Here is a 72,089-nt window from a genome sequence, read left to right as displayed (position 1 = left end):
GAACACTGAAGAGGGAGTAATCAATCCTGCTGGAGAAGGAAAGGCAAGTGTTCACCCAGAAGTGATATTTGAGTGGGGTCTTGCATACTTGCATAGATATTTGTAAAGAAAGAGCAAAAGTGGTTGAGGTTCTTCCACACCTTTCTGGCTTGCTCTTCTTAAGCGAGTTTGTTTCGTGAACCGTGGGATGTAGATGCTAATGAACCCATCCCGTGTCCGTCTAGTCCCTCGCATTTTGGCAGATGGCCCACTCCAATTTTTCTTCTTCATGAAAATAGCTGTGTTCAGTAGCCTTAATTTTACTGGCATTAAAATATTAGTGACAGTAAAATCAAGCACAGAAGTCTTTGAACTTCTCATTGTTGGTAGCTTTTAAGTGATCGATGCAGGGCAACGTGAAGAAACGCGAATGAAATGAATGGAACACTGGTTAAAATGGATTGAAACATCATTTGATTCGGAGCTGTGAATTTCTTCATTAAAAAAATTATTTTCAATGACCTAATTTCCTAGGTATATATATCAAATGACACCTGAATCATGTGAAAGCCTTAACCTTTTTCCATTTCCTGTTGTAAAACTGCCTGAATTTGACATCTTTTTAAGTGGAGTTGAAATTGTTTTCACTTGTGATGTCAGCATTCAGGTAATGCTCAAATTGATGCTTGGTGATATTTATCTTAAATACCTCATTTTCTGAGATGTCTTCTTTTATTTTAAGGAAGGATAGAATTCCATTTTGGGTCTCCCTAGAATTAAAAATTGTCACTTAGTACAAAACTCCCTATTGATTATTTGAACCCCGCAGTTCTGGTGACCGAGCAGAGAAGAAGCAAATGCATTGCAACCTCTACCCAGATTCTGGGTTTTAGCGCAAAGGCTGGAGCTGGAAAGGTTGTTGATGGGATTTATGTTTCAACCTGTCTGACTCTCCCGCTGATGGGCAGGGTTCCCCACTGTCCCCTCAGCACTGGCCCTAAGGAGTATGGTCTCCTCGCCATTTTCTCAAACTGCTTTCTCAAATGCCTGCCATGGTCCACCTTGAGTATGTTCTTGCTCCCATTCAAACCACCATAATGAGCATGTATTGTATGCCAATACTATCCTAGTCTAAAGCAGTGAAATATCAGACAGGATTTATGGCTCTCATGGAAATAAAGTATAAGAAAGAGGAATAAAGGAGAAATACAGTATTTGGGGTTGCAATAAGTACAATGAAATAAAACATAATGAAATAACATAACATAACATAACATAACATAACATAACATAACATAACATAATCAAATCAAATAGTAGTAAAGAAAGGGGGCTGCGGGGAAGGGTGTTACTTTAGATGAAGCAACCAGGGAAGGCTTATCTGAGATGGTGATGGAGGAGCCAGCACAGTTCTGGGGAAAGAACATTCCAGGTGGAGGGAAAAGCAGGAACATTGGGAAGATGAGGAAGAATACTATGAAATCTAAAAAGAAAGAGAAAATAATTTTATTCTGAAGGCGATGGGTGATGTTGGGACACTTCAGCAGGGGAGGGACGAGACCAGTGTTGGATGACTTTGGCTACTCTGTGCAGAGTGAGCTGTGGGCTGGGAGAAGGGAAGCAGGAGGCCAGCTGGGAGGCCTTGGCAATGTCCCAGTGAGGAGGGGTGACCTCAGCAGAAGGAAGGGAAGTGAACCGACGAGGAACATCCAGTGATGTTCCCCTGACAGGACTTGTGGGTGGTTAGTCTTGAGGAAGAAGGGGAAGGAGGACTTGAGGATGACTTCTCATTTCTGACAACTGGGTGGTTGACAGGAGTCTGAGAGAAAGTATGTTGCGAATAGAAATCGAGACCGTTGCTTGAAATTAAGTGTGAGAATACTTAGTAGATGCTGAAGTGCAAACATCAAGTAGGATGGCGGGTTTACAGGTCTAAAGTTCAGGAGTTGAAGATATAGAACTGAAATCATTAACGTATGAAAGTGTTTAAGATCAAGGTGAAGGAAACTTCCCAGGGCAGAATGTAGAGGAAATGATATGGCAATTAGAAAATACTTAGGAAGAGAAGTATTCAACAATTAAAAAAAAACCACCAAAATATTAGAAAAACAAAGTATTTGAAAGCAAAAATAGTCCATAGTAAAACTTAAAGAAACAGAAAACTTGAATAATTCCATAAAATGAAGAAGTTAATGTTAAAAAACTTCCCACACAGAAAATATTCAGATTTTTTATAGAACTTACTGGCAACTTCTACAAATAATTCTGATTTTATATTGTTTTAAAATATGTAAGACCTTGGTTTGCGAGCATAACTCCTTCTGGAAACATGCTTGTAATCCAAAGCATTTGCACGTTCAAGCGAATTTCAAGAACCATTGGCTCAATTGTGATCATGTGGTATTCGGTGTCATGTACTAATATTGCAAGACATTGCTCATTTATCAAGTTAAAATGTCTTATAAATGTTTGCTCTTGTTGTGGAACCCTCACAGAACAAGTTAACTCACAATCCGAGGTTTTACTATAGGCTTTATTATTATTGAGGTATGGCAATGTCAGCAGATCAGGAGATGAATGCCATTGAAAACATACTTTGAAAAAAAAATACTTTGTTACACTCCTAGATCCCAAGAGGAGGGGGCATGCTATGCCATGGCCTTCCCCCATGGCGAAACCCCAGGAGTGGTCAGGAGGCTGGGGAAGGAGAAGTCTGGCAAGAAACTTTATAGGAGTTTCTTAGGTAGGAAGAGTGGGGGTGAGGCAGGGTAAGCAGGTTTAAGGCTGGCTAGTTTGAATAATTCCAGGAGGATCTGGGGCATAGGAGATGTCCTTGTTGTTTGGTAACTGTCACTGGAGTGATTGGGACAGATGGCTAGTGGCCTGGAGTGTGAAAGCCTGCTGTGAGAGGTGGTTAAGGATGTGGGCTGTGGACTGATTGGTTTACATTTGAAAGGCATGATCAGGGGTGAGTTGTTTACTATCTCTGAGATTAATTAACTCTGGGAAGAGCAGTCCCTCCAAGGTCAGCAAGCCACTCCCCACCATCCCCCCCATGTCAAAGCATCAGAAAATAAATAAGACACATGGCCAATACATACATAAACTATTCCAGAATATTGAAAAAGTCTAGCATAAACTTGACTAATCCTGACATGAATGGGAGAGGAAAGTGACAGTGCAAATTTACCCATGAACACAGATGCTAAAATTATACATATAACTTGTGAATAATGAAAGTTTTGTTTCCTAAATAACAATTCTTATGCATTTAGCTTATGTTTTCTTGCACTTGCTACAACTTCCACTAAAATGTTGATAGAAACTAAAATAACATGCATCTGAATCTAGTTCCTGATTCCCCTAAGAGAGCTTTCAATTTTCACCTTGAAGTGTGATTTTTGCCATAGATTTTCATTATAGCTTAAGGAAGTCCCTTCGTATTCTTAGTTTACTAAAAGCTGATTAAAAAAAACACACATGAATATTAAATTTTATTTAGTCATTTTTTTACATTTTTAGAAGTATCATATGATGATTTCACATTTAATCTGTTAATGTGGTTAATGACATTAATTGATTTTCTCATTTTAATCCAACTTTGCATGCTTAAGATAAACCCAAATTTGCCATAATGTATTTTCCTTTTACATACATTGCTAGATTCAGTTTGTGAATAATTTGTTCAGGATTTTGATCTAATAAGTGAGCCTGACAGATTTTCATATCATGATTAAGCTGAACTTCTTCTAGTCTTGTGTACAATGGATGTTATTTCTTCTTTACATATTGAAAAGGGCTCCAAAAAAAAAAAGAGCTCACAGTTGAACCCATCTGGACCTAGAATTTGCTTTGTGGGAAGATTTTTATTTATAGATTCAATTTCTAAGATAAATACAGAGCTATTTATATGTTCTCTTTCTTCTTGTGTCAGCTTTGGTAAGATGTTATTGTCAAGGAATGTACTCATTTCATCAAAATTGTTGAGCTTATTGGCATACAATTTTTCGTAATCTCTTTTTCACCATCTCTTTAATGTCTATTTCCTGGAGGATGAGATGAGTATTTCCTTGGTTTATTTCAGAAAGAAGAAATATTGCTTGATGAAAGGAAGTGTAGCATTTGGGGAACTCCAATCTATTACGTAAACCTAAGCACAATACCAAAGTAGGTATTATGAGATATTTCTAGTAATTAGAAAAGAACAGCAACAACAGAAATCATGGTCCTTGCCCCCAAAGAATTTATAGTCAATTTGCATTGAGATGAGGCTTCTACACATTCAGATTCCAAGAGGGCAATTGTAAGACTACATGTATGCTAAGTGCTATATGGTGGATTTCAGACTGTATGCAAGTATGCCAAAGGAAATGACAAATTAGGGAGAAAATGAGTTAATATTTTTGGGTTGTTTAAATGAATATCTATGTTTCATACATTTTTAGGTCAATGATATCTTTTTCAAAAAACAAGTAATGTCTGTTTCTCTGAAGGATATTTGATTTAAATTCATACTCCTTCAGAAGCCTGTATGTTTGTGCCTCTCCTTGGCATGTTTTTCTTGTGGCTAACGGACCCTTCATTCCTTTTAGTTTTTCAAAAGATTTTGTATTTCTCTTCCAAACATTAAATTAATAGTTCTGTGATAAAACAAAACTCAAAACAACTTTCACTTACATCTTTGGCATAAATCAATTAAGTTAGCCACAAATATTAGTGATTTAGAGATGAAACAGAGTTACCCAATTTTGCCCAAATGAGGGTACTGGTAATCTAGTGATTAACATACATGTATCTACATTTACCAGCTAGAAGCAAAAGACAAAATTACAAAAATAAGTAAGCCTTAGTGTCCTGAGCATTGAGTCTCCTCTCTGGCTTTAACACGTGGAATTAAAATAGAAAGTTTATGGGGCATCTGGCTGGCTCAGTTGGTAAAGCATGGGACTCTTGATATCAGGGTCATGAGTTCGAGCCCCACATTGGGTATGGGGCCTAATTTAAATAAATAAATTAAAAAAAATAAAATAGAAAGTTTAAGATATCTTGTTTAACTTATGTATTTTTTTAAGTTATGGAAACTATTCATAACAGTTCTGGTTTTGCCTTAAAGTATGGCAATGTGCAAGAATGCTCCTAAGATCTTCCTACTGTACAAAGCTAGATAGGAATGTGCCCCTATTGCTGGTTTTTTTTTTGGAGGAGAATTAATGTAGTCAGAGGTAAGCAAAGGAAAGAAGTTGATTAGAGTTTGTGGAGAAATTTGAAAAAAGACTCAGTTTTACAGGTAAGGTTGGTCCCAGACAGAAGTTAGGAGGAAGCCAAGTCTTTTTGTTGGGCTCCAAATCATTGGTCTGTGTCCTTGGTACCATCATTAGTGAACTTCCTTGGCCCTCAAAATATGGAGGGATAAAAACTATCAACTTGAATAAACATTTATTGAAGGATGAAAGCAAAACAAAATTATTTCATATAATTACTGGATAAATTTACCACTCATGGAATCTGACTAAAATAACTGTTAATCAGCATACTTGGGGAAAAGAAAATTATACCAATAGGAATGTGTGGAATACAAGACAGAATGGTAGATGAGCCTGGAAGAGATACAGGCATATCATTAAGGGACATCTCTCTTGGGATTTAGCTTGATCTTTTTTTTTAATGTTTATTTTTGAGAGAGAGAGTGCAGCAGGGGAGGGGCAGAGAGAGAGGGAGATACAGAATCTGAAGCAGGCACCGAGCTGTCAGCACAGAGCCTGATGCAGGGCTGGAACCTAAGAACCCCAAGACTATGACCTGAGCCAAAGTCGGACACTTAACCAACTGAGCCACCCAGTTGTCCCTAACTTGATCTTTATAACAGAGGCTACTGGATACATTTAAGCATAGGAGACACAGTGCCTCTACCTGATGAATAATGGTTGAAAGGCAGCAATATATAAGGCAGAAAGATGGGTTAAGAGGTTTTCCTTGCAGGGAATGATGATGAGGACATCCCCCCTGACAGTGCAGATGGATTCTAGAGGTGTGGGAAAAGAAAGGAGGGATTTACAGCTATGTCAGAGTTACTAGATATGAGTGGTGAGGCAATGCCATTAGTTAAGCACGATTCAAGTCTTTCCCTGTAGTTGTTGGTGGTGGTGTCCTTGACTTTGGCTGGGAAGAAGAAACAATTTGGAGGAAGGAGTTTTGTTTTGAATACATTGAATCAGGAGGCATCTAAGTGGAGATGGGCCTCATAAAACCACAAAACTTGGTTTTAATAAGTTTTAGAATTACAGTCAATCTCATGACTGTATGGTGATCTCTCTTGCCCTCCCTTTCCTCCCTGCCCCCCAGTTAAATTGTATTCCTTTGATTACTAGTGAAGCCCACAACTTTTCATTGGTTTATTGGTTGTTCTGGTTTGTTCTTCTGTAAATTGCTTATTAATGGTCTTTGGTAGATGCTGTAGATTGTCTACAGAGCCAACATTTTCCTCCATTCTTCCTGTTAAAAGTGTCCTGATTTGGTTGAGGTGTGAGATTACAATGTCTTAAGAAAGGAAGAAATGTCCTCCCTAAGCTCCTGTGGATAAGCAATGATTGGTGATCATCTGACACATTTCTGGCCAATAGGACCTAAAAGAAAATCTCCTTTGTGAGTATTTGTGCTCTCATGTCTTTTCTAATATTTGCTTTATAGATTTTTATGGTGTCATACAGAGGTTTCAAATTTCAACACAGCAAAAAATGTATCACTTTCCTCTCTTGTCATTTTTGTGTCTTGGTTTAGAAATGATTCTCTGCACTGGAATTCTAAAATTGTTCTGTATTGTTTTCTTGTATAAATGTTAAATTGAAAAAACCTTTAAGTTTTCAATCCATCTGGAATTCATTTTTGTATCTGGCATGAAGCAAAGACATTTTTTTCAAATGGATAGTCAGTCAACCCAGAAACATTCTTTGAATAGTCTGATCTTCCTTATTGGTTTATAGCATCACCATCAGCATACATGAAGTACACATGGGCATGTTGGTTTATTGTAAGTTTCCCTAGTCACTTTGTTTGACCTATTTCTCTATCTCTACTTCTTTTCATTAGTAAGTCATGGTTTTCCTTGAATTTTCTATGTAAATAATCCTACAGTCTGTAAATAATAACAATTTTATTTCTTCTTTTTCAATGCTTATAGCAATTATTTCTTTTTCGTGCCTTATTATGCTGGCTACGATCACTGGTTAAATAAAAACCGTGAGAGTAGGCCATATTTATTGTTCCTGACTTGTTCCTCTTAAAAGAATGCTACTAATTATTTACTATTGTGTAAGGTTTAGATTCTGATTTCATTGACCAGACTAAAGGAGTCCCTTCCATGCTTGACTTGTTTTGGGTATTTATTTGTTTTGTTATCTTTAAAGGTATTGCATCTTTGTGTATGTCTACGTATAGTGTTCATCATATAGTTTTTCTCTTGCAATGTGTTGTGAATTATATGAATAGATTTTCTAATGTTAACCTAACACAATGTCTTTGTTATTTATTTAATGGTCTGCTGGATTTAGGTTACCTATATTTTATTTAGAATTTTTGCATTTAGGATCATAAGATGGATTGCCTATAGTAATTTTTTTACTTATAATGTCCCTGCTCAGTTTTGATGACTAGGTTATACCAGCCTCATAAATTGAAGTGGGACACTGTCCTTGGAATCATTTGCATAAAAGAGGACAGTTTGTGGAACATATTTGCAAAATCATCCAGTTCTTCACAGTGTGTCTTTAGCTGTAAGGACACTCTAAGCCAAGGAGCCCACTTGATTGCTAGCTGTGGCTTGGCCCTCAAACCCTAGCTGGTCTTCTGCCCTCAGGATCTGGGCTGAGTTACAAGGAATCTGGACTCCCCCCTTTTACCTCATCTGGAGGTGCTCTTGGTCTTTGCTTCATTTGCCCCAGCTAAGCCCATTTTCCCAGCAGCCCCAGGATCCTCACGTTGACCTGGCGAAAGGAGTTTTCAGAAACCAAGCAACTAAATTAGAAAGACAGACCCTAAAAGAAGTATATGGAAGTAAGAGCTTTTAACAGGTTGGCCCTTCACACTTCCACAGGGAAGAAGGCTCCTACCATAGTTAGTTAGAATACGAGGGCAACATGCTGATAAAAACTTGTCTTGATTTCCCTTGCTTTCTATTTTGCAGATAATTTGGAACAAATTCCCACTTGTATAGCCTTGAGGAAGGGGAAACTAAGTCATGTATTATTTTTTATCTTGAAAAAAGAAATCTGAATTTGAGTTCCTTAAGGGCATCAGCTGTGTTTATCCCTCTGAACCCATACACCAAACACAATGCCTGGTATCATAGGTGCTAAGTAAGCAACTGTGCATTCAATGCTTGCTCTTCCAATAACTTACAAAATCAGTGTCAGAATTAGGTAGGGCAATGAATATTCTATTTTCCGGGAAGAAAGCTCATTTTATTTCTGTTTGAAACTAAAAGTCCTTAAACAAACAAAATGGTGGAAAACTGACGTGTTTTAGGACATTGTTAATACCTACCATTTTATCACATCAGTATATTCAATTCTGACAGTAAAATACTCTTTGAAAAAAAAAGGAGTTTGCTTGCATTCAATGCCTGCATTTCTTATCTTGGCCTTTTGGTGTCATTCTTAGATTAATCTGAAAAGCATATTAAGCAAGGGTGAAATTATTTCCCCAGCTTTGGGTCTTTTTGGTTTCTGATTTGAAGTGAAGATTATCATACCTATAGTACAGTTGAACTAATCTAACCTTTTTGATATTATCTTAACGGTATGTTTTATAACTGACATGTAACTGCAGAAGTTTAAATATAATATAGAGAACCAGCAATAGTACAGAAAACCTTTATTTTTATAGGCAGTCTAGAAAGAGCTTTTTCTGAAATGGCTACACTGAAGTTAACTACATATGTTACTAATAAATATGTATATATACTAGTATATTAATATATAACATATACAATTCTTTTTTTAAAGTTTATTTATTTATTTTGAGAAAGGGAGAGAGGGAGAACCAGCGGGGAAGGGGCAGAGGGAGAAAGGGGAACAGAGGACCCAAAGCGGGCTCTATGCTGACAGTAGAGAGTCTGATGCAGGGCTCAAACTCACAAATGAATCATGAGATCGTGATACTGAGCTGAAGTCAGATGCTTAACTGAATGAGCCACCCAGGCGCCCCACACATATACAATTCTTACACACAATTCTAATGTACATTATTACACAGTCATATAACTATAGAATGTATTATATAATAACTCCTATATGGGTTTTTAAGCCATGACAGGCTTCATTCATTTTCAGTGATCTATAAAATAAACTTGACTGCTCTCCATGGAGCTACAGCAAGCTGGTAACGTTCTTAACGGTTCCTCTTTCTGTTCTGTATATGGAGCCACTCACACCCTTTCTCCACCTAGGAATGAATGCAAAAACCCTTTGGACTTCAAACACATTGCCAATCTCAAGCACCAGCCTGGAGCTTGCCTTCCCTCTCAACATGCAGAAGTCGTAATGACTTTCCTTCTTTCCACCATTAATTATATTTTTTTTCTCCATTGTCATTTTAATGCATACACTTAATGCGATTGACTCTTTGATGCTGTAACAAATAAGTGAACAAACAAACAAGTCCAATATTGACCCACAGTTCCATAACTAAGAAGCAAAAGTAATGAGTGTTTGATTGTTACGCTGGGAGTTCTTAAGACTGCAATAGTTCTCAGGGAAGAGAGCTGTACTTGTGCCCTGGATCTGTGGGCCACTTCACTATCTGAGAGAATCGGTGTAGTAAATCTTATTAGATCTATAGCCCCTGGTATATCTGGCAATAACTGGGGGCTTGAGTGGTTCAACTTTAAGTTTTGTGGCCAGAAAAAAAACTGGAGATCTCTTTTTCAAAGTATTACATTTTAATTAGGATCCTATCTGAATAATACAGCAATGTTTTAAAGTAAATATTATTAGAAAATGATTATTCTAATTTCAGCCAAATTCAAATTCAATCTGCAATTGGTCATTTTCCATGATGTGAGATCAATGGAGTCTAAGATGACCACCGTACTTTCAAGTTAATAGGTTGGCTTGACACAGTTTCATGGATACTGGCAGAAAATATGAGATCCCTATATCAGAAACAAAGTACTTTGTTACTTATAGTACAGCAGACAGTGTAAGCATTAGAGTGTTGACTCTCCTTGAACCTAGTCCCATGGGTATGATCCAGATGGGCCTAGACTTTGCCTACACAGGTAGTGGGTTGGAAGCCTGTACTTAGGGAATCGAAATCTTATATAATGGGCAGTAAGAATTCTTGTCCTTTGTTCCGGAGGGAGACTATTTGCTATACAAGGCTATTTGCTCTACAAACATCCTTGAACATGTGGTCCAGAACAAAGAGTGGTCAGTGCCTCATTTGCAAGGTTTGTCTTTGGGAGACAGGGTGGAAGATGCTTTCAGAGCTATTCCACCCTACAGAGGTGGAAGAAGAAAGTTGACTATTTATCCTTCCAACTAGGGGCTGAGAGCTGATCCAGGAGCATTCACTGTCTAGCGTTTCCAGTCTCCCTCACACGGCCAGAGAGACATCCATGGGGGCAAGGGACTGAGAGCTGCAGGTGAATATAGCAGGAGTAGGGAATCATGTATGGACCATACATAGACCAGTGTGTGTGTGTGTCGGGGGGGGGGGTGGGTGTGTATACACACACACACACACACACACCACATATAGATGTATATATGCCTGGGGACACTGGCATGACATTGATAGCATCTGTCACCCTCCCCAGTTTTAGTCCTTCCTCCTCCCAATATTACCCATGTTTATTTTGCCTCTTTTCAATCTGCGGTTGGGTAGTCACGTCCACTAGAAACACCATAGGCCTTCAATGGCTGGTGGTGATATTTTCAGTTAGATTTCCCTCCTGTCAATTTCCCTTAACCAGCATTCTGCTGAACAGTGTACCTGTTATATGGTAGGCAGTGGAACGGAGCAAAACAGAATTCAAAGAAGTCAATTTAGCTACTTATTAACATCTTTGGAAATATCGAGAGGAAAAGGTGGGAAGTAATTGCTCAAATTTGTGCTTTAAAATAACTCTGTCTTTTGTTCCTGATCTCTGTGACCCCAGCCTTGGAAAATCAAGAGTTGGTCCTCAATCAAAGAGTGTGTCAAGGATTATTTTAAGAACAAATTGAGGAAATGTAAGCGCAAGGCTTTCATCACCTTTTCACCACGATTAGATTTATTTGCTCCCGCGCCGACGGGCCCCTTCTCTTTCAAGCTCTCCAAATGCTTTAAAATCAAGGGTGAAAAATGAAACCTAGTTCCTGCTTTTAAGAAAATGAGAGAATGCACATACCACGTTGACAGGTGCATTTCCTGGGAGCATGAAAGTCTTGAGGATTTTTAGAAAAGAAACAGTCTGACCCTGGCCATTGAGAAACCCACTAATTCAGAAACTGGGATAAATGTAAAAAGCTGGTGAAGTGCGTTGATATATTAGGGCCAGGGGTGGGGGAAGGGTTTGCCGAGCAAATGAAAAGTATAAACTAGGGAAATATATAGTCTTCTTAAGGCTGAGGCCTTATTAAATGTGAAACTAAAGCGTAAAACCACTTTGTATCTAAGTGTTTCTGCAAAACAATGAATGTTCTAATTCCTAATGTGTTTTTTTTTAACCTATTATTAAAAATCTTAAAAATTCTCTAAGACATTCCACTGTTCCCCTTCCTCGGGGCCCTGTCATCCTTTGTTGCCATGCGAACTTGAAATTAAGTTGAATTTTGTGAAAGCGTTTCTCTACTTCAGACTTTTCCACAACTTTCCACCCAATTAGGGAAAATTAATGAGGTTTACTGCACTTTGTGCTGATATTTGAACACCAGCAGACAGTCAGGCTTTGTGCCTCCAGAGTAAGTAAGTTTGAAAGAGAGTTGTTTTCTTAACTTTCCCAAAGTTTAGGAAAACACTTCTCTGAAAAGATTGTTTCTTATTATTCTAAGCATCCCTTGAGTTCTGTTTTCCAGTTTGCTTTCTTCATCCTTCCCCAGTGAGTCTTCCAGATCCTCCTTTATTCTCTCTGTATGTATACAACCGTTACAGGTTATGGAAAATGGCGATAAATGACCTTGAGACTTGGGTGCAGCATCTTTATCTGGTAGACGGGGGAATGGAGATCTGCAGAGGTAAAGAGGTTTATCCAGGGTCTTCCTGCTTATTGCAGGCAGATCCAGAACAGGAACCCGTGAATGCCTCATTTCTGGACTGGCGCCTTTCCCGGCATGGCTTATCACCTGGAGGAGACACACACAGAGGGGGAGAGGGAGACCATGGGGGATTTGCACAAAGATTATATCAGCATTTATTGTACTGTTCTCGACGCTTTCCTCTAGGTTTGGACATTTTTTTTTTTTTTCAAATTGCAAAGGCCTAAAAGAGTAGAAACCTGATTAGTCATATTTTAAAAGTTTGACACAGTGTGGTGACAAGGCACTCACTCGCAGTGGCTGGTTTTCCTATTGTCACCAGCAGGTATATTTATCAAATAAAGCAGATGTTAGCTTTCAATTACGGTTTGTAGAGGAGCAAGACTTTTCTTTTTAAAAAATGTTCTTCGGGCACCTGGGTGGCTCAGTTGATTAAGCATCCGACTTTAGCTCAAGTCATGATCTTGTGGCTTGGTTTGTGAGTTCGAGCCTGGTGTTGGGCTCTGTGCTGACAGGTTGGAACCTGGAGCCTGCTTTGGATTCTGTATCTCCCTCTCTCTCTGTTCCTCCCCCACTCACACTCTGTCTCTATCTCTTAAACCTAAATAAAGATTAAAAACAATTTTTTAAAAAATATTCTTATACTCTTTGTTTTGAATCACAGATAATTTTTTAAAAATGTTTATTATTTTTGAGAGAGGGAGGAGGAGAGAGAGTAAGGGGGCAGAGAGGGAGAGAGAGAATCCCAAGTAGACTCACACTGTCAGCACAGAGCCGGATGCATGGCTTGAACTCACGAACCATGAGATCATGACCTGAGCTGGACTTGATAAGCTCTTGATAAGAGCTGGGCTCTCAACCTACTGAGCCACCCAGGTGTCCCTTGAGTCACAGATAATTACTCATGAACATTATGTGTGTGATTCCCCCCCCCCATCATGAAATATTGAAGCAGCAAAAGTGACATTATGCATTTCATTCTGACCAGATATTAAGAATTTCTAAATTGAGCTTTTCTTGAAAGTTCATTCATGCCCTAAGTGGAATTAAATAACTAAAAATTCAATATAGTTCTTAATGGCTATTTTACTTAAGGCTGTGAAGACTAGCATGCCAACCATTTGTGTATGGATTATAATTGCAATATAATCTATATTCTAATTTGCACTGCTATTTGAATTTCTATACATATTTCTTGGCTTAAAAATGTTATCCAACATTCTCTTCATAGCTGTACCGTGAGATCTTCCCCTTTCCACACTAATTTAACTGTCAGTACATTTTTCCCAATCATTTTTACCATAAAATAGAAATTTTTAATATCAAGTCAATCTTTACTTTTGCTAAAATAAGTAATCATTTATCTTTAAACTGGCTGATGGAATTTTAAAATATAAGCCTATTAGGAAATCTTTTCCTCCTACCTATATTCAAAAGTAAATATTCAGATACTGAATGCAAATGGCGTGGTGAATTAGTCAAGGTTTTCCACCTTGGCACAAAAAGCTCCTATGCCCAGGGGTGCCTGGCTGGCTCAGTTGGTTAAAGCGACAGACTCTTGATTTCAGCTCAGGTCATGATCTCATGGTTTGAGGCCCACGTTGTGCTCCATGCTGACAGTGTGGAGCCCGCTTGGGATTCTTTCTCTCTCTCTGCCTCTCTCTCAAAATAAATAAATAAACTTAAAGGAAAAAAAAAAAAAACCCCTTCTATTCCCAATATCAAACAAATGTCAAATGAAGCAAAGATTTAACCATAAAACTAAAGGATTTTAAATCCATATCTTTCTGTCTATCTACATATGTACGTATCTATGTATACATTCTTAGAAAGGGGGAGGAATTTGTCAACATGGTACAACAATCAGAAGTAAAATAATGGGAAAGATTGATGAGTGTAACTATTTTAAAGTTGAAAGCTTCTGCCTAACGAACATACTATAAATAAAACCAAAGACAAATGGTGAGCTGGCCGAAGCATTTTCAAATAGAACAAGGTAGATTTCATTGCTATATATATAAACTATTTACAGATCAGTTTAAAATTAAAAACAAGGAATCCGTAGAAAGCAGAAATGGTAGAAGGCCAATAAACAAAAAAGCTACTTAACATGTTTCAATATTAAGAAACTCAAATTAAAACAAGATGCCAGTTTTTCTAATCCATCACATGGTCGAAGACAAGATTTGAAGTTGCCCGTGACAGTGCTCACATGTATGCACACTGGCCTGAGGTGACCAGAGTGTTCTGTTTGCAAGGTGACAGCAAGGATTCCTTTAAGAGTTTAGCAATGCCTGGGGCGCCTGGGTGGCTTGGTCGGTTAAGCTTCTGACTTCGGCTCAGGTCATGATCTCACGGCCTGTGAGTTCGAGCCCCGCGCCGGGCTCTGTGCTGACCACTCAGAGCCTGCAGCCTGTTTCAGATTCTGTGTCTCCCTCTCTCTCTACCCCTCCCCTGTTCATGCTCTGTCTCTCTCTGTCTCAAAAATAAATAAACGTTAAAAAAAAAAAAAAAAAAAAAGAGTTTAGCAATGCCTTTTGCATCCGTGCTCAGCTAGGTCCATAAAGCAGTATGTTGAAAGATAGTCGTTACAGAAGTGTCTATGCTAACAAAAAAATGGACACATCCGAAGTGTCTACATGTTTGCAAGGTTGTTTACATAAATCACACCAAATCAGACAATGAGGCAGACTATATGTGCGGGTGTTGGAGAGACAGCCTTAGCTGAGCCGGAAGGGTCCAAAACCCTGTTTTTGGTGATTATTTCTGAGCCTGGTGTGGGCGACTGGAACAGGATGGGGGAATTATTTTATTTCTGTATGAATCAAATTTCAATTGCAGGTGTGGGAGTAGACCATAGTTGTTAAGCAAAAATTGATGTGATAGGTCTTTCTTTTATAACCTAGTATATGTGTTCTGGAAAAACCCTGTGTTCTTCAAAATTAACAACAGAGCACACAGATTCAGCGCAGAGCATTCAAAACCGATTTAATTTTGCATCCACAGCACCAGCAAATGCAGCGATTAGAACCTCAGAGGGCTCTTGCACAGGCAACCAAACATGGCCAGAGTTAGCCTCAGGGATGTTAAAAATGGACAGAAACAAATGAGTGAAAATATTCACTTTTGGCCTGAAAAAGTGCAGATGGAAACTCTGAACCCTGGGAGAAAGAGTCCACCTGTTCTGTGCAAGGTTGGGAGTCCCCTCTTGTCATGAAGGGCACCTTTGTGTAGGTGATCATGTTCATTTTTCTTAGGAGAGAACCGAGAAGCATCCTGTAGCCGAGCTGGAGATTTGTTCTTTTCCTGCTCTTTTTGCTGGGAAAAATTGTATATGAATCAAGACAATTGTCATTTTACGGTGACATCATCCCTCGACTCTCAATCCTACATGAGCAATATATCCTGGAGTCTTAGAAGGATGTGTTGTGGCAGAGCAGACACACTCCACTACGGGGAGTGGGGGGACCTACAGAATTTTGGGGAAAAGCTGAGGGAGAGGACGCTAGGCCGGCCACCCAGGTGCTCCAAGGACACGTCGGGGCATTGGCCCTCTAAGGAAGCCACTAACCCAGGAGGGGACTGGGACGCCGTCAGCAGAACCACTGAGGGCAACTTTGCACTGTCAGTGCATCAGAAATAAGCAGTGATGTGTGAAAATATGGTGGACATGTGATGAAGCGGTTAAAACAAAACGTTCACAATTATAGAATCTAGGTGGTGGCTATTTGGGCAGTCCTCATATGGTATTTGCAACTATTATGTATGCTTGTAAAGATTCACAGTAGAACACACCACAATGAAAGAAAAATCAAAACAGACTTGCTACATGCAGCTTCTCCCTGTTCTGACTGCCCCTCCAGATACACGTGGCTTGTGACCAACCGTGGAATGGTGAGTCTGGCTTTGGCCACAGGGACACCTGTCCAGGTCAGGAGATCCCCTTTCACTGCCCACCACCTCACTGACCTTCAGCAACATCAAATAGCAGAAAGATGGCCTCCCCCTCACCTCTCTTTGCCTGCTCCTTTGCAAATGTTGCATGAGTGCATCTGATTTGAAGAAGCTTAGTTTTTGCCTCCTGGATTCAAGAAAGTCTGAGAAACATGATTCTTAGCTTCCCAATGTCTGCAAACATAAGAAAGTAGCTGTAATGGATGCTGATGTAATGGATTCCTTTTATCCACTGCAATCTTATACTCTTTTGGACTGTTTTTTCTTTTTTATGATTTTAAAAGTGGAACGTAATTTACATATATTAAACCTCACGGTCTGATGAGGTTTGATAAATGTATCTACTTGCATAGTCACCGCTCAGGTCAGGATACAGAATATTTCCGTGACCTCAGAAAGTTCCCTCTTGACATCCCTAGGGGTGTTGTTCTGATTTACAGCCCCCCAAACTTGGTTTTACCTGTTCTCTACCCTAGAGAAATGGGGGGTGGGGGGGGGGTGGGGAGGATAAATCCACTTAAATGATTTGTACAAGAATGTTGATAGCAACATTAGTCATAATAGCTCCAAACTGGAAACATCCTAAATGACCATCAGCAGGAAAACTAATAATCAAATTATGATATGTTTGTACAATGCAATGCCACTCGTGAATAAAAAGGAGTCAACTGCTGATATGCACAATGTGGATGAAGCTCAAATGTAATGTATATTACTTTTAGACTATTAAAAAGTTTTGGTACATTTTAATGCTGGGACAACTTTCACTTCTCTCTGCGATTCTGTGGTGGTTATTACAATATTACATATTCATACCACAAGTTTAAATATGACATACAATAAGCCTTGTGATTAGATGCTTGTGGCCTTTGTAGTAATATTATAAACATTATAAAATGAAATATTTGCATTATATTTATAATTCAAATACAAATATTTATAATACAAATACAGAATATTTGTATCGTAAATATGTAAGTAAAATAATGGATATGTTATTTATTTGGAAGTGAAGGGAACTAGAACATGGCACTCCAAAATATGCCATTTTGGGATATTGATTATTTTGAGCTGAAGGCAATCGAGAGATGGCAGATAGAGAGGAAGGCTCTCCACACTTACCCTCTCTGCCTAAAAGCAGGACATAAATTTCCCATGAGAAAGGTACCCTCTTGGTATGGGGAAGAAGAGAACATTTTTCCCCGGGGGATGGAGCTGATGCCAAGAGTAATCCCGCTCCAACAAACCTCTTCTTCCATTAGTTTACCTCATATGTTCCCTAGTCACTATAGCCACCCCTGAAAGCCCCGTCCCTTTTCTTCACTTTTTTGCTTTTCTACAAATTTATCATTTTTTTGTTAAAATGGTATATAAGTTCCTGAGTCTAACTCTTTTTCGTGGTAGCCACTTCTTGCCTATGAAGCCCTCTGTGTCACATAAAAAATATTAACATCACATACACTTCACATGCGTCTCTCTTGTTATTCTGTCTGTTGTTCCTTTAATTTGCATGTCCCAGGGAGATAACTTAAGAGAGTGGAGAAGAAGCTTTTCCTCCCTTACAGAAGCAAGGAGAGAACCATGCTTGAGTCAAAGTTCCAACAAGTCACTAACTGTCCTTCTAAGTGACTTTGAGGACAAGAACCATGTTCAGAATAAGTAACTCATTCAGTCACTGAACATGCTCAAGTTTCATTTTCAGAGTGAATACAAATTGTCTTCTGATTTGACTTCATAACTGTATCAGTTGGGATATATTTGGAGTAATAGGAAAATTATTAAATTAAAATACAAAATTAGTAACTGTGGCTTATGCCATAAAAACATTTATTTACATTACAAAACCTCTGGAAGTAGGTGATCCCAGGATTAGGTTTGATGGCTAATCGCGTCTTCAAGCCTCCGAACTTTTTTCTTTCTCATTCTGAAAAATGCCCCCACGTTCTACTCATGCTCACAAGATGGCTGCCGGTGCTCCAAACACTGGGTCCTCACATGACTCACGGTGGTGTAGCCAGTAGGAGGAGCTGGGACAAAGGGACTTTGTCCCCTGTGTGTCTTATTTGTCAGGGAAGAAAATCTTTTGCAGAAATCCGGAACAGATCTCATATCTCTTTGGTCAGAACAAGGTCAGATAGCAACCACTAAACCGATCACTGGCTAAATCGATTGGGATTGCCACTGTTCAGTTAACCAAGCTAAACCATCCAGAGTGACACGTTACTGCCTGAACAAAATGAGGGTCTGTGGGCTGGGAAGTGCCTGCCTGGGACATTTCCAATGTCTACGTAGATCAATAATTACAGGTCATTTCAATAATGTCCTGCCCCATCAATGCTAAAGTGTAGACCTTTCTCCTGAGGAAATTGTAGAGCAGAGAAAAAAGATGAATTCTGGATGGAATCACATAAGCTCTGTGTGCTTGAGCAAGTAAGTGACTCTTTCCTGAGAGTCAGTTTCTTAATCTGTAAAATGGGAATAATAATAATCCCTGACACGTAGAATTTGGTGAGAAAGATCGGAAGTAATATATGGAAAGCACTTGGCATGATGTCTGGCACATAGTCAGATGTGAATCAATAATCAGCATCATTATTCTCAGGAAGACTCAGGCTTAACCCATGGCTTATATCATCAGTAAGTCAGTGTGAACATTTCTGTAGTCATTGCCTCTGAAGAATTAGGGGAACGCATTTGAGTGCCTCGGGGTTGTTGGAAGGAGTAAAGCCTTTCAGTATTTAGCACAGGGCTAGCCGATAGCTGGTGCCCAAAGAATTCTATTTGGAGTCCAGTTGGGAATCACGTGACTGTTCTCTTGCTGACTGCTATGTAAACTCGGTGATGCTGAGAAGGGGCACGCCTCCCCTCTCAGATGCCCGAGGAACCTGGCGTGCGTCTGCCCTTATCTGCCTGTCTGTTGCTCTGAGTGTCTTCAGAAAACTGGTGACCATCCAGGCTTGCAGGTTGGGATCTGTGACGAAGTGCAGTCACAGGATGTTTTTCTTCACAAGATTTTCAAGCTGAATTTCATATTTTTGGGCTTTCCCCTTTGGACCTTTGGACTTTTCCTCTCGATCTCTGGGGTCACAAAGCAGGCACATCCTTAGACAATGTGTCAGGACTCGGACCTTTGCAATGTCATGCTGCGTGTTCCATCCATTAGGAAAGGAGCCAATAGCTCGGTGTAGTTCTGAGTCCGCAGCTTTCAAGGTGCAGAACATCTTCAGCCACGTTGTCACCCTGGGGCCCGTACACGAAAGATGTAACTCCTTCTCACTTTCTGTAAACGAGCAAGATGAAGCCTCATGGAGGTTACCCAGTTTTGACAAAGTTATCTGTTTAATACTTGATTCAGAATTGGAATTAGAAATCTGGTCTGAGGCCCCCAAATATATTCAGGAGATAATGGCTTGACCATTATGCATCCAAAACACCTTTCTTTTTTTTTCTGTCGGGTTTCTATAAACTCATCATTTTTCTCTCCTTAACTGTATATAACTGAAGAATTAACAAAAACCCCACCCACCTCCCAGCATTATCTAGGCTCCCAATTTGTGGATTATGGAGAAAAAGGTTAGCCTTAAGACTTTGCCTTTAAAGAGTAAAAGCAGTCATTAGTGTGTATGGCATGGAGACCTTCTTAAGGCAAGAGACTTCTGGAGCCTTGAGACCGGGGTGCCTGGGAGGCTCAGTCGGTTAAGTGTCTGACTTCAGCTCAGGTCATTATGTCACCGTTCGTGGTCCCGAGCCCCATGTCGGGCTCTGTGCTGACAGCTCAGAGTCTGGAGGCTGCTTCAGATTCTGTGTCTCCCTCTCTTTCTGAGCCTCCCCTGCTCACGCCCTGTCTCTCTCTCTCTCAAAAATAAACAAACAACAACAACAAAAAAAGTTAAAAAACCAGAGGTTAATTTGCTCCACCTTTGTGAATCAAATGGATATTTCTTTTCACAATTAGTAAATTGGAGAGAGATTAAATCATGGTTTTTGGTTTTGTTTTGTTTTTACTTCCTCTAAAATCCTCTAAGACATTGAACCAGCTTCCCCCAATCCCTGAGCTTTGAAATGAGATTTTTTTTTTTTTTTAAATTTAAAAGTAGATGGGGCACCTGGGTGACTTAGTTGTTGACCATTTGACTCTTGATATTGGCTCAGGTCATGATCCCAGGATCATGAGATTGAACCCCAAATCTGGCTTTGCACTGGGTATGGAACCCACTTAAGATTCTCAATCAATCAATCAATCAATACCACAAGGCCTTGTGGTAGAGGGGAAATTGAGGAAAGAAATGGAAGAAGGGGCTCTGGAGTTTAGGGTTTAACTCAGGGCCTCACTCTTGAAGTGGTGCCATAGCTGGCCTGCAGCCCAAATGTTGCAGGGCTGGGGCTGGGGAAGACCCAATGAGAGGTGCTGAGTGAGGACCCAGATCTGAGGTGAATGGGATCCCACAGATGCTTGAGTGGATGCCATGATGAGTCTAGAACAGGCTCTGGGGAACCTGGGGAGACACGCCCCCGACTTCCCAAGAGCCCACTCACAGAAGGCTTCTAAGATTCAGGCCCAAACACACCCCTGTATTATCCTAGGCCTGCTCTCCCTTTTTAGGAGTCAGTAAATGACATACAATGTCCAGTGCCCCCACGAATTGCTTAGAGTGTCCTCCTCAACCAGTAGCAGCCTGTCCCTACAAGTATCTACTGTGAGTCCTTGAGAATCCATCTGACGAAGCTGAATACGCACTCTGGAAGCTGGAGGTGTGCTCTCTCTGTTCACTTTGGATCCCCTGCACCCCTGCTCGAGGCCTGGTCCACAGCAGCCTCCTGTCACTCATTGAACAGATGCAGGAACAATGGCAGCCTGTGATCTCCACCTGTAACTGCATCGCTAATATCTCACCTAATGGGTATTTCACGGTGCTACATCCCAGGCGAGTCATAGTGGATTGCCTCCCTCCCTGTCTCCTCTCTAGGCTTTAAGTGATGGGACATGAACCAAACTAGCAGTTTTATTTAGCATTCAGTAGTCAGAGCCAGATTCCTATTTTCCCCTCTGTATTGAAGACACTGTCGCATAGGTGGTTCACACCGAGATACCTGGGAACCAGGTAGCTGCAGCATCCCTACTGGAGGGCTCTGCCCTAGTGGGTTTTCTAGGTGGAGTCAGGGCCTGCCAGAGACTTGAGCCCCTCTCCCAATCCCTGAGGCTGTCGTGAAAAGGGACGAGAAAATGCCATGGGCAGAACCTCACACAGTAACTACACCCAGCAGAGCGCCTGATCCTCTGGGGAAAATAGAATCAGCCATTGTGAGTAATTGTTCAAATAACAGATCTGATCAGTTTCACCTCTTACTTAAAGCCTGGGAAATGCCCATCCTGGAGGGGGGACACTTGCTGACAGGAAGAGAAGAGGCCCTTGATTCTGGTGCCTATGGCTCCAAGCCAGGGCATGTGGTTTGGGGAGGCAGCACAGGCAGCATTCCTGCCTGATCTGGGGGCAGCCCAGCTGTACAGCTGCACCCCTCTGGATTAATGCATAGATATCTGCACAGGAGTCCGGAGTCCCTGCTAATCTGCTCACCCTTCCTCTCCACCCACCCCTGACCCTGTGCAGCCTTCTGTAGCATCCTCTACTCTCCCTTATCAAGCTGCACTGAAAATGTCTGTTTATGCACCCATTTCCCCCCAGTAGTACAGCATTTATGCCCCACAGTATCTGTGCAATACTGGTTATGTGCCAGGCATTGTTCGAACTGCGTCACACACATGAGCTCATTGAATCTCCATGATAACCCACTGAGCTAGAGATCTCAATGGTTCCCACTGGATATTTGAGGGCAAGGGCTACGTGATTCACTCTTCGATCCCCAGAACCCAGGACAGCGTTGGGCACAGAGTTAGCTCTTGGGATGTGATGTTGAACGAGTGGACCAGCCGGGTAGCTGGCTGTTCAGAGGAAGGAACACATCATGTCCACTCAGCAGTTTCCTGCTTTCTTCCTTCTTCCATCAATGCCCTGTCTTATCCTTCTATTTTCCCAATCTCTCCTCCACCACCTCAAAGACAAAGATTTAAGCCAGCTGAAGTATTCATTAAAAAACAAAGTCTCTTAATTGGCTAAAATTATATTTTTCTGTTTGCTTTCTGCGGTTTGGTACAAGAATGAGATTGGTATTACCGTCTGTTTGGAAAATGCCCTTTGAGAACAGGGACAGTTAATGACTGTTTCCCACTGAGTCCAACAGCCGGTGCCAAGTACCCTGCGGGCACAGAGAAAATATTAATTGATGTTGATTTCCTTACTTATTATTTAAATATGCTAAATGGCCCCTGAGAAGCTTCCCAAGAATTAATATGTTACCCCAAATATATGACTTATCCAGGGAGTACTTTAATCACTGAGCGTTCAGTGTCTGTGTTTGTGATGCCAATTCATTTTATAAATTTGATGAATTTACACAGGAAGAAGTGGGATAAGAGTTATAAAATGGTAGAAAATAATTGCTTATTTTAAGTACAAGTCAACTTGAATACTCAGTATTCAACAAACATTCAAATCCACATGGATTTGAACATTTAATGACCTCTCTTTTTTACCAATATGTCATCAAAAAATTGTTTACAAGTTTAAATATGGCAAGCTTAATTGTTTTTCCTATTTCCTCACTTCTAGAGCACCTCAGCATAAGCCTAAAATATTTTTGGTGCTTTAGTTAGTGGAAAATAATTTTATTTCAAAACCAAATGTCAGAAACTTACTTATTTTAAAATAGGGAACACTTTTGAGTGATCCATATCTTATATTGTTGAGAGATTCCAGAATATATAAGGCAGATGAGTATTTAAAGTTCTATAACTAAGAATTCTGTTGTCATCACTTTTGTGAATGAAGGTTTGCAGAATTTCTATGGATTTCCTACAAGCCATCAACAACCACAAAAGATGATTTTCCTGTGCTGATGTTTCTAATACTCTGTCAGGTGATTAGCACTGAGGGCTGGTGAAATTTGGGCCATGTGTGGCTTGTGATCACAGAGGACAGACAGTTCAGCAAAGGGACTTTGGTGCTGTTGTTAAAGTATGATGACATTAGGCAGTAACATAAGATAGATCCCAGGGTCACCGTCCATCTCTTAAAAGCTTGAACCAGACGTGTCTTGAAATTTGGAAGTTTTGGGGGGTGCCCGAGTGGCTCAGTAAGTTGAGTGTCCGACTCTTGATTTAGGCTCAGTCAAGTCATGATCCCAGGGTTGTGGGATTGAGCCCCATGTAGGGCTCCGTGCTCAGCCTGGAACCTGCTTAAGATTCTGTCCCTTTTTCTATCCCTTTGTCCCTCTACCCTGCTTGCATGTGCACGCTCTCTCTATCTCTCTCAAATAAAAAAATTAAAAAGATAAAATAAAAAGAGTTTAAAAACAAAGCAATTTGGAAGTGTTTGGATTTGGAAAGCTAACTTAATATGCACACTGTGAAACAGCCCTGACAGGATGTGCAACATTACTCCATAATCAACTGTTGATACGTCCTTAATCAAATATATCAATATTCCCATAGCCACGTGTCACTTCAGGATAGGTTTTGCCCCAAATGAGTTAGCACAAGGGTTTCAGTTTCCAGAAATTTTTGGATCTTGAAATTGCCATAAGGGACTTTGAATGTGCCTAATTAAGGTCTAAAATGTTCATGTTACCAACAGAAACTGTGAAGGAGAGTCAAATCAGATAACCACTGCATGTTTGATAAAATGCCACACAGTTCTGTCCTGGGAAGGATTTTGTATTTTTAGACGTCACTTGCTGAAGTATTTGCAATCTCTATCCAAAATAAACAGTCAGCCTCCATTTGTTATTTTGGAATATGTTCCTAATTATATTAAACTTTAATTTGTGTTTGAATAAGTAATAATCTGGTAGAAGTTTTGAAAATCTGGAAACAGAGCAAGTCTTTTTATGTTTTCCATTAGACCTTAGGTGTACATGTAAGTTACTCAGTATAGACATCTTTTATCTGTTTTAAAGTCATAGCAAGTATTTTTATTTGTATTTTACTTCCTAATAACTTTAATTTATTTGTTTTCAAGTTTTTATTTGTTTTTTTGAGGAGGGGAGAGCTGCACACAAGTGCGTGAGCAGGCGAGTGGCAGAGAGAGAGTGCGAGAGAGAATCCCAAGCAGGCTCAGCACCATCAGCGTGGAGCTGATATGGGGCTCAATCCCACGAACTGTGAGATCATGACCTGAGCGGAGATCAAGAGTCAGACGCTCAACCGAATGAGCTACCCAGGAGCCCCTGTAACTTTAAAGTTTATCCTGAGCCTGGGCATCTCAGTCAATTAAGCTTCTGACTTTGGCTCAGGTCATGATCTCACAGTCTGTGAGTTCGAGCCCCACGTTGGGCTCTGTGCTGGCAGCTCAGAGCCTGAAGCCTGCTTCTGATTCTGTGTCTCCCTCTCTCTCTGCCCCTTCCCCGCTCATGCTCTGTCTCTCCCTGTCTCTCAAAAATAAATAAGTGTTAAAAAATAAAAGAAAAGAATCTTTCCTGAGGCAGAATTGAACACAGCATTCCACTGGTATCTTGGAGGGAGGACACAAAAATAAGGAGAACACAACAGATATGACTATCCTGTCACATGGCTTAAACACAGCTGTTAGTATTAGACAAAATAACGGTCAAGATCGTGGTCAACTACACTTCTGCCATGACGAATACAGTTGTAGAAAATACAATAACAGCATCAAAAGAAATACCATTTAGGTTGTGTACTTATTTTAACAGATGACTATGGGAATTTGCACAAGTCACTTAACCCCAAGGGGACTTGATTTTCTCATCTATAAATTAGAAATTTTCTGAAATGCCTACGCCACTAATTATTTGTTAAGCGACGAAGGACTATTTTTGTTATACAGGTAGTGTTTCTGGTGACAATTACCATTGTTAGCTTGAAGAAATACAGTATTAAGATTTATCAATGATAATATTTACAAGTTTTAAAGAATCATTCCAGTGATTTAATTTCTACTGGAGTTAAGCCAGCAAGTTCATATTTTGGAGCCTTTGGGTCTGTGTTAATTTGTCCATATACCACTTTCCTGGTGTTTGTGTCTTCGTTAGCTACTGAGCTAATAGGGACTGAAGTTGTGACAGCAAAATGACAGGTAAGAGGACGTGAACTGAGTTGTAATGCTGTTTGATGAGGGAGGTCATGTCATGTGTTCAAATGTTAAAGTCTTTTTTTTTTCAAGAAATATGACATCTTTGAGCTTACATTGAAATTTTAAAAACCTGACTAAAGAATCCTAGAGTGACACTCGTAAGAGTAGATGAATGACATCTTTCATAAGCAGGCAAGAAGAACTCTATAAACTAGAAATTACAAATTAAACTCATGCAAGATTAATAGAACCACGTATCTGTTAAATGCCTGAATTTCTAATATAACTTGGAAAAGTCTTGCCTGTTTATTTCCCTCCCCCACCCCTCGGATTTTATTTCTTGTTCAGAGCTATAGTTTGTCATTTCCTCATGGTCACTGCAGAGAGACCACCTATTTCATTCTAGAAGTTGCTTTGATTGGCCTCTTGTGAGAGATGCTTTGCCACATTATCCACTTGGCCTCGAGGTGAAGTACTACTCTGGAGCATATTGTCACTGTTCCTATCCTCACAGAGTTTTCCACATTGATGACAGCCACCCTCCTAGAGATGGAAGACCTCCACCTTCTTCCTCACATTTTGGATGCAGGGAAAATGGCGGAGACACCAATGTTGACATGGAAGAAGAGTGATGGCCAAGGCCAAGGAGGGCAAGAGCCAGTGTGGCAGTTTTTCTAGAACTTTCTGTCCTTATGGGTGCCCTTATTTCTCAACAGATATGTAGGGAACACCCTTTCTTCTGGTGTTGGCTCTGATGTTAAAGAAGTGAAGAAGGTATTTGCCCTCATGCAGCTTAGAGTCCACTCTAAAGAGGAAAGCATGAAACAGATAAATAGATAAATGGGTGGATAAAAATGTATATAAAATAAACAGATACAACAGATGACTTGATAAATGGACAAAAAGTTCAGGGTAATTATAATGTGTGCTGTGAAGAAAGTGTGCAGATAGAAAGGGCGTGCCTCAAGAAGAAACGCTGAAGCTGAGAAGAGAGCCAAGGTCTAGCCGCTCATGGTTCTGGAAGCATCAGAGTCGAGTCCTCCTCCTCAGTGAACTCTCACCCAGGAAGCACTGTGCTGCAGGAATCATACGAACTTTCCTTAGCACTCATCAGGTTCTCTCTGGGAAGTTTTCGGAGCAAAACGTATCGAGCAAGATTTCCCAGATACTCTTGCCAAGGCTCTTCTTCCATTGCTCCAAGTGCCGACTTGAGAGTTATTTGTTCTTGTTTCTGAGTAAGCAAGATGTCTAATTTCAGAAGAATTAAATGAGACTGAACTTCTAGGTCCTTGGTCACATCTTTCCTGGTTTTTCTCCATTGGAAGATTCTCTGGCATAAAAAATTAATTGTCTTAGTCAAAGGTATAGTGGGGATTGGACTGGGAGGGAATCCTGGGAGGTAGCTATTTGAAGCGTGGTCCTGGTGGTTTGGATGTTGCTTGCCTCTGTGTATGCTTTTGTGAGATTTCTTAGAAAAACACTTGAAGAAAAAGATTAGTAAGTTAAGATCCTTAACAAATCTGGCCGTTCTGGTTCCTGAAATATTATGTGAAACAAAGAAGAAAAACTTTGGGTGGGTGTTGTGGGCAGACCTGAGTTATTGTTACCGTTTTGCCATGGGTTACCCTTGAAAGTTGGCATGAGTCATCTCACTGCCTTGGATAAGAGAATCCCAAATTCACATGTAAAATGAAGCTGGTAGACCAGATAACCCCCAGGACACTTTACAACCCTTGCATTCTAAGGTTCTGAGGAATGTGTTGAAAAATTTTAAGAGCAGGAGATACTTGGTGCTTAAAATTGTCAGTTGAAATCATTAGAAAGCCTACTATTTCTGTTTGTTGTTTTATCCTACCCTGAACTTCAAAGTGCCCTGCAGGGATTGCCCATTACACACCCACCTCAGATGCTTCTCTCTACCACTGTCATTTGTATTAGACGTTTTATTTTCATAGAAGAGGTCAGAAATACTTCTAAATTTCAAACTTTACTTCAACTGGGAAGCTTATAGGATCTTATTTAATGCAATAAAAAATGATTCAGGAAAGTACAAAGGTTTCATTTTATAAAGAATGGCAAACTCTGTCATGTATAGAATGAATGAGGAACGATAATGGGAAGAATCAGACAAATTTTTATCTGCAAAATCAGGATTTCTTCTGAAAATTCAAGGGCAGCAGCTTCATCCTTGAAGCTGAACAATATTCCCCAAAAGCCTTTGTTTGCCCTAATATTCCATAATGTTATGCTTTTAGAGTCAATAAGCCATTAGTAATCAAGAGATATATAATTTATTAATTACACTCCACATTAATATTTAATCTTTTTGGTTCCTGGGCATATTTCTAAATCTACTTTTTAATTACATTTTAGGGATATAAATCTTCCAGGCAACCATTAGAAAAGTAATTTTTCTGCACATTATGATGCCAATTACTTTAAAGCAGCTGGTTGGGAACCCTTGCGGTAAAACTTGGTAAAGCAGAAATGTCAGTGCATAGGTAATCTTCACTCATTTGAAAGCTGATTGAATAGTAGTGAGGAGGGAGTGTTACAAGGAACTTACAAAGGCATAGGATAGCCAAGGAGAGAAAACGAGAGAAAGAACATATATCTGAATGGGCACCAAAACAGGCACCACCAGTCAGTGGTGACCCTTGTCTGAGTTCTAAGCAACTCCTGGGTTTTAGGTCTGATATTTACTGTTCTCCGAAATAAGCAGTGCTTTTTCTGTTGTGACTCTTGTCCAAGTAATGTCATTTTTAGAGCCATACATAGATCTTCCTTACTTTTTTCCTCCCGATAGTGATGTCAGATACCAGAGATCATGATTTTATCTTTCTGACTTCCTGAAATGCTGATGAGCTGTTGACTAACACTGCTTTGGCTAATTGTTTTTTTGTATCAGATGCCTATACTTTTGAAAACTTTGGCACCAAATGTTTTGTCGATTTAGGTTTGTTTTGCCTTTCTGATATTTTATATGTTCTTTTTTTATTACCTCCATATTGGGACAATTTTTGGAAATGAGCTCTAAGTTTTTTCATACACTCAAGCTTTGGTGTTAGTGATGGTAATTTCAGCAGGAGGTAGATTGAGACATTGAATTCTATTTGGGGCAAGTATCTGCTTATTTATAAAAGGCCATCATCTCTGAAAACTCTTCCTTTCCAAAATCACCCCCTATGGGGGAAGATGTTCCTCTATTGGCTCTGAGATTTCCACCATAAAAGTCACTCCTTATGTTGGATAACATATGAGAGTTATTGTTTTGAAAAGACCATTGGTAAAATGCCTATGGGTCACCTGGAAGCAGGTGCTTACCCACCCCACTGTTCATCTCTGAGCTATTTGCATGGCTTAATAATGCAGTTCAGCTCCTGCAGCCTTCTGAACTTCTGTGTTCACCAATTCTCATTACTGCAATTTTTTTTTAAATTTATTTACTTGGAGGCTTCATTATTTCTTTCACTTAAAATATGAAATATATCACATATACGAGAATGCATAAAAGTTAAATACGCTGCAAGTAATTTAAAGAATGTTCTCCTTTTGCCCTACTAGTTTGTAAACTTCATGAGATCAAAGATCATCTCATTCATTGCTGGATCCCTGGGATTTCACAGTGCCTGGTACACAGGAGGCCTTCCAAAAATATTTGTTAAATTAAACCACTGAATGAATGGGGATGTTTTTAAGTCACAGAATGAAGAGTTTTTGGAAATTTCTTTTAAAGAAAAGTTTGGCAGCTGGGTGCCTGGGTGACTGAGTAGACTAAGTGTCCGACTGTCAGTTTCAGCTCAGGTCATGATCTCTCCGTTAGTGAGATCGAGCCCTGCCTTGGGCTTTGTGCTGTCAGCGCAGAACCTGCTTGGGATTCTGTCTCCCTCTCTCCGCCCCTTCCCTGCTCACTCTCTCTCTCTATCAAAATAAATAGGTAAATAAACATTAAAAAAGTAAAGAAAAGTTTGGAAGGAAGACAGACTAGCTTTACCTCTCAAAGAATATATAAGGAAATTTGCAAGTGAGGAAGACATTTCTTTTTTTTTTTTTTTAATTTTTTTTTCAACGTTTTTTATTTATTTTTGGGACAGAGAGAGACAGAGCATGAACGGGGGAGGGGCAGAGAGAGAGGGAGACACAGAATCGGAAACAGGCTCCAGGCTCTGAGCATCAGCCCAGAGCCCGACGCGGGGCTCGAACTCCCGGACCGCGAGATCGTGACCTGGCTGAAGTCGGATGCTTAACCGACTGCGCCACCCAGGTGCCCCTGTTTGGCATTTCTTTATCCTCACATGAGATTTAGAAACTGTTTGTGTTTAGGTCTTATTTTCTAATTGGAAAATAAAATGATCTAAGTTATGAAGTAAATTTCTCTCCTTCCTTCCTTCCTTCCTTCCTTCCTTCCTTCCTTCCTTCCTTCCTTCCTTTTCCCCCCTGACTTCCTATTTAGGTAAGGAAATTTTTGTTGAAATTGGAACTTATAACTCCTTTCTCAGTCTCGATGCATAACCTTCCAAGTACTCCAGGGAGATTTTCCCATCCACCAAAGTCAATTTTAATTTTTAATAACCAAAAAGTGATAGCCTAAAAATTCTCTTGAAAAGCCCAAGTATACTTGTGTACATTTGCTAACTTCTGCCTTTTAATGTGTGCAGGTAATTCATGGGCAACTCGCTATACTGGCCAAATGGTCAATAATACTTGAACCAGAAACTGAAACATCTCTGGGGGAATAATATTTGAGATGATACTTGAGTGATTATGTTTGAATGGATTTTTTTAAATCGTGCGGTGTTCCATACAAAATTGTCCTTCTTGGCTTTAGAAATTTCCATCATAGAGCACACATTAATAGTTATTTATATAGACCTCCTTTTTTGTTAATGTTTATTTATTTATTTCTAGAGAGAGAGAGAGAGAGAGAGAGAGAGAGTGCAAGTGGGGGGAGGGGCAGAGAGAGAGGAAGGGAGAGAGAATCCCAAGCAGGCTCTGTGCTGTCAGTGTAGAGCCTTAACCCAATGAATGTGCCAGGTGCCCCTACAGACCTCCTTTCTATGGCACTTACTCCCAGTCAGGCCACTGGGTCATTGAGGGGAGGGCTGCAGGGAGTCCAGACCAAAGGAATAGGTCTTGGGTTCTGAGCTGCTCTCAGGGAAGAATTAAAACCCGGAAAGAAAGAGGAGAAAAAGGAAGTAGCAGAAGTTAATTAAAAAAGTGGTCATGATCCTTGTGAGACAGGAGGGGCAACAAAATAAATAAGTAAATAAATAAAGATGGTGGACATGAAGATAAAACTAAGCAGCATTTTGATAATTGCTCCAGACAGGCCATTTGTCACCTCATGCACACATCTTAAGAGATAGAGGCAACTTTACAAATCGTTTCTCGGAGAATGGTGCCTTCAGGTACATAAAGGGTTATATTTCCATCCCCTGCTGGTGGAGTCAGGAGGAACAGTTAAGACCTCACACCCTGGCCTTGCGGCAACTAAGTTCTAAACCCAAACGGAGCTTGGAAGGTAAATGTGCTCTTTCATTAACAAAAAGAGGGTGTGTGCACTGTAGCAGGGGTTCCCTTCCATGAAACTGCCATTTATTATTTTGGGGGAATTCAGTGTTTGTGGCAGGACTCTTGGTTATTCACGCAACTTTGTATAAGCAGATGCGTAAGACAGTAAATGACCCTGGCTGGGTGTCCATTCTATTTCCACCACAGTTATTCCTGCAGAAAGGTCTATTATTGATCTCCTTTCTCTCTGAGAGAAACTTTGTCTCCCTCTCTTCTCTTCATTTCTTCTCCCTCTCAGTTTCCTTCTGTCTTCCTTCCCCAAATCATAAGGATTCTGATATTCTCCCTTCATTGCTTTTAGTTCGATTCGTTCTCTCAAGCCCTCATTTTCCCTGATTTTCTCAATGGCTGCTGGAAATTAAGAATTTAACTCGGTGAGTTCCAATGTAAATTTGAATGGCAAGAGCAAAGGGAAGGGTAATTAACTAAAGATCTGAAGACAGATTCCTGCTGTGACCCATCCTGAGGATGGGCTTACTGAAAGAGTAACAATTGATAGAACAGAAACAATGATCACAGACGCTATGTACCTATCCTATCTATGGAGTGCCTGCAACATGCCAGAAACTTGACCTTATTTCTAATAGTAATGACTGTTGTACTAGTGAGCGTTATAATCTCAGTTTGGAGATGGAAGTCTTGGATCAGAAAGGTTCATAATCCCAGGACTGCCCAGGGTGAAGTGGTTCAGCTTGGATTCATATTCCAGTTCTCTGCACCAGTGCTCTCCGTTGTGCATTATAGGGACTCTAGAGAACGTCAAAGATGGCCACCCCACCATTTTCAAGGGCGTGTTAAGGAATCTAAAACGCAAAATCAATCCTCTTCCTCTTTCAATTCCCATCATTTGAACCTTATTCTTAACATTGGTGCCTTCTAAAGTTAGGCTTTGTTCTCTCAAAGTCCAAATCCGTGGATCTCTTTGTTTTTCTGTTTTTATAGAAGAAAATTTGTAGCCAGTGTTCCTGGGCAAAGGAGGACAGGAAGAGTATAATAGTAAGAACATGGAGTCTGAAATCAAATCACCAAAGTTCCTCATTCCAATTCTGTTGCTGGCGTTGTCGCTCTAGGAAAAATGACTCATTGATTCTGTGCCTCAGTTTCCTGTTTGTATAATAAGCATTAGAATATTTTACAGGTTATAGGAAAGAATAAAGGGAGAATGTATAGATAGTATATATCAAGCATGTAGAAAGCATGTGTTGGATATTATTTATATATTTTTTATCTATATCAATTGATATTCAACAAATTTTAAATATTTATTTATTTTTGAGAGAGAGAAGGAGACAGTGTGAGTGGGGGAGGGGCAGAGAAAGAGGGAGACACAGAATCTGAAGCAGGCTGCAGGCTCTGAGCTGTCAGCACAGAGCCAAACACAGGGCTCGAACTCAAGGACCGTGAGATCATGACCTGAGCCGAAGTCGAACATTTAACAGAGCCACCCAGGCGCCCCTCAACTGACATTTTAAAATATACGATGTAATAGTGTAAATCATAGTTGGTGAGTTCCGTACAATAGAGATGAAACCATATTAACTTTTGTGGCAATTCAAAACAGTGTTCAGGTTTAAAAAACATTTTTATTAATTATGTTTATACATTTATTTTTAAGAGAGAGAGATCAAGCCAGAGAGGGGCAGAGAGACAGGGAGAGAGCCTCCCAAGCAGACTACATGCTGTCATTGCAGAGCCTAACAAGGGGCTTGAACTCATGAACCGTGAGATCATGATCTGAGTCGAAACCAAGAGTCAGACGCTTAACTGACTGAGCCACCCAGGCGCCCCAAGATATTCAGTTTTTTATGAATCAGATACAGCTGATCAAATTGAAATGAAATAAGGAACTCAGTCTAAATCAATTTTTTGTGCAGTTAAGTTGTGGAATCTGTTGCTTAAGTCCTCGGGTTGGAACTTTGCAAAGTGGAGTGTGGAGTCACCTAAAATGCAGCGTAGTGAACAACTATGGAAACCACCAACTCCAAAGTTTGCAGCAACCACGTCAAACGTAAATTCCAAAGGAGAGCAATTCGGTCCCATTGTTAACTTCTCGTTAGATTGCTTCGAGCTAATGTTTAGTGTTAATGCCTGGCAAATTCCAAACAGGGAAAAACATAGGTACTTATCTTTCATATTATATATGACTAAAATTAAAGTTGATTTGTCCATTAAGCAGTGCAGTAACAGGTCTTCTGACTTTTCATAAGACATTAAAAGGAATGATGCATATCAAGAAGGCATTCTATTTCAAAAGAACACTAATCAATGCTGAGAACATTTACTATAAATTATTCACATTTGTTATAAACTACTCCATCCCTTTAAAAATTAACGGTATGCAACCAACAATCTAGGAACAAAAGTAAGGCTGCCTCACCTTGAAAAGCTTGAATGTGAAAGGCTGATTATAATTAGAAGAGCAAATAGGATACTAAGACGTGAATCCAGTGTATTAAGAGGAATAAGTCACTGAGCAGCCTTACATCTGATAAAACATGATCCCTGCTCTTGGTGTGTGTTCTTTTACCACACATTAATATTTTATGCAACCATTTCAAAATAAAGTCATAATGTGAGTCATAAATCACAGAACGGTGGTAATAAACCACTTTGGTTTATATTAGCTGTATACGGATGATACTTAAGTATTTCCACCATTAGCATGGACTATTTGAGCTTTCTCTGTACCACATTTGGTCTGTTTCTTCCATTTTAAGAGGTGGGAATATGGAAAACAACGCTAAATCCATTCATTAGTGATAAAACAGTGCTATTTGTTCTCCTAATTGATTTCGTTTCCACTTGGACCTGTGAAAATGATAGCACAGTTGAAAATGACAATACTATTGACCTTGTTTTATCAGAGAACGTGCCTTCCCAGTGAATCCTGCTGATGGGGTAAAAGGGCATCATATGGAAATAAAATATTGGAAGAACAAAATGGAAGAATGAGTTGAAGATTAGAATGATTGAATGTGTAATATAGTTTATACTCATTAATGAATGACTTATTCTTTCTATAAGGCCTCCCCCAAAGGCTATTATAATGTATCATCTCAGTCTTCTTCTTTTTCTTATTGATTTTCATTTATTTTCACTCTAGAAGAATCTGTTCTACCCTATTGCCTGAGTATTCTTGAAATTGTTAGTACTAATATCTAAAGCGGTTGGATAAGGTTATATCTGATAAAAATATATCTATATATATTCTAGATGTATACTACTTATATATACATCTACTATGTACACATAGATCTATATAGATCTATATCTATCTACATCTATCTATATATACATCTACTATATCTATCTACTATATACATCTCTATCTATCTATCTATCTATCTATCTATCTATCTATCTATCTACATCTACTATCTATATATAGTAGATGTGAATAAAAAGACCACAAGTTGAAGTATTCTGAACTCATAAAAATGGAATTCCCACCCATTAGATAAATTTACCAAGACATAAAACACATGCATGTATTAGATACTTGTAAATATTTGAAGGATGCTGCTGGTGGTTTCTTTGATAAAGCTCACTTCATAATCTTCAGGATAAGAACACTGTTTATGGATCAACAGTTGGGTTAGTCCATGAGGCTATGGCCCTTGAATTATAAAGTGAGTGTTAGGTTAACATGGAATGCCCTTGATGGATGCTCATGGTTTCTTTCCAATGCCAGTTATGCAAAGTGACCTATACCTTTTCATCATTAGAAAAAATAAATGGGGGGAGGGAGGTGGTTTGCCTGGGTGGCTTAGTGGTTAAGCATCCAACTCTTGGTTTACGTTCAGGTCATGATCTCACCGTTAGTGGTATTGAGCCCCGCCATGGCTCCCCACTGAGTGAGGACCCTGCTTGGGATTCTTTTTCTCCCTCTCTCTTCCCCTCTTCTACTTGCTCTCTCTCTCTCTCTCTCTCTCAAAATAAATCAATAAAGTTAAAAAAGGAAAGAAAAAGTAAATAGTTCTACTTATTGGATGTGGTTGAAAGGAGCACGTAAGGAGGACGTACACAAAAGTACATTGAAAATTAAAACATTAAAACACCATGAGTAAAGGGGCGCCTGGGTGGCTCAGTTGGTCGAGTGCCCAACTCTTCATTTTGGCTCAGGTCGTGATCTCATGTTTTGTGAGTTGGAACCCCAAGTCAGGCTCTGTGCTGTCAGCTTGGGATTCTCTCTCCCTCTCTCTCTCTGCCCCTTCCCTGCTCACTTGCACATGCACACTCTCTCTCTCAAAAAATAAACATTAAAAAATTTCTATGAGTAAAAATGTATTGATTTTTTATTCATCAGAACTTTCTTGATTAAAAAAAAAAGTTTATACGTTGCAGTAGACCACTCAAATCCCCTTGGGGATGGCCTGGGGTATGTATTTGAGAGAAATAGGATGGGTTCCTGAAACCCCAAAAAATACATGTTGTATCATCTGAAGGGCATATAGCGACTGTTCAGTCACTACATGGGAATGTGCTCTCTGTTGTCAGAATATCTGATTTCTACATACTGGCAGCCAAATCAACGAAAAAACAAACAAGCCTGTATGGGGCTAACCAAAACACATTTGCCAGCCTGATATGTTCTGCCAGTTCCCAGTTTGAGCCATCTGTGTTGTTATCCAGGCCAGACCTTGACTATAAATGTTCATGTTGTTGTTCACAAAAAGAATGTACACCAGGTTTCCATTTTTCAAATTAATCCTTTGGAAGTACTCAGATGATTTTCCTTAGCTTCGATCTCCAGACAGCCCTAAATTTTTGTTGAACATCTTGTTTTCTTAAGGGACAGCTAGGTAGCTGGTGACCCTGATGTTGTCTGTCTTTTCAGAGAATGGCACTTAAGAAGTGGGTATACCTGGCGTCTCGTGAAGGTTAAGGTAATATTAGAAGAGGAGATGATAAAGCCTAGCTCAGCATTTCTGTAGCCTGAGAGCAGGAAAGGGTTATCACCGTGTGGTCCACTTTAGCGCATGCGGTATGCTTTTATGGAGGACAGGAGATTGCCAAAAAGCAGGTCACCGTGGGCAAGGAGAAAGCTGAGCTTTGACCTCAGAGGGGAATTTGGTCTTGATTTCAAGGAGGCATTTAAGACAATAATACAACACTTTGGAGTACCTAAATGGATGGTGGAAAGTACAAGAAAACCACAGGTAGTGTTCGGTCAAACAGAAAGTGGTGGGAGGTGTGTGGAGGTGAGCAAGCAGAGAGAGAGAGGGGGGTTCTGAAGTCGTGGAAGGGCACACAAGTGCTCGGAAACTGCAATATTTATAACTATGTGAGACCAGCAAGAGGAGGAGGGTGACAACGAAGGGAAGGCTGCGGCCAGAGGAGAGCATGTTGAAAGATTCATGCGGGCCAAGACTTGGGAGGATGTCGGCGTTGTGGCAAGGTAACACCTTCATTCTTTGGAAGCCAGGTTTCAGAGGCTCAGCCGACTTCTGAGGATGGAAATGTCTTCCCCATGTTACCCATCTTCTGTGTACTTAATGTCTGCTACCCATTTCTGTCACATTGCTGGAGGCTTTGAGTCTGATACCTCCGCCAGAGAATCCTAGAAAATTCCCCAGGCAAGTCCGTGGTCTTCCAGGCTGCCCGGATTCTGGGTTGTAGATGGCTTACCGCAGTCTGGGGTGGGTACCGGATATCTGTACCTTTGGAAGGCTGACCCTTGCCTGGGCTCCTGCTACCCCATGGTGGGCAGAGGATATAGGCTGAATGGAGGTAGGCTCTGAGTGTGCATGTAAGTCACGGTCTTATCACTCAGCATTGTTGATGTCATTCTCCCCAGTCCTGGCTGTGCAGGTCACGGCTAATTGCTCATTGGCCTGCCTCCGGGGTCCACCCAGCTCTGGTCCTGCACTGCCATTCATTTCTTTATTGTTTCCCTCTGAAATAAACTTGGACAGAATTCTGTGTCATGACAGGTAAATGGAAGGTTTCCCCCTTCTTTCAAAGTGGAACAGTAACCAATCAAGTCCTGACATTTTGATCCCCCTGCAAATGTGACTTATCTTGGTTGCTTCCCATTGGAAGCTCGGCTTATCGTGGTTTAATTTCTAGAAATTGTGTCTTTCTCCATTTTTAGAGATATAGCTAATCCCAGAAATAATGAACACCCCCAAAAGTATTTTCCATAATCATCTGCTCAGTAAACAATTATTTTTTTTCTTAAAAAAAATTTTTTTAATGTTTATTTATTTTTGAGACAGAATCAGAGCATGAACAGGGGAGGGGCAGAGAGAGAGGGAAACACAGAATCTGAAACAGTCTCCGGGCTCTGAGCTATCAGCACAGAGCCTGATGAGGGGCTCGAACCCACAAACTGTGAGATCATGACCTGAGCTGAAGCCAGATACTCAACCGACTGAGCCACCCAGGCGCCCCGTTTTTTTTCCTTGAACTTAAATAATATTGAACTCTATGTTTTGTCTCCTAGAGAGCATAATTTTTTATAAGTCCCATTTAATGAACAAAATGATGTCACCTATTTAGTGTGTGCTTAAGTAATGAAGAACTGGGAAAACTCTCAATACATTTTCACCCATTGAAGCGGAAACACCATGCCTGCTGTATTTAGCTACTGAAAGCAATAAAAAAAAGAATAAGAAAATTGCATGAAAATCCTAGATTGTCTGGAGTCACATCATGTCCTTTTTTCCTTCTTTTAATGTAATGTGTCTTTTTGTTTGTTTTAGTATGGGTGTGCCCATAATAGTGTTACTAGCATCCTTTGCTTTAAAACCCGAATACAAGTCCTTTCCCCCAAAGTTAATAGAGGGAAAGGTCAAGGTCAAACGTGAGACATGCCTCTCCATTTCAGAGATGGAAAACGAAGGTCCTCTTTGACAGAATGTATATCTTACAAAATTATGAAATACACTGCAATGATTTATTTATTGGATTAGGTCCTAGAACCATTAACAAAGTTCTTTTAAGATGTAAACGGTGAAGTATTGATTAAGCCAGCCATGAGTGCATGTGGACGCCAAAAAAGTCCCGGAGCTTCTTATAACTTGGACCAGCACAGCCCAATCTCTATCATCCTGACCTCCTTTTAAAATTGTTTAAGCCACGTTACCACTTAATTGCTAGCTCATCTGTAGCAGGAAACAATTATTCCGAATAAGCCCATGTACTGCTCTGGTTTTGCAGCAGATTATTTAAAAACAATATTTCCTCAAGATAACAATTTTGATAATGATGCAGGAAGGAAATATATTTGCAATTAAGCGAACATGCTTTAGCACAACAAGCAATAAAAAGCTTAACACTGAGCCTTTGTGAATTAAATGCCGGAACAACATTGGACAAAAGTCATGGTTCTGCTGACACATTTATTTCTCAGTAAATGAAGACTGTTTAGATTTAATGCATTTGTGGTTAGCAATAGTTTAAAAGATCAATGTAAATTCATTCTGAACTAGTAAATAAGACTTTAATGAAACTTCTAACAGCATGCTTTCACACCTTAGATCTCTTTATCATTCTGAGGTGATACAGCAGCATTCTCCTTGGGTTTGATGACGTGCACATAACATTGTGAAGTGTTTGACAGATTTTATTTGATGTGTATTTGATTTATGGGGTTGATATTGGATTTCAACATCTTCCTATCAGCCTTCTGTTCAGGCTTACTGCAGAGTGCTTATAAAGATAGTTTCTTCTAAATGTACTTATTAATAGAGAGAGAGAAATGTGTATATATACATATATATATATGTATATATATGTATATATACATATATATATATACATATATATATATACACTATTAATGAGATGCAGTATAAGACTGATCATTAAACATTCCCACTCTACTAAATGAGGTAATGTATGAGAAAGCACATTGCAAACTGTAAAGCCATATACAGATGTTAGTTATCATAATTATTGTTGTTACAGGAAACCCGGGTTTTCTATATTATTATTCTGTTTTCCTTTAACACTTAATTCAAAGAGTAAATACAGACAACCAATTTCCTTAAAAACCTGCTGCAGCTCTTTAAACAGTTCTGAGCGTTTCATTAAGGTTTTATTGTAAATCATGCATGATGCTATTAATTTAGTTCAGCCTTAAAAAGAATCTACTGACATAGTAAACATGACTTGTTACACTCAACTTTGCCAACGCCGAACTTCATGTAGAGGATGCTGGAGAATTTCCACCTCGGCCTGGAAAACTGTCAAGGAAAACACAACCAAAAATGACTCTTCTAGATGTAAAGATGCCTCTTGTTACCTTTCCAGTTGACTTGGTCCTTCATGGATGATGAACTCCGCAAATTATTTTTTGTCAGGTGGAGGCAAAGAAAGGGTTTTTTTTCTTTCCCTGTCTCTCCTTTTTTGGTTTGGTCTACAATACACTGGGGGCTGGGAGACGTTCACCTGCTGTGAATCATAGTCAAGATAAATTTATTTAGGTAAACACAAATGACTTTTTGAGTTAGAATTTGAACCTTATCCTAGTGATATGAAGAAAGCTTGGTGAGCTTTATGAACAAGGAAGGAACTTGACCCATGGAGATAGATGATCAAACTCTTTCTGCACAACCCACCTCAGTGATAAATGTAAAAGTCCAGCTTCCTTTTTACCATATAAACTTCCCAGTATGATCACATTTTTTTTTTCTTTCTTTCCGGTTTAAATGCATAAGGAGTGCAAAGAAATTGCTCGTGCTGTATTGGGTATGTAAACAAGTAAAGCAAAAATGAAGCACATACTTAAAATAAACAAAGGACCTCGTTACCCGGTTCTGGGGCTTGGGATCTCTCATACGCTCTTGCTTGATATGTACTTGAGAGGGAAACAAAAATGCGAAGAGGCAAATGAGCAGAAAATACGTCTGCCCATTAGTAAATGACACCCTAACCGTGTTCACCATATAGAACTTGGTAGTAGATCTTGTAGCCTAGTGTATCCATTTGGGAGCAGGTAAAGTAAACGGGGTAACATATGCTCGAAAAGTAAGAAAGCCCCAATAGCTCAGAAGAAAACAATACTACAGAAAAATAGGGAGGGGATTCCCTAAACTATATATAGTCTGGGAATTCCCAAAGTTCTTTACAACCAGGTTATCTGCTCCCTGGGCTGAACAGAGCTAGTGCCTGACTGCAGGCACCCAAATTGTGGTTCCTCCCCTCATAATGCTCCCCAGGAGTGTCCCTACTAGTATGGCTGGAAGTGACACTCTGGTAGTAACTGACCACTGACGCACTGTTTCCGTTAATGCAGCCCAGGGCAGTATTTGCTTTATTAGGACTCATGCCATCTTATGAGGCCTTGCATGTATTAGAGGCTCAATGAAAGGTCTAGAATGTCCAAATGAATGAATGAAAAAAAAATCAAAGTTCCGTGTCCACTCAAAAAAGGTCAAAGTGAAAATTATAAAGATTAGAGATGAATCAAAATCAGAATCACTCAGGTACAGGTGCTGGGCACATTGTCACATATAGAATACGTGAAAGTCCTCTTTTGAATGGTCAAGGATATCTACTTTTTGTCCCTTCTGCTGGCTGATAATAACTTAAATGTCAATGTATTTGTAGTAAGGAAATGACATTCATCTTCCTTGCTTTAGGTGTCAGCATGGGTTTGGGTATAGTCAGAGCACCTGATCTTAGAGTAGAATCTGCAACTTAATGTGTTTTTCTTCTAAAATTCTGCTCAGTTGTGCTTGATTTTCTGGATTTGAAAATAACAGTATAACAGACGTTGAGCCTGATTACAATTTTGGGGGGTTCTAGGGGTTGTTGTTACTCAAGAAATAATGTCAGTGAATTAGCTGAAGGTCTTATAATTCAGTATCACATTTTGTTTGTTTGCCTCATAATAAATTGTATATACTGGAGCTCCATTTTCTTGGCCTCAAAATGATACATTTGAGCTAAAGTATCCTCTAGATTTAAATTACTTAATTATTATAAGTATAATCATACAAATATGAGTTTCCTATTAAAGTCTTCAGAAGATAGGAAGTTTTCTGAGAGAAAAATGAGAAGTCCCAATTAGGGTCCAAATAATTTTGCCCTGAAACCAGTCATGATCAATCCTGATGTTGTGACACATTGAATTACACTGAGTTTTCTGAAGGAACGATGTGAACTTTCAGCTCTGAAAATTTCTTTCAAAATAAATATGTTAACAGTAGGGTATTGAAACAAAACATGTTGGAAATACGGGCTGTGCCCCGTGTGCGTAACATAAAATGGAAAACAGGGAAGGTAATCCTTAAAAAGCTTATTTAAATGATACAACCATTTTATTTTTATTTGACATCAAAGTAATCTTTTAATACTAAAATATGCTGAGAGGTGAATTTACTTACCCACTAGGAACATTGATTGTATAAAATCAATTAAAGTTAAAGCTAATAAGTTTGTCATTTTGATTTTAATGCCTGATCTGTGGTGGGGCTTGGGAATAACAACCCGGTGGTGCAAAACATTTTTGTGTCAGAAGATAAAGAAGAAAGAAGTTAAGTATGTAAGCACCTATTGTGGAATTTCTTTATCTATTTTTGATCAATAGCAAGCATCCTGTACTCTACTGGTTTTAAAAACATTCTTTTTATTTTTTTTTTATCTTTTAAAAAGTATTTTTACTGTTTATTTTTGAGAAAGAGAGAGAGACAGAGTGTGAGGGGGCAGGGTAGAAAGAGAGGGAGACACAGAATCCAACGCAGGCTCCAAGCTTTCAGCACAGAGCCTGATGCGGGGCTCGAACTCACGAATCTTGAGATCATGATCTGAGTCGAAGTCGGATGCTTAACCGACTGAGCCACCCAGGCGCCCCATAAATATTCTTGAAAGGTCAGGTAAGTAACTGGTTTACAATGTGCCAATTCTAGAGAAGATTTAAGGTGTTTATAGGTGTTTAGGTTTATAATTGAAGCTAATTATGATCTGTACTCAAAGGAGCACAGATTTTTACATGATGTCTTTTGAAGTATATATAATACCACCAAGAATTTCCCATGTAATCATTTTTATAAGTCCAAAATGCTGACCTCCAGTAATTAAGTTTCCCCCCTGACAATGTCAACTCATCTAAGTGAAAGAAACAAAACAAACTTTCTGGATACGTGTGGACGTGCAGAGTTCCTGGTAAACATATCAAGTTAAGGAAACCAAGGAAATTGGGGATTCTTGTGCCATTTTGCAAATATACAAAGGCTAGATAAGATGAGGGAAGAGAATTGTCTAGTGTGGGTCTAATAAGCTTTGGGCAAAGGCAAATACAATCAGTCTCAAGTGTCAGTTACTGTAGCTGATTGAGACATAACGAAGATGAAGTCAAGCAATGGTGTCCAATTTGTGGCAGATCTTTGCAAATTTACTTTGATAACTAAAGTCAGTTATTAATGACATGTTTTTTAAACCCAGATGGCTTATCTGCCTGCCTCAAAGGTCACATCTGTTTGCAATAAAAACTTAAAGCATCTTCCTGAATTAAAAAAAAAAAAAAAAGTGTCCTTTAGAAATAAATAAATAAATAAATAAATAAATAAATAAATAAACGAACTAACCTTTCTGGTCTTTATTCTGTTATGTACATCCTGGTCATACCCTGTGTGATCTTTCCCCTTCCCAGGTAAAGCCTGAATAATTGCTTTGCTCGCGTCTTCCTCTGTTTCCAGACTGTGGAAAGAGAAAAATGGAACTCGTTGAGGGAAGGTGGTCTTTGCCACGCTGTATGCCCCCATTTATTCCCCGTTGCAACGTGTGCACTCAATGCCAGGAAAGCCATGCTACCTCCTTAAGTATTTATTAAAGCCTGGAAACTCCAACAAGTGTTGAGGGTACCTTATTAACTTGCTGTTGCCTGCTGAGAAGACATTGTTTATACGAATTGGCTTCTTGCTAATGAGAGCATACATTAAGGCGTAACACTGGCAAGGCATAATATGGACTCTCTTTTTCTAAATATTTTCTTTCAGATCTCTCCCATTCCAGCTGATGATATTAAAGGGTCAGGCATGTCTTCACTCAATCCTTTACTTACTGGAAAAGGCAAACGGGTTTTATTAAGATTGGAAAGTTTCCCCCACCCCATCTGTCTCTTCCCCACCAGCAATAGCCCTTTCCAGCTGCAAATGCTAAATAGTTCCAATGTTTCTCTCTTCCTGTAATAATCATGCATATGCCCAGCTTGTATGTCTTCTTGCCTCATGAATTTGCAGAGTGGCCCCAATGAGGCTCCCTCTTGCCTTGGGGACAACTGCCAAGGCTGATCCAAGGAGAAGAAAATTGTGGAAGAGAAGGTTCACTTTATTTAGCAGAGCTCTGACCCCTTTAATGCCTGTGGCTTTTGGACATGGCTCTGCACCCCTCTGCCCTTGTTCCCTGCACTCTGGTTTACACCACACATCCCTGTCCATTGGCCACTGGGGATTCTGAAGGCATCACCTCATTAAGGACTGAAATGTGCCTTGCCTTTCACATAGGTGCAGGGCCCAGCTCTGGCAAAACAGCAGTGCATAGTGGTGGGTAAAAAGGGACTCTGATCTCAGGCCTCTCTTCTCCATTTTCTAGGAACCAAGTGAATTCTAGTGGCAAGAAGAGAAGAGGAATGAAGTCATCAGTATCTTACTGCTGGGAGCAGTAGGTTATGAACCCCCTGTCTGCGATGTGTCAAGTGCACTGTGAGGCCCCATGACCGTCTCAACCCCATCCTGCAGACCAGATGAGCTCTTCAGGACTCCTCTGGACGGCAGTCACTGGCCCAGAGTCATTGCTTCAGGAGGAGGGCTCTCCCTGGAAAAGCTGATCTGCATTTCTGCTGGGATCGATGCCGTGGAGACTGCATACTTTGGTAAGTAGTGAAGCGGCTAGTTTTGTCTCAGCTGACAATAATTATGGATTTGGGTGCCCAGAGCAAGAACGAACAAATGGTCTGGAGAAAAATCAGCAGTGAAACTGTATATTTGGGGGGGCGGGTACGTAACATCTAAATCAGCAAAGAGAAAGTGCTACAGAGCAAAGGCTCAGGAGTCTAGGAGAATATGGGGAAGGCTCCAGAGACTTTAACGTACAGATTTTCCCAAATCCCTTCATTCTATACCTAAACTTCTTCTAGGAGACCATGTTGAATTATTCTCTGTCCTTCCTTTCTCCCTGGCCCTGTGCTCTCTGCTTCTGGGTTCTATTGATGTTCCCAGGCCCATTTCTGCCTTCCCTGCCCCTCAATGGTGCCTGCTGTGTATTCCAGAAGCCCCTTGTTGGAGCATGTTGAGGGTGGCCAGAATCTGTTGTGCGTGCGTGTTTGTTGTTGTTTTTTTTAATTTAATGATCAGCAACTCCTTTATGAAGTTTGATTTCTCTTATGGGCTAAATAAAAGCACAAACGTTAAGAGACATTGAAAGTTGGGGCGCCTGGGTGGCTCAGTCGGTTGGGTGTCCGACCTCGGCTCAGGTCGTGATCTCACGGCTCTGTGAGTTCAAGCCCCACATCGGGCTCTGTGCTGACACCTCGGAGCCTGGAGCCTGCTGCAGATTCTGTGTCTCTTTCTCTCTCTGCCCCTGCCCCGCTTGCTCTCTCTCTCTCTCAAAATAAATAAACACTAAAAAAAAAAAAATTAAAAAAAAAAAGAGACATTGAAAGTTATGGGAGCTGGAACACCATCTCTTAGAGATTTCATGTGACTTCCTTTCTCAAATGGGTAGAATGTTCTACCATTCACTTCTATAGTTCTGTCTCATTACCCTCCCAAATGCCCTTTGTGCACCAGTCACTATTAAAAATGGAAGCAGAAAACAAGCAAGAACACAAATAAATACTACCCCACTAACCTTGATCAGTGCCAGACACATTGTGAGCGTTGACTCAATGAATGAGTAATAATCGTTTAACATTCCACTGCCATCGTGTGCTATATCTAGTGTTAGTAGCTTACCAACAAACAACATTTTCTTTGTAAGAGAAAAAAAATATTTGCGAGACTTTTTCTCAAATACTTTTCTCAAATATCTCACCTCAATATTTTGCCATGTTTCAGATTTATTTCAGTAGATTTTTGATAGAACACCGTGAAATCCCCGTATGCGTTGTTACGGGTTTGGATTCCGAATCAGACATGGCCGGGAAAATGGTCTCTTTGATAAGCCATGCTTTTTGGTTCTTTGGCACTTTGTTTTGGCCTTCTCCAGCCAAACCACTCTGTAGGCTATACTGCTGTTACCCCAGGGGAGTAAGTCTGTTCACACAAAAGCCCTCTGTGCCATGGCCCTTTCGATGTGTATCAGCTCTACTTTGAACAAGGCGAGTGTTGTTGAGCTTTACGGCGTGGGAGATCTCAGAAGTGGTGCCATCCCATTGCCAAATGGCACAATGATGGGTAATTTAAGGGTGCTTGACTTAGATGAATTTAGCAGTGTTCATCCAGTTGGGGTGACCCAGAGAAGAGGAGTCAGCCTTGTAGGTTTGATGACTTTGAGGGTGGTGAGTTCTGTTTTGTTCCATTAAGATTTGCCAATTGTGGGCATAGGGGCATGTGATGTAAATATGGTTGAGTGGGATCAGCACAAATGAATCTTTCTTACTTGATCAACTAAAACAAAGAACAAGTAAGTGGGAATCTTTGGCGAACATGGAGGCAAAATCTCAATCCCTCCCTCTCCCCCTCTCCCCCTCCCTCCCTTGTTCTTTGTATGATCATTACTTCATGAACGGAATGACAATGGGGTGTACTGCTTCCATCCTGTATGGTTTAGGATGCACCTACTGCGTGACAACTCATTGGTGTTGTAAAGGAAGGTCAGCATCCCCCTCTCCGTGTTCCCTCCTAAGCTGGTCTTCTGTCGGTGTCTCCAGGACCATGGCGCAGGCCCCTTGTTTATGTTGCTGAACTCCATGGTTAACAAGATGCTGTTTTCCGTCTAATGAATTTGCCCTGCAGGCACAGGAAAGGGGCTGGTTCCACCATTTTCAGAAGCCAAGCAACCGATAAATTTAACAGGATTTTGTTGACATTAATTGGGTTTGCGTTGGTGTGAGGCATTCTCGCTCCTGGCGCATTTGCCTTCTGGATCATTTGAATCACCCAGGTTCTGGTCAGCCAGTCATTCAACCATGTGATTCCAGGCTTAACAATATCTCCGAGTCACTGGCGACTCAATCACACTTTCGTTTATTGCTCAATAAAATAATAATAACAATTCATGCAGACATTTCACCAGGCTACATTTCTCCAGGGGCAAAATAAAGCTTTCTGATTTAAAGAAGTGTCTGCTTTCACTTCTTTTTTTTTTTTTTCCCAAAGAAATAAGTCAAAATGCTTTTGGTATTAATAAAAGACCCTTTCCGAAGGCGTAGCTACTGACACCTGGAACGAATTCTAAGAACTGGTTTTAGGATTGAGGAAGAATGGGGAGAAGACTGGACACTATTATTGTTTCTGTAGTGGAGATACACGCACACAAACATTAACTCCTTTAGCTTATAAAATAAATCACTTCCTAATTCTTATTAAGACACAGACTTTGCAGATTTGCCCACCGAGAAGGCTTGCCGTTTTGCCAAGTGGCAAAATATAGGAATGCTAAGTTTTTGTTTAGTTCTTATTGCGAATGCTGACTTATGGAATGTGCCTCTGTCCTTAAGAAGTTTTTATGTTGGCTGTGTGTGAGCTAAGACATGAATGAAGCTGAGGGCTAACTTGCAAGTTATATCCACACATTGGTGAGGAGAGCCTTCGCCATTTAGGGTGAAGGGCCAAGATTTCAACTCTGTTCAGAATTACTTTTGTAATTGGCCATGACAATTGTCAGAAAGTGCATCACACATTTGGGCCTCGTGACAATCTCATATTGCTATAAAAGTCTTTAAGTACTTGATTCCCAAAACTCTTTGCTTGTTTTAGCACAAACAGATTACAAATAATCCCTGACCCACACAGGCCACAGACCCTCCTTCCAGCAGCTGTATCCTGGACTGTTCAGATGCAGAGAAAGCTCTACTCTAGGCTTAAACTAAATGAAATATCATTGAACACACACACACACACACACACACACACACACACACACACACACACATTGGGTAAAAAGCAATCAGTTCCAAATTTATAAGAGTATTAAACTATCAACTTAAAGGTCTTTTTCAAGTCAGTTTCTTTTACTAACGCACTATTCTGGAATACAGGTATAGTGCTCTTAAATTGACTTTATTGTTTGTGCATCCCTAATTAACACCTTTTTGAATCCTGTCAATGATCAGTGTGCAGGTGGTTGGAACACTTGCAAATGGGCTGTTTTTTGTGAACTTGCTTCAACATTCAATACAAAATAATTATTATCAAATTCCTTCAAAACCCCTAAAAAAAATAATCTGTTCTTTTATACTATTTCATCACTGCACCTTGCTTTTTAGCATACGTATAATCCTGTGTTGTTTATTATGACCAAGGTGCATCTTTGGGCAACAGCTGGCAGAGAGCAGGGGTGACATTGGCCTGTCCCCACGTGGAGAAAAAGGTGGTAAATTTCTGACTCTGATTTTGCTAAACCAGTCAGAATTTCAAAAGTGTGATACCCAAATGTGTAGACATTAGAATCGAGTTGGACTTGGGGATATATTTTAGTCCTTGTGTGTATACTCAGACATCCATGATGTGTGGAGCTGTTCCAATGAGCAGTTTGGCTCTGAGTCCATATTGGTTAAGGGCATAGGTTCGCCAATTGGGACCAATGTCTCCTGGATCAGATAGAAGTATACAAATTCTAGCTGGTATGGCAGTTCACTCAGTGAAAGCTCTGGGGCTCAGACTCCTTCTGTCTTGAGTCTCCATCCTGCCAACAAGATCGTCACATCTGTGTGGCACCAGGTAGGTCACGGCCTGGCTGTACTATCACCAACAGAAAGTGGGGTGTGGAGGCTTAAGGGAGAACATGCCCCTTTCCTTTCAGGGCATGACCTGCAAGTTGGGTCCTTCCTCTCACAATCTTTTGGATGGTCTGCTCTGACATGAGGACAGAAATCAGGGGTCAAGTGCTTAGAAAGTTTTACAGCAGTATGATGTTGCTGTGAAACCCAGATCCTCGACCAGTTTCCTCATCATCTATTTTCATATTCCTATTTTACAAAGGCGTCTGTTCTCAACAGATTTGAATTTTTTCAGAAAAAGGCCCTTTACCCCAGAAAGCAATGGTCTGGTAACCAATTTGCAGGTTTAAAAGCCCATTTGCAAATTAATTAACCACCTAGCTGCAGAGAACGAAATGTGGTCCAGAGATAACCCATAGCTTCCAGCCACCACAGGCCTTTAAATATGGTGATGCTGGGGCGCATGGGTGGCTCAGTTGGTTGGGTTTCCGACTTCAGCTCAGGTCATGATCTTGCAGCTTGTGAGTTCGAGCCCTACACTGGGCTGTCTGCTCTCACTGCCGAACCTGCTGCAGATCTTCTGCCCCTCCTCTGCTTTCTCTCTCTCTCAAAAATAAATAAACGTTAAAAAAACTATTTAAATATGGTTCTGCTGTAGGGAGTGGAGGTAGGCCGGGGGCCACTAGCAGTGCTTACTCAGACACCTTTCCAAGACGTGTCATGGTTGACTTTGGTTCCCAAATAAAGTTTCGATTATTCGCCTTGTCATCATTTGCCGACACGGGAGGCAGCGATGTGTCATGTAGGTTCGGCAGGAAGTCCCTCACACCATCCTCCACCCCCTCTCAGCGACGGCTTACCGCACGTGGGCAGTGTCCAGCCGTTTCGTGTGTTAAAGGAAGATTTACTCAAAAGTAAAGGCTGAGGGTTTGTGATAAAACACAGCGGAAGGTTGAAATTCCACAAAGCAAATGCCTCAAGGTAACGTGAAGAAGACTCATCTTTGGATGGCCTGGCCAGAACCTACAGGGGTGGTACAGACAGACAGTCTGGGGAGCAGCCGCTCAAATGCAAATGTATAGAGCTTTGTTTTATTGCAATAATTACCCAACGGTTAAAATATGGATAGAGCTGCCTTTCTGGGAAGAATTCTACGTGAACATCACATCTTGTAATTGAACTGTTTAGTCTTCACCAGTGGAAACACCCCAAGGATGGGGAGCCAGGCCTTCGTGCTGGCTTTTCCTCAGCACCCAGGGCTACGTGTGGGGTTTGAGGCCTCCTCTCATCCCAGCCCACATCCGATGTGGCCGATCCAAAGCCCAGTGTGCATCTCTCTCCTCTAGTTTCTTCTCCTCCTTCTCTCCTTGGTTTGAGAAAGTCTAGGCTGTGGTTGTTGGGAGCCTAAGCCTTGAACCAGAAGTACTGTACCCACTTGCTCTGGTGAGCCCATTGCTTATGACTGAATAATGGATTGCATTTTCCCAGCTTGTTGGGGTAGAGGCCAGGGTGATGACACAAGGGAGTCTGAACCAGACTCTCTGTCTGGGTCTTACTGGAAGTTTGTCTGAGGGACATAACTCAGTGGAAGGGATGATGGATTGAAGGTAGCAGGCTGTGAGAACACCTATCGCTTTTTTTAGGTAGGATGATAATATATAAAGGAAGAGCCAAGGTCTTTCCAGAAGTGACCTGATAGCATTAATCACGTGGTTTCTATAGGGGAGGTGCGCATTGGGCTAGTGCTATAAAGTCTTTATTAATTATTTACTTTATTTTTAAAAATTTTTATTTATTTTTGAGAGAGAGAGAGAGAGAGACAGAGCACGAGGAGGGGAGGGAAGAGAGAGAGAGAGAGGGAGACACAGAATTCGAAGCAAGCTCCGGGCTTCGAGCTGTCAGCACAGAGCCCCACGTGGAGCCTGAACTCACGGACTGCGAGATCATGACCCAAGCCGAAGTTGGACGCCCAACCAACTGAGCATCCCAGGCACCCCTATTTATTTTATTTTTAAACTCTGATGTCTGAATGTCTCTCTGGAAGAGAAGTGTCTCTGATATGCTACCTGGAGTTGAGAGATGGGATTAGAAGGGATTGGCTGCAGGCAAGGGAGTCAAAGATCTGTAAACGAAAGAAACTGAATTTGAGGGTGAGAGAGACACAGAGGAGGTGGGGTAAAGGGAAGACCAATCGTTTTGTGGGAGACTGGAGCCCAAGGTCTCAGAACTAATGAAGGAAGAAGCATGTCCTCACCTTGTGACTCTACTAAAACCCATTTAGTTGTACTTCCAACAGGTGAATTTTATGGTACATAAATTATGCCTCAATAAAGCTTTAAAACAAAGAAAGCATAGGTATGTCTAGAACTCAATTTCGAGTTGCTTGCAATCACACTGTTGCCGTAGAATTTCCAAATGCCTCCCCAGAATTTCGCAAAGCTCGCTAAACACCAACAGAACTCATCAGAGGGTTTGTTTATTTGTGTGGTTTTGGTGAAAATCTAAGAAAGGGTTGACATTCCATATTTGGGTTTATGTGGGGTGGAAGGAGACTGTGCACCAGAGCAGAGATGGTCCATCAGTTCTTGGTTCAGTGGAGCCTGAGGCTCGGGGCCAGAGTATCCAGGAGAATATAAGGCCCCAATAATTTGCAGAGATGCTGAGAATGGCATTAGAGTCTTCTGCCAGTGTGGACTGGAGGTTTATTTGGAAATTAGGGAGCCTCTAGTGACAATAAGTTTCCCTTAAATAGAAATTCTTTCTTTCTTTCTTTCTTTCTTTCTTTCTTTCTTTCTTTCTTTCTTTCTTTCTTTCTTTCTTTCTTTTTTCTTTCTTTCTTTCTCTTTCTTTCTTTCTTTTTTTCTTTCTTTCTTTCTTTCTTTCTTTCTTTCTTTCTCTTTCTTTCTTTCTTTTCTTTCTTTCTTTCTTTCTTTCTTCCTCTCTTTCTTTCTTTCTTTCTTTTCTTTCTTTCTTTCTTTCTTCCTCTCTCTTTCTTTCTTCCTTTTTCTCTTTCTTTCTTTCTTTCTTCCTCTCTTTCTTTCTTTCTTTCTCTTTCTTTTTCTCTTTCTTTCTTTCTCTTTCTTTTTCTCTTTCTTTCTTTCTTTCTTTCTCTTTCTTTTTCTCTTTCTTTCTTTCTCTTTCTTTTTCTCTTTATTTCTTTCTCTTTCTTTTTCTCTTTCTTTCTTTCTCTTTCTTTCTTTCTTTCTTTCTTTCTTTCTTTCTTTCTTTCTTTCTTTCTTTCTTCTCTAGTCTCTACTTTTAAGGAACGCTCACTCTCTGGCTTCAATTCTATCCTACTACTTCTGCTTTTTCAAAAGTGCATTCCTGGGATTAATAATTCTAAGGGATATGCAGTGAGAAAAGAGATTAGATGGTCAAATAGATTTTAGGAAACTCTGCAAACTCTATCCCCCTCTCATGGAGTCACAAGATGTACCATATTAAAGCCTCTGAGAAAGTCTGCAGTAAGATCCACGTTTCTGTTTACCCCCGTGTTTTCCACACTTGGTTGACCACTGACTTTTTTTTTTTCAAATAGCACACATCGTCAGAGAAAACCACGGGAAATGTCAGTAATTGAAGACTGTTTTGTATTTGAGCAAAAACCTTCCACCTGGAGCCAAGATGGAACTCTGCACCAATGTGCCTGGTGTTCTATCATTCGTTCCTTCATTCTTCTGTGCAGTGTTCTCCCAAAGTGTTGGAGGACTTGTTGGTTTGGCTTCAACGATGTGTGTGCTCTCGGCCTTATCAAAGCGGGGAAGCCTATGTTGCTCTGTATTTGTCAAAGGCAGCAAACTGTTGAACAGTAATCATTCAGCAACCACAAAAGGCATCCGGGGAATTGGTGCTGTCAGATTCGGATACGAGTCTTTGGTGGCTTGACTGTAGTAATTAATATATAATGATAATGCAAATGCTAATGAAATTAGCAGTGCAGTTGCTATTAATATGGTTTAGGCATATCATTACTGGCCCTACTGCCCTCGATGAAGAAGTCTTCACTAAAGTCAACCTCTCTCCATGATAATAGGTAACACAGTGAGTTAATTTTTCTTGTTGAATTCCCTGCCTTGATTTAGTAATCTGTGCGTATCACTGGTGCATGCTGCTGTAGAATTCTGTTTGATAACTCCTGCATAATAATCACAAATATAGCAACTGTTCCCAATAGGCTAGATGAAAGCCGAATATCAGGCAGGAGGAAATAAAATGAAAAGAGTGGTTCAGAACTCAAAATGTGGCAAATACCGTGGGGCAGGAACCAGTGGAAAGTCCATGCCACGTTAATTTGCTAGTTGTTACAGTAGAGAATTCACTTATACGACTCCCTAGTAAGGAAGTACAGGTCTTCCTAATGATGTTCTCATAAATATCTGTCCACTAACTTAATTTCTACCTTTAACCAGGTCCCTATAGAAATTCATAACACATTAGGAGCATGTTGTTTGACACGGACACTTTTCTGATTCAAAAGTCAGGAGGAGGGCTGATCTGGGCTGCCCGCGGCAGCTCCCCACATCTTTTTACACCTGGTGTCTTGAAGGGGGCCCTTCAGGCTCTTTCCTTCACTTCCCGTTGTTCACTCAGGTTTTCATTCCCCTTTTTTCTCCTCTGGAACATTGTCGCTTTACGTCCTGCTTTTCAGTTCTCTCCATTTTGTCTTTGTCTTGTGACCCAGTCTACACATTTCTCTGTAAGTGAGGGCACACACCATTTTGGCAGAATTTTGGTTGTCTGTGTCTTCTACTCCAGTGTTAGTAAGAGCATTTGTCAAGTAAGGGTTTTGAAAGTCATAGGTAACAGAACAAGTTATGTATTAACTACTACAGTCATCATATGTGCATTCAATGTTTCAGAGTCCTGTCCTGGGGTGCCTGGGTGGCTCAGTTGGTGAAGAGTCCAACTCTTGACTCTTGATTTTGGCTCAGGTCATGATCGAGGGTCATGGGATTAACATGGGATTAACCCAGTGTTGGGTTCTGTGCTGAGTGTGGAGCCTGCTTAAGATTCTCTCTCTCTCTCTCTCTCTCTCTCTCTCTCTCTCTCTGTCTCTCTCTCCCACCCTCCCTACTCCCTCTACCCCTCACCCCTGCTCATGCTGTCTCTCTCTCTCTAAAAAAAAAAAAAAAAAAGAATCCTGTTCTCACTGTGGAAGAGAAGAGAAATCCTAGAGTAGGCTCATAATCCCATAATGGGTTATGTAATGGAACCATTTAATAGAAAAAGGGACAAAATACTAGTGTAATTAGATGAGAAGGTCAGAGGTATCATCAATTTAGATGGAGCTGATGTGAGAAATAAGTCTTAAAATTTCCAGGAAAAAGATCTCCTAGAGATTGCTAGAACCACAAAAAGGGGTCTTTGTTTTCAGTTCAATAGCCAAAGGCGCAATACGCCATGTGCAGCATGGCTGGGGGGACGCTGCAGGGTGTCCCTAACCAGAAGTGCTAGGGGTTTGTCCGGTGCCTTGTCTGATGCTAGGAAAACATCGTGGCCTCAACTTCCGCTCCCCGGAGAGGGACTAATCTGCTCCTTGGCTAGTGCTAGTGGGTTTCTTTACAGGATAATTATGGCCAATTTCTCTACTATTAAAGAAAAAAAAAACAATTTCATAGGATTTTTCAAATTTTATTTCTAGGATGTATGAGTTTTGCCTCATGACACTGTTTTCTAGCATGTTTTCACATGTGACATTCAAACTCCTGTGTTTGCTTCTCTATTAAGCCTGTCTGCATCTGAGGTGAATTAGAGACTGCTTCTTTCTGAAGCGACCTCTGACCTCCACGGGCGCCACCTCTGGCCCATGTTCTTGCTATTAGGGGTGTGCCCTGTCTCTCCTGAGAGACTGCAGGTGACTGTGCAGTAGGCTTCTCTCTTAGTTGTTGGTGTAATACCTTACCTCCTTCCTCCCCACTTCCTCTGTGCCTGGGTGAGCGTGTGGCTCCTGGTGTGGGCACAGTCGATATTTACGAATAGAACAATAAATGGGAGAAGAATGGAGTTGACTTATTGGGGGCCGGTAAGAAGTGTGTGCATGATTGTTTCCCATGTGGCAGAAAGAGAACCTGCCTTAACAAACAGATGGGCACCTCTGTCTTCAGGGATCCCGTGTTTGGCACAGGCAAGGTTGCCTCAAGTCATTGGAACATCTGCTATAGTGACTGACACCATTCAGGTGCCAGGGGAACACCCCTCCACATCTCGTCTTCTTGGGTGCTTAAATGAGAGATCGCCGGGCCCAACTGCCATGAAGGAGTATGGGTCTGTTATGGCAAATCAAACTCTGGGACACCAAGATAAATGTGAATTTCAGATACACAATGAATACTTCTTTTTAGTAGAAGTATGTCCTGAGTATGCTGTAATTTATCTGTCAACCCTACATGGGTCCTGCTGCTGTTGCTGGGGATGGGCTCAGCTTTGGGGAGACACCTAGAGAAAGGATGCATTAAGGAACTTGTCCGTCCTTCTCTTAGATATGCTGGTGACAACGTATTCTCACAAAATGAAGGATCACTTTCCAATAGTTCCAAACTTTGCTATTCTTGCTTCTCTTTATGTTCTAATGTGCGGTTTTAGGGATACTGAGGCATCAGTGTTCTGAACAGTTGCTCATAGTAGCTGAGAAATATTTTGCAACATTAAACACTTGGAATTGGGGCACCTGGATGGCTCAGTCAGTTAAGTGTCCAACTCTTGGTTTCGGCTCAGGTTATGGTCTCACAGTTTTGTGAGTTTGGGCCCCATATCAGGCTCTGTGCTGACAGTGTGGAGCCTGCTTGGGATTCTCTTTCCCTCTCTCTCTGCCCCTCCCCCACTTGCACATTTGCTCTGTCTCTCTCTCTCTCTCAAAATAAATAAATAAACTTAAAAAAAAAAACGCTTGCAATTATTCCTGAATTTTTATACATCCAGGTTTGATGTAACACGTATGAAGCATGACATTGATTTTTCATATATTCTTAGATATTTACATATTACTTAGATGCTGCTTCAAGAAGTGGTGAAAATCCCAATATATTTTCGTGATCTATAGGGTGCAGTTAAAATATTTTGTGATATTTTCTATTTGAACACGATATGCAAAATTCATGTGTTGTTTACAAATTTAAGACCTGCCTTAAAACTGTTATTGATGATTTCACTCACTGCTGCCTAAACAGAGCAAAGGTTTTCTTTGAAATTGAAAATTTTTAAAAACTCTACTGTCTCAGTTGGCTTATGGTCGATAGAGTGCAAATTAAGTGATAATTTTGCTTATAATGACATTTGAAATGAAAGTAAAAAAAAATTTTAAGGGATAAATTTGTAATATTTAATCAATTACGTACATTTCAATTTTATTACTGTGCTAAAAATGCTGACCCATGAGAACACTAAAATGTTAATTACTGCCTAACAATGTTAATTACTGTATTTTGCTGGCATTTAATCAAACAAAAACCACGGCTTCACATATTTTCTTATTTCGTTAGTGTGAAGGTAGAGTTGTCAAGGTAGAAGGATAAAACATTATTTAACAGTTTGTTAATTTGATTGGTAGCTTGTGGACACTTATACATAGACACGGGAGTGCCTCAGTCTCAACCTGGGCCACAAATTTTGGGGGACTCACCTGCATGGAAGGGCCAGCAATATTCCCTCTCCCCGCTCGGCATCTGGTAAATGCTGCATTGACCCGGCAGTGGACCCTGGACATAAGTAGTACGTATTTTCCCGTTGACTTTCTCTCTGTGAGATATGAAGACACATTAATTTTCTAGGGCTGCCATAACTAAGCACCACAACGGGGTGGTTTAAACTGTAGAAATTTATGGCTTCGGTTCTGGAGACTAGAAGTTTGAGGTCAAAGTGGTGGCAGGTTGTTTCCTTCAGAGGCTTGTGGGAGGGATCTGTTCCGTCCTCTCCTGGCATCTAGGGGTTTGGAGGCACTCTTTGGGGCTCCCTCATTTATAGACCCATCACTCTGATCTTTGCCTTCATCTTTACATGGTACTCTCCCTCTGTGTATGTGTGAGTGTGTCTGTGTTCAAATTCCGCCTCCCTCCCTCCCCCCGCCTTTTTTTTACAGGGACACTGGTCCCGTTGAATTAAGGGCCACCCTAATGACCCTATCTTAACTAATGATATCTGTAATGATCTTACTTCCAGATCATATTCCGAGGTAACTGGGGTTAGGACTTCAGTATGTGAGTTTGGGAAGAGGACACAGTCCAACCCGTAACAACACCCTGTCTTGCCCCATGATACAAATAGGACATTAAATTCTTCTGGACCCGAGAGGGGATCAGGTATGGGGTTGAGGTTAGAATGAATCCAGACATGGATGGAAGCACTTCAATTCACACATACTTGGTAATTGGAAAGACGAAAAAAAAATTTTTTTTTAATTTTTTAAATGTTTTATTTATTTCTGAGAGAGAGAGAGAGAGAGAGAGAGAGAGAGCGAGCCAGGGAAGGACAGAGACAGAGGGAACAGAAGATCTGAAGTGGGCGTTGTATGTGCCAATAGCGGCAAGCTCGACGCAGGGCTCGAACTCACAAACTGTGAGATCGTGACCTGATCTGAAGTCAGATGCTCAACCGACTGAGCCACCTAGGTGCCCAAAAAGCACAAAAGAATGTATTTGACTTTTATCGTTTGGTGGAGAGGAGGGACAGTGTGAGGATCTGTCAATACATCCTTAAATCCAAATATGCCTAGCATCCCATGGCTGCTTAGCCCTGCAGTGTGGAAAGTTGAGAATACACTCTACTTACCACCCTTGGGCAGAATCTTAAATTGTTTTTTTTTCAGAGGATGAGTGAGGGAAGAGGAAGCTTTAAGTGGTTCTTATCTATTAGGTTAATTTAAAATTTAATTGCATGTAGTTTAGGTCCCAGTGACACAAAACATAAAGACAGTACATTCATTAAATAAATCATTGTTTCCCAGATTAGATAGACGTGATAAAAATTTCTAGATTCTTGAAGATTATCATAGCCAATATTAGTAATTATTCTTTGTTAAATATCAAAAACATACAAAGGATTTTATTAAAACTTTTTTTAATGTTTATTTTTGAGACAGAGAGAGAGAGAGAGAGAGAGAGCATGAGAGAGAGAGGAAGACACAGAATCCAAAGCAGGTTCCAGGCTCTGCGCTGTCAGCACAGAGCCCGATGCGGGGCTCAAACTCACAAGCCATGAGATCATGACCTGAGCCGAAGTCAGATGTTTACCTGACTGAGCCACGCAGGCGCCCCCATACAAAGGTTTTAAAAAAGGAAGCCCGAAGTTAAAACATTTGAAGTTCTGTTTTGAAGTTCTGGAAATGGAAAATGTCCAAGATACAGGAGGAGGCAATGCCGACCTGGACCCTGGTGGACTGCAAATAAATATTTCTGGAATGGAGAAACACAGGCTAAACATCCTAACTGTCTATATTTACAATCCTTCAACCTGTCAACTTCAAAGTATTTTTCTACCCTTTCAGGTAAGCACAGTTATTCTATGGTTGTCCTGCTGCTCTGAGTGGGACTGAAACCTTCATGCAGGACATCAGTTGCCTATGAGGCTTTAAGTCAGTTTGAGATTTGTTTTATGACGTCCGTGATTACCTCTAGATGAACCTAACACCTGACTACCTAGACAGAACCTTCCAAAGTTATTTTTTCGGTAGGTGATGTTGAGGAAGTGCGCAGTAAATATCACCTTGTTTTTGGCAAAACTCCTACCCACGTACTTGGAACATATACATCTTCCGGACAACCAGATGTCTCCACCCACAAGAAAATGGCCAAGCTCCTTAGGGATAGAGTTTGTTTTCCATTGTGGTCACATGCTCACTTTGAGAGCACATACACTCTGTGGTCCCTTACCACCAGCACTTGGAACAGTGTCCAACAAGGGGTAAGAACTCAAAAGACTGATAGCCAAAGCTATCCAATTGCCACATTATCACAGCAGGTGGAATATCTTAATAGAAAACGGAGTCATTATTTATGCTGTGTGAGAGTTGCATCTTCCAGAGCGTGCTGGGGCAGTGGTGGGTGGTAGATGAGCAGAGTATCTTACTGTCTCCTTCCCTCAGTGCTGAACCCAGTTTTTAGCTCTCTGGATCCCCACCCTGGATTTCTCTGCTGCCAGTTCTCAGTCATGTGCCAGGAATGAGATGATCTTTTCCCATTTCTGGCGCCTCTCAACAGCGTGATGTCATCAAAGGGACACAAGCACTGGAATCAAATCTGAACCCATTTTGGGGGTCACTTTTTAGTTTTGTGTTGTTGATGCTGAAGCTGAAGCGTACATGCATTTCTGAATCCACAGGATGCGAAGGCTGATGCCACCCAGAGTGGCTGAGGTAGTTAATAAGATGGTGCACTTGGGACAATTCCTGGCAGGGCATGATTGCTCTTGGGGTCACAATTCACCACAGGTCTCCGTCTCTCAAGTCTCGGATGTCTCATGGGAAGAATACTAACTGTCCTTCTTTCTGGACTATCTTTTTGAGGACGTTCATAGAGTTCCCATCCTTGGATGATAGAGATAGTGTCTCTGAAGGAAGCAAAGGTTTGGGCCGGTTTCCTTGTGGACCTCTATAAAGATCTGGGTTTCCTAAGCCCAAGGTTCCTCAACTGCGACTCAAGGGGAAGACCCCTTAATTTTGGAGAAGAGAGTTGATGCAACTCCGGATGGATCTTCAGTTCCAGGACCTTCAGCAATTGCCCAAATAAGCAAGGCAGTTGAGGCCAGCTGGGTGTCTCTAGATAAGACATCAGGCTGTGTAGACCAAACAGTGGCTGTGGTCATCCTCCTTGCCCCAGTTCCAGCTCTGCTTGGCTTTGCTTAGCTACTAGACGTACCCTTCCCCACCCGCCCCTCAGATGAACTCCTATGCACTCCTCCGAACCCAAGGCCCTGTGCAACAACCTGGCTGAATCTGTGGAGCTGTGTTTCTGGGCAGGAGGCCGAATGTGTTGCATATCCTTGATTAATGTGCCGGTCAGTTACCAAATATCGTTTGAGTGTGCTAGGCATTTGCGTTTACGATGTTTTCTTATGTTCTGTATTCTTGATGTTTTGGCAAACAGGCCGCGGTGGTTGATGTGGCACTGCCCTTCCCAGGGCTAGCTAATTCCTAGTGATGACAATCAACTTCCCTGAGGGGGCACTTTTCGCTTGCAAACCAACTGACCTGAAACCCATACCTCCAGGCGCTTCCATTTTTGGTCTCTCCAGAGCTCCTATACTGGGGGCCGGTGTTACCCTTCCCTAATCACTCCAGGACCAGATACCAGACCACTTTAGACACCCCTGTAACCTGGAGCCCATTGAACTTACTCATAATAGCCAATCCTAAACTGGCTTGCCTTGCGTACCCTGTCTTGCTGGTTCCTTCCAGTGAAAACCACCATAGAGGCCCTTGCCCAAGTTTCTCTCCCACCTTGGGGATGGTGTGCCCTCTCCTCTTGGGAACCATGAGTAACCAACTGTCTCTTCAATAGCAGCGGTCTCCTGATCTGTCCCCTCACGACACCTGAATAATAACAAAACCTAGGCTTTGAAACAGCGCTGCCTTCTGCACCGAATAGGAGACAGGCCTGTGCTAAGGATCACAGGAGCAGCTTTCTTGTTCTCTGTTAAAGGAAATAAATTGAAGACTTGAGCAAGCATTCTGTGTTCTGATTTCCAGTGGAAAGTCATGGAAAAAGAGCAGGACAGTGTTTCAAGGGGTTTCACCCACCCAGAGGGGAGCGACTGGAAGAATGAGAGGAGGCTTGCATGTTCTGGAATGCACCAAATGCTGTCAGAGCCAAGAGCTGGACCTGTAGGGCTTGTCTGGAGGCATTTTCCTAAATCCTGTCGAGAGAGAAGCACAAAATGCAGAGAAGTGCTTATAAATAGAATCTCATTTTTGTAGAAAGCGATGGCAGAAATGATCTATCTATACGCCTGTCTGTGAGTCTGTCCACAATTGTATGAGTATAAAGAAGAAAAAGAACACAAGCTATGTTATGAGTAGGAGTTCATGTGGGCAGGTGGGCTGATAGGAGAGGAGCCAGAAGACAGAGAAGAGAGAAGCCAAGGGAAAAACTGGGGAGAGTATTACATAATTGCACTTAAATAGTTACATTACATTATGTATTTGTGTACGTATGTATAATATGCTTTTTAAAGTTCTCTAATTTCGTGATTCGGCTTTTTAGCAGAACTATACCCATTCATTTTTCTGTGACCTTTTTCTGTGATTTAAATTCAAAAGGGGGCGAAGAGACTTTTGCTTGCCATCTGCCTTGTTGAGCTCAGGTGAGCAGATCGCTGGGTTTTGACATTCTCTACCAGGCAGATGCGGGTGGCCTGGGACCGTTGCCTCCCCGCTCACGTCTGGGATTTGTGACCCCAGCACCAGGGAGCCTGGCTCTCCAGAGACAGCGAAGCGATTCTGTCTGGCTGGCTGCAGCGTGCTGCCTGCGGTCACGGGGGCCAGACAACAGCAAGCTCTTTTCTCACAGCACGGGGCCACCGGCCCTGCAAACGTAGCCCCTTCTGCTGGGTGTTACTAAGCTGTGAGTCTAAATATGGCACAAGGCAGTTTGATGGAAATCATTTCCAGTAAAAGAGGATGTTTCTTCAGCAGTTTCAAGCTGGCGCTGACTCAAGCATCCTCGAGGGAGCCCATTTAACTGGTCATTAGGGAGACAGCAAAAAGGCATTGAGGAATTCTGTAACAAGATGCGCATCCTGTGTGGGAGACCTCCTGGGACCCTCTGACCATTGACTCCCTGTGCCTGATGCTGAGGTTTTATTGATGCTGCTGAACAGTCTTTTGCGGCCGCTAATCTGCTATTTGCACATGGTTTTAAAGATGCCGCTTATGGGGAACAGCTTCGGGGCGAGCCCCACGCCCAAACAGTCATGAAACCTTCGGAGTTGATTAACTCCCCGCCACTTCATCCTTAGAGGCGGAGAAGTGAATCGAAGAGGACCCAAAAGAAAACATGAAAGTTTAGGCTGGGGTTTGGGTTTTTTTTTTTTTTTTTTTTTTAGGCAAAATATTTACCCTCTCCTAAAGCAACACATGCACTTATTTACAGATTTAAAGTTTTGAAAAATCAGAATACAAACAAACGGAGGATTTCTTCACATGGACCATACAGTGCAAAAAATAGCTTACTTGAGGGGCCTGTCTGCTTTATTTTAGGTTTAGTTTATTTTGGGTCTGCCTGCTATGGAAAAAAGTGATCCTTACAAGAGAAAGTATAAATGCCACAAATCTTCAAGGATGGCACTTGCAGACAGACAGTCAGAAGACCGCCGATCTGAATTCTAGCAGGACCTTGGAGATCTGGGGTCACTCAGCACCCATCAGGCCTCCAGAGGCAGGTTTGGAAGAGGAGGGGTTAAATTTTAAAAATGAAGCATGGATTCGTAGCATCTTCAGAGCCGGAACTCTATTCCATTAAGGTTCATTCCTGTTCCCATTCATTTTTTTCAACACTATTGATGTAGATCTTGAGGAAGCATTTTAAATGATTTGAATGGCAGGAATGAGAAAATATATTTAAAAAAAATGGAAGATATGTTAAAAATGTTTTTTTTTTTTAAGGAACTAGAACAAAACCACAGTTACTATACTAAGGGACAATGCCACTGACTACAGCTGCCAAGTTCTCAGTAAATTTATGAATGTGTATCATCAAGAAATGTGTCTTGGGTATGCACAGAGGGGTCAGAACCTTGTATTTATTCATTTATTTTAAGTCTAGAACTCTCTTCCTGGGAAATAGGTGTTTGTAAAGTTAGGCAGTGAAAGTACCGTTGTGTTCTTTCGGCAAGTTGAGTCTTTGCACTGTGTCTTAGTTTTAAATGGATGGACCTTGGGGCGCCTGGGTGGCTCAGTCGGTTAAGCATCCGACTTCGGCTCAGGTCATGATCTCGCGGTTCGTGAGTTCGAGCCCCGCGTCGGGCTCTGTGCTGACAGCTCAGAGCCTGGAGCCTGTTTCAGATTCTGTGTCTCCCTCTCTCTCTGACCCTCCCCCGTTCATGCTGTCTCTCCCTGTCTCAAAAATAAATAAACGTTAAAAAATTTTTTTAAAAAAAATAAATGGATGGACCTTTACCCTTAAGATAAATATTGATGTGTGTCCCATGGGAGGTCAAGGTCAGGGCTCCTTGCAATTCGTGGTTTCTGCCCAAGGTCCCGTTGGCCCTGGAGATGTGGGGGCCTGTGGGAAGATTTGCATGGAGGAAGGAAAGATTGGTAAATCCACCCTATTGGAAGAGAATCCAGCTGTAGACCCCAAGCTGAGATGGTTGCCTGAGTGAGGACCTCCCTTCCCTTCTGCACAGCTTCTCCAGGGCCATTAGCAAGGTGCCATGGGTTGAGGGAGCCTGGCTGCTTCTGTGGCAGTGTCGGCACTGGGTGTGACATTCCATAGAGGCATCACCTTAGACAGTGATCACTACGGATGCAGAGGCAAGGCTGGCATGAGACCAACATGACCACATGAGGCTGGACTTTGCTGTCATTGGCTAGAGATTTGTTGTAAACAGAGCAGGGAAGAGCAGGCACTTCTGTGCCTATGGAATACAATATTGGAAGCCTTGGCAGCAGAAGTCTGGTTAAAATCTTCAGCTTGTCTAAGGTGTAGACTGTGTGGTGTTAAAATACTGGGTAGAAAATACTTAAGTGGAGTTTATCGTCTGACTACATGATTTTCAAACTCTATTTTTTTAGTTTATTTATTTATTTTGAGAGAGAGAGAGTGTACACACGAGTGGGGAGGGGCAGAGGGAGAGAGAGAGAGAATCCCAAGCAGGCTCCTTGCTGTCAGCACAGAGCCCAAAGTGGGGCTCGATCCCAAGAACCATGAAATCATGACCTGAGCTGAAATCAACCAAATCAGCTCCCCCGACTGAGCCACCCAGGCACCCCTGATTTTGGAACTCTTGACTCAAATGTTTTGGTGTAATGGCAGCTTAGGGCATGATCCAGTTCCCCCTTAGGTCACTCACCTCCTCCTCGTGTCCTTCTCTTCCCCTCTTCTTCTTGTCTCCCCCCTCCCCGCCCCCGCTTTCTCTCTTCTTCCTCTTCCTCTTCCCCTTTCCTCCTCCTCTCTTCTTTTTCTCTTTCTTCTCCTTTTCTCTTTCTTCTCCATGATCTGAGGACAGATCATGGAATGGATCTGCATGGAGAACCTTCTAGCCCCCTCCAGCAGTGGACACGGGTAATCAGCAGGTTCTTCCCTGTGTGGTCACTGCTGTGTCACATGCCGGTCCAGGTGCTGAGGGTCCAGCAGTGGGCACACCAGACAGGTTCTTGTTCTTGTGTGGTTTGCACTGCAGTGAGGGTCAGCCTTTGGAGGTAGACGCGGGGAAGATGTGATATGAGACACTGTCAAGGAAATATTATAGACTGTCTTTGAATTTTCGGAAACTTAAAGATGGTCCAGCACTGCTTTCCAAAAATGTCAAAATCATTGCTTAAGGATCTTAATTTTTTGCTTTTGATACAATCAGACTGTTCCCAATTGCTACTGTGTCTTGTTGCTTAGCCACCACAGGGTGGTTTCCCCCTGAGTGGGGGCGGATATGGTACGTGTTGTTAATTTCCTTGGAATTACATAACTACAGTGAAGATGTCCAGAAGACAGATGTGTGCAGTCCAGACTGTACTCCTAATAAAAACGTGTTAAGACCAAGTGTCGTAAATATTTGACTTTGGCATAAACGACAGAGATCCTCTTTGGGTTATGTTGTGGGCACCTCTATTCCTGCCTCAAAGGTAGAGCTATCCGCCCTAGCACCTGATGAGGAAAAATAGCCAGTGCTCGGAAGAATGAATTTTATTTTATTTTATTTTATTTTATTTTATTTTATTTATTTATTTATTTTTTTTTTTTTTAACGTTTATTTTATTTTTGGGACAGAGAGAGACAGAGCATGAACGGGGGAGGGGCAGAGAGAGAGGGAGACACAGAATCAGAAACAGGCTCCAGGCTCTGAGCCATCAGCCCAGAGCCTGACGCGGGGCTCGAACTCACGGACCGCGAGATCGTGACCTGGCTGAAGTCGGACACTTAACCGACTGCGCCACCCAGGCGCCCCGGAAGAATGAATTTTAATATGATACGATATGACATAATATAATGCCACTGTGCTCGCTTTTAAACTACTGCTACGACATCACAAAAACCACTGACCTATATGGTTCGGAACACACTCAAGTCGTTAGTGTTTTTTGAGAAAATGCTCCAAAATTGAAGGTCGTTCTTCCTGTCTGTCCATTAATAATGCTCATGCTCTACGGGCACCTGGGTGGCTCAGTTGGTTAAGCGTCCGACTTTGGCTCAGGTCACGATCTCATGGTTTGTGGGTTCGAGCCCTGCATCGGGCTCTGTGCTGATGGCTCAGAGCCTGGAGCCTGCTTCGGATTCTGTGTCTCCCTCTCTCTCTCTGCCCCTCCCTTGCCCCACTCGTGCTCTGCCCCTCTCTCTCTCACACACAAGTAAATAAACATTAAAAAAATGTTTAATAGCACTCATGCTTTGTAGTAACGCTGCTCCACGTGACTCGGCAGCAGGGGTATTGAGGATGAGGCTGCACGGTCTTTAGAGAGAGTAATGGAAGCACCTAAAATAGGAGGAGGCATTCCCAGTCCTATAAAAGCCAGCGTGTGCGAGAGATGCTGGTATGGTGGGCCCACCGGGATGGAAACTGTTTCTTGGAAACTGGAGGATTTGGAACCACCTTTGCTTCCTAGATAGAGCCCTTCTTTAAAAAAAAGATTTTTTTTTAATGTTTATTTTTGAGAGAGAGAAATAGAACATGCTAGTGGAGGAGAGCAGACAGACAGAGAGAGAGAGAGAGGAGACAAAATCTGAAGCAGGCTCCAGGCTCGGGGCTCGGGGCTGTCAGCCCAGAGCCCAACATGGGGCTTGAACCCACGAACTGTGAGATCATGATCTGAGCCGAAGTCAGACGCTTAACCGACTGAGCCACCCAGAGGTGTCCCTAGAGTCTTGCTTAACTCTCTCTGCCTCACTTCCTGACCTTGCGGGACCCTTGTAAACATAAGCAGTATGACACTGAAAGCAATCTGGTGCAAGGAAATAGCACAGGAATGGTGATGATCGTCAATAAAAGTAAAATTCTAAATAAACACAGATAATATGACTCACTGGTTTGGGACCCCACTTTTGAAGGTATCTGGATCCATCCCTTCACATCACATGAATTTGGCCTTGGATGTGAGCAGAGGAGCCAGAACACTGGAGCCCTGATTAGTTCCCAAACCCAAATCTTTCCGCAAATCCGTCTCCTCCAGAAATGAGTTATTCTTATGGTATTTGTCCGAAACACTGGAATTAGCCATAAAGGGAAAATTGGATCTTAGGTCACACCATGGAAATCAGCTAACCGTGTGTGTCTCACAGCTAATGCACCCAGAGGTCCTGTGATGAGCGCAGTGTACGAATCAGTAATAGTTATTCAATACAGTGGACAAAGAAAAATGCCAAAACACCATGTTAGACTTACGAGAAAAATAAATCTGGCCACATATGGTGCCTGTGGAAGTCTGCAGTGGACTCTAAACGTATTTCCTGGATAGGAATTATAAGCCCAATTGTATAAACATACAATTCCTCTCCTTTCCTTCCTCCCTCCCTCCCTCCCTCCTTCTCCCTTTTCTTTCTTTCTTTCTTTCTTTCTTTCTTTCTTTCTTTCTTTCTTTCTCTTTCTTTCTTTCTTTCTTTCTCTTTCTTTCTTTCTTTCTTTCTCTTTCTTTCTTTCTCTTTCTTTCTTTCTTTCTTTCTTTCTTTCTCTTTCTTTCTTTCCTTCTCTTTCTTTCTTTCTTTCTCTTTCTTTCTTTCTCTTTCTTTCTTTCCTTCTCTTTCTTTCTTTCTTTCTTTCTTTCCTTCTTTCTTTCTTTCTTTCCTGCCTCCCTCCCTCCCTTCCTTCCTTCTTCTCCCTTTTCTTTCTTCCTTCCTTTCTTTCTTTCTTTCTTTCTTTCTTTCTCTTTCTTTCTTTCTTTCTTTCTCTTTCTTTCTTTCCTTCTCTTTCTTTCTTTCTCTTTCTTTCTTTCTCTTTCTTTCTTTCTCTTTCTTTCTTTCTCTTTCTTTCTTTCTTTCTTTCTCTTTCTTTCTTTCTTTCTTTCTCTTTCTCTTTCTTTCTTTCTTTCTTTCTTTCTCTTTCTTTCTTTCCTTCTCTTTCTTTCTTTCTTTCTCTTTCTTTCTTTCTCTTTCTTTCTTTCTCTTTCTTTCTTTCCTTCTCTTTCTTTCTTTCTTTCTCTTTCTTTCTTTCTTTCTCTTTCTCTTTCTTTCTTTCTTTCTTTCTCTTTCTTTCTTTCCTTCTCTTTCTTTCTTTCTTTCTTTCTTTCCTTCTTTCTTTCTTTCTTTCCTTCCTCCCTCCCTCCCTTCCTTCCTTCTTCTCCCTTTTCTTTCTTTCTTTCTTTCTTTCTTTCTTTCTTTCTTTCTCTTTCTTTCTTTCTCTTTCTTTCTTTCTTTCTTTCTTTCTCTTTCTTTCTTTCTCTTTCTTTCTTTCTCTTTCTTTCTTTCCTTCTCTTTCTTTCTTTCCTTCTTTCTTTCCTTCCTTCCTTCCTTCCTTCCTTCCTTCCTTCCTTCCTTCCTTCCTTCCTTCTTTTCTTCTGTCTTCTTTCCCTGTTGTTCTTTTTTCCTATAGATCATGCCAAAAAGCCACTCACAAGCATAGGAAGGAAAGCAGACTGAGCTTAAATGCCAGTGCTCACAGGGATCATATGCCTGTGCAGAGAATATCGGTTGTCCAGTGCTGTTCGCACCTGGAGGCCCATGTGAAGTTAAGACTATGCTTAGCCCTTCCTACAGGGCAAAAGGAGCTACCAGTGCAGCCGGCATTGCCAGATAACCCAGACAGAGACACCGCCATCGTCCGTTAGACCCTCCTGCCCACCTCTCCTTGGTACCCCACTGTGGGGCAATGGGACAATTATGTGAGTGAGCTCCTGGCTTTGGCAGAAGAGAGTGCAACAGTGGCAGATTGCATATGCAGATTTTAAATTCTCAGCTGTGAATGCAGTTGGGTTCACAGTGGTTACTTAAACGCTATGGTAAGAAGTAGAGTGGATACAGAAGCCAGTTCAGAAGTTACTATGTGAAACTGGCCTCACTCTCCTCTTCCTATTTTTATATTTTGCATGTTCTATGTTTTTTCTAAATATGAGACTTTATGCTTTCCGCTAAGTCTTTTAAAATCCCAAGAGATGTGCATTAGCTGGAAGTTACTAACTCAGTGACTGAAGGGTTAATTGTTCACAGGATATGGTATAGATGTAAAAAAAAAAAAAAAAGAAAGCTAAAAACCTCTATTTTCTCTCCACATCTACCCATATGATGGGAAATATATTTATTTTGTGGTAACTGAGGGCAGTAAGTCCTTCAAATATTTTCTGATATTTGACTTCTTTCGGATCTGTAAGCTTTTTGGCAGTGTGTTAAATATCCAAATATTTGGAGTTTTTCTAGATATCTTAGTGCAATTGCTTTTAACTTCGTTTCACCTTCAGCTGACAATATAGTCTCAGAAGTTTACTGATCTCTTGTGACTATTTCACGTATAACTGAAAGAATGTCTGTTCTAAAGTTTAGTACTTATTACTGAGGTCAGATACGTCAAACTGTTTGACAATGTCATTTAAAACTTCCTGATACTGATTTTTACTTTTTTGTTTTTGTTTTCGGTTTGGTCTGGTTTAGTTCTATCATTTACTGAGAGAAGGATATTAAATCTTCACCTAGGACTGTGGCTTTCCTTCTCTGTCTCCCTCAAATTCTGTCAGTTTTTGCCCATGAGTCACAGCCTGCGCTCACAAAACACCGATCTGGGAAACCGGGGGAGGAAATGACCCCAGCCGCAGTGGCCTCAAAGTCTGACAACAAATGACCTGGTCATGGCCAGGATCACTGAGTCAGAATAGGGAAAGTCGAAGCGTGAGGTGAAGTCCAAGAACCGAACGTGCATAGCTGCTGAGTTAAAATGTAGAGGGAACCCTTGGGGTGGGGTGTGGGTAGGGAGCAGCACGCAGACCAGCCTCCCCCACCCTCCACCAGCTAACTGAACCCTTAGAAAATCTGGAGTCCCTGGGAAGACGAAGCTCCCACGGGCTGCGGAGAGTGCCAGAGTGCAGGCAACTACGGAATGTTCTAGTGGAGGTGGGAAGCGAGGCTGAGATAGGAAGCATTTCTGCAAATTGACTTTGACAATTCATCAGAAAGGCCCCGAATCTCTGATCTCAAATAGTTCATTATGATTTTTCCCCGTGCAAACCCACGTTTGTATTTATAATTTTGCCTAAGTTTTCTTAAACATTAAATTGTAGGAGCTTCGACCCTCCCACTCCTCCCCGCAGAGCTTGCTTGGGTTTACCCCCCACCCTCCCGAACCATCTACCAGCTAGGCAACCCGAGACAATTTGTGAGGCTCTCTGGCCTAAGTTCCCTCAACAGTACAAGGTGATAATAGTACCCACTTCATAGACTTTTAGAGAGACTTAACTGAATGAGTTAATACGCACAAAGCCGCGTACAACAGAGCCAGGGGCACAGTAACACTAAATCGAGTGTTTGTTAAATAAAAGCAAACAAAAGAAACATGGGTATCAGCTTTGAAGTAGTCAGACTGGGGTTCTGGCTTTAACCACTGTGCCCCCAGGCTCAGTTTTCTCATCTGGAAAATAGGAATGGTATGATGTTCAAGCTTTTACAATTCCATGCACGTGGTGAATTCCACAGTTTGACTCACCCTCAAGCTGCTTCTTGTAGCTCCTGAGTTAGCTCCTCCTCCGTCTGCCCTGAGTGGGAAGTTTTGGCACCAGGAAATATGTTGCAAAACCATCACATTTGGCGTTTCAAAACAAAATCTGAATATACAAAGAGGTATCCCTATCTCTGTCTTTAATAACATGAATTTTGAAAGATTGGCTCTATGTTGTTCTTTCTTCTTATTAACTTGGTGTGGAGTTAAGTTTTAAGAATGTTTGTTCTCTGTCTCTCTCTCAAAATAAATAAAAATATACTTAAAAGAAGAAAAGATTAATAAAAAAAACAGTTTCTAAAGTTGAGACAATTCTATTTAATAAAAGTGTCAGTCCTTCTAATGATCACCTGTTCTGTTTCCGTGTTCCAATGCCCATCTTTACAGTATTACCTTTTTTCAAAGATTTGTTTAAGTTTATTTATTTTTTGGGAGAGAGAGAGAGAGACAGACAGAGTGCAAGCAGGGGAGGGGCAGAGAGAGAGGGAGACACAGAATCCAAAGCAGGCTCCAGGCTCTGAGCTGTCAGCATGGAGCCCGACGTGGGGCTTGAACCCACAAACCATGAGATTGTGACCTGAACCCAAGTCGGATGCTCAACCGACTGAGCCACCCAGGTGCCCCGGCACTATTCCATTTTTTGAAAATATCCCCTGTCCCTAAGGTGTCATGTGTACATGGAGATATTTCAGGCAGACAGTGACAGGAGTTACTTTAATTTCAAATATGTTCTGCATCTCATCTTTCACCCTTCAAACTACTAATGGTACCTTAATATGTCAGGTAAAGGGGCGCATGGATGGCTCAGTAGGTTAAGCATCCTAATTACTCTTGATCTCAGCTCAGGTCATGATCTCACGGTTCGTGGGTTTGAGCTCTGTGTCGGGCTCTATGCTGATGGCATGGAGCCTGCTTGGGATTCTGTCTCTCCCTCTGTCTCTTTGTCCCTCCCCTGCTCTCTCTCTCTCTCTCTCTCTCTCCCTCTCAAAGATTTTTTCTGTTTTATTATAAAGGTGAAGTGCATGAAGGATTCAACAGCCACATTTCTGGTTTAATTATCGATGATAAATTTGTTCAGTCACGAAGTCTAGGATCTCTTTATAGAGTCAAAACCAATAATGCTATTTATTGAACAACAACAGCATATTCCCTATAGAAAAAATATATAGTATAGAATAGCAAAATTCTTACTTGAATTTTATAAATGCAGCATTTAAAATGATAGAATGTTAGTCTATGAATCAACACACGTGACTTGGATTCATGTGGCGTTGACATGGGCCTCAGTGCTCTGATCTGAAAAGTCACCTCCTTAAACACTGTTGCCGTATTAGGGATGATGTTTTAGTTTGCCACCCTCCAGAGGAAGGTTACAGGTAAAAGTCAGCAGTAGCCGTGGCAGTGGAGGTATAGAAACTGAGAATCCCTGGAAATGATTTACATGCACGTCTTACTAGCTAAGCAAAGACAACCTCAGTAACTGACATGCATAGCACTTTATCGAGTCAACAACCTATTTGCCCTATTTGATTCTCGATAATAACACTGGGAGAGAGTCTCTATGATCCCATCTTACAGGCGACACATCTGAGGTTCCAGAACGTACCATCTGAGCCTATAGACTCCAACTCTGGTGCTGTTTGCTCTAGGCTGCTGCAAGTGTCATGTGGGCCAAGGGAAGTGATTTCCATGTCTTTTATATAGTTTCTATCTCTCATCATCTCTCATTGGGGAATCGTAGACATCTGCTGTCTTTCAGAGCTTTGAGAACCTGAATAACAAATGCGGTGCAATTGCCAAGTGAGGAGTATCTTCGTTACCTAAACACATGACGTTACGATCTTGATGTAATGAACAGATAACGGCTATAAACAGATGTTCGTCTGCTTGGGCTTGTAGCAGGAACTCTCTAGTGATGTGTTTCCTGGGATGCTCTGGTAGAGTGAAATTCCCAGGACTTTGCCAGCCACAGTCCAGGTAGACTGTGGAGCAAAGGGGAGGGGTGCAGGGAGAGAAGGGCATGGTGAGACCCCCGAACGGTGCCTAGTGGGAGAGGGAGATTGACGAAGATATCATTCAGAGAGACTGGAAAATCCATTTTGATTCATGGCATTTACAGGGCTCTGACCTGAAAAATCACCCCCTTAAACAGTGTTGTGGTATTAGTGATGATGTTTTAGTTTGCAGCAGCCAGAGGAAGGTTACAGGTAAAAATGTAAAGCTTTTAAAGCGTAGCGTGCGAGACCTCTGGTATGCGCATCGGTTACTTTATTCTCGGTGCATTTGTGTGTATTAGTGCTAATTTTGGACATGAATGGAAATCTGTGGGTAAGAACTGGACACACCAGTCCTGTTTACGCATGTGGTATTATATAGCTCACTAATCACATCACACAGTAATATAGAAGCCGGAGTGCACGGGTGAAGCTAACATTTATTAAGCGCCTGTTCTATAACAAGCACTTTCTGTACATTATCTCATTTAATCTGCATGACAACTCAATGAGATAGTTATTTTTATGGACATTTCAGAGAAGAGGAAACAGTTCAGAGAGGTTAAGGAATGTGCCGGTAGCTACCGAGCTATTACATGGCAAAGCCAATACATGGGAAGGCTATTATACTGTAAAGTTGATGTAATGAAACCCCATGCATCACATCACACTCTCCACGTGGATTTATATGCTGCCCGTCTCTGAGAGGGAGGTTGCTTTTCCTGACAGGGGCTCACCCTTAATCGATGGTTTCAGAAAAAATAGCCATTCACGGAAAGGTGGAAGTTTGCACAAAGATTTAGATATGATCATATCTTAAAATAAAATTGCCAAATGTGTAAAGCAGTGACTTGGGGACACACGGGTTCAAATTATTTTTCAGACGGGGGTTCTGTTTCCCCTGATTGGTTCCACAAACTATCCCCAACTCAAAATAAGAAGTGACCTATTGGGCCTCAGAGTAAATCGCCTTTCCCTCCTGCCTATTTTGAAAAGTAGCATCTTATGAGGAAGTGCACTGTTTTCAGTATGAAATATTAAAATCAGTTTGTTTTGCATTGGATTACATTTTAGGGTTTTCTGATAAAGAACCAGTGGTTTTCACACTAGGATTCTCATTTAAAGTAGCCATCGTCAATTTTTCTCACTTTAAGAGTTTTTAATGGAAAACGTTCATCAAGTTTGTGGAAAGTTGATAAGATACCGGGAGAGAAGAGGGATTTGTGGGAAAATAAAGTGGCTATATATTATTGATTTTTTTTTTCACCGTGAGAGTGGTCTTGGGGGAAAAAAAAGCCTCGGTTGATAAGTGCATGTTTTTCCAACACTTCAAGGTTGGATTATAAAAAAGGAGGTCAGGAAATAAGAGCTTGGAAGGGGAGTATGTGGCCACATTGTAACTTTATGACGTGTCAGTGTAGATTTATCCATGGTGTAAATGTACATTTTAGTGAGTGATGTTGATCTTGAGGAAAGCTACCCACATGTGGGGACAGAGGTTTGTCAAAAAAGGAGTTCGTGAGATAGTTGTTTACTATTTTCTTTACCCAAACTGAGGGCTACTCTATAAAAATGGGCAGTCACTGAGAGACTGACTGTCACTGAG

Source organism: Puma concolor, chromosome C2, assembly GCF_028749965.1.
Source record: "Puma concolor isolate L17-30 chromosome C2, mPumCon1.1.hap2, whole genome shotgun sequence".
In the NCBI taxonomy this organism is placed as follows: Eukaryota; Metazoa; Chordata; class Mammalia; order Carnivora; family Felidae; genus Puma; species Puma concolor.
The sequence above is the reverse complement of the archived record's forward strand: the minus strand, read 5'-3'. Positions refer to the sequence as shown.